The sequence below is a fragment of the Corylus avellana genome, chromosome 7 (assembly GCF_965113065.1).
Source record: "Corylus avellana chromosome 7, dhCorAvel1.hap1.2, whole genome shotgun sequence".
Lineage (NCBI taxonomy): Eukaryota > Viridiplantae > Streptophyta > Magnoliopsida > Fagales > Betulaceae > Corylus > Corylus avellana.
Genome location: NC_142496.1, coordinates 22,709,989 through 22,780,250, shown reverse-complemented (window position 1 = coordinate 22,780,250; position 70,262 = coordinate 22,709,989). Strand labels below are relative to the sequence as shown.

Genomic DNA, 70,262 nt, shown 5'->3' with positions numbered 1-70,262 from the left:
TTCAACGGTTCACATAAAACGATTAGACAATACTGACTATTTTGGACAGAGCACTTACCCCATGAATCTTCGAGATGTGTTTGATACCCAATAGATGAGTTTCAAAATTAATAATTTTCCCATAACAATAACTCATTTTTTTCTTAAAAAAAGAAAGAAAGAAAGGGGGAAGATAATATTAAAAACACACACACATAAAAGAGTGGAAAGTGATATTTTGATTTTGCATTTGAGAATGGACTATATTTATTGGAATCTTAGCAAATCAATCTTGATTTTTAAGAAAAGCAATGTAAAAAGAATAATAATTGATGATGAATTTTGTAGTGGCAAAGCATTCATGGTGCGCAGTTTGTTTAAAATCGTAGGGCTAGAAGATGTTAACTCAAAGTTTATTTTATTTTAAGCTAATACAATTAAGTCAGCCCTCGATTGGCTTTAAAGGTCTTAGTTGCAACATAATTATATGATTGTATATAGACATTTATATATGTTCGGTAGGAAATTAAAGGCATCATATGGAATGAGAATCCGACAAGATAGAGATCTAGGGAGTAGATTTTTTCTTTTTTCTTCCTACATTTTTTTTTTTAATTTTTTTTTTTTTGTTTACTACTTTGAGTAATTTATGAAAGAGAAATGAGTGGATGAGACTGAATCTCAAGTACTCTACCTTTAAAGAAATACTCTTAACTCCTACGGTTGCTTAAAATACTTAATAATTAAACCATCATGATTCATCTTAACCCCAATTAAGCTTAAAATACTTAATAAACCATCATCTTAACTCCTACGGTTGCTTAAAATACTTAATAAACCATCATCTTAACCCCAATTAAGCTTTAATATTTGATTATACAAGAGGTTAATTAAGAGAGGCCATTTTTAAAAGAAAAAGAAGAAGAAAAAAAAATGTCATATTTGGAAGTATATATTCAACTGTATGCATGTGGCCGTAACGTACACTTTTATATCATAATTTGGAGTACTTATCTAGAACCCTAAAACATTCATTTTGAAAACAGGAGTATTACACTTCTCTTGTGCTTCTATTCTTGTTTCTAAAAAAAACTTATTTTACTTTTTTTAAAAAAAAAAAAAAAAATGAGAAAACAATATTCACGTGGGATCAAGATAATACAAAGAAAACCACAGGAAAAACCGTAGTATTTCTCTTTTGAAAATATTTAAGGTCTATCTCAGAATTCCATAGGGTGCAAAAATAATAATAATAATAATGAAAAATAAAAAATCTGAATTAGTGTAAATATCCCAAAAACTTAAGCAACTGGAGTTGATAATTTATGAAATACTTACTTTCTTTATTATTTCATCAATTATGAATTATCAAGTTAATAATACCAAAAGTTATTGTTGGGGTAATTCCTCTTATGTGGAGACCAACCCACGCGGACAAGCTAACAAAAGGTAGAAACCCTTTGTATGCTATATAAAAGAAAAGCGCAATGCGCGTATGTGGACAAGAAAGGAAAATAAAATAAAATGATTGTTGGAATTATCCGAACTAGTAGTCAGTTTATAAGTGTGAAAAAAAACTCTTACCTCCTAAGCTAGTTTTGGGGTTGAAAGAAACCGAAAGAAACCAAAAATCACTTAACACTGATATCAGAGCCCAGTTCAAGCAACAACTCTCGGCCCCACTCTCCACGGGAGAAACAATTATATTACTTGAAAAATTATCCTAAACAGAAACAAATGATCAGTAACTAAACTCGTGATTTATTTTGCCAATTATTATACTCCAAAAACAGTAACCATGCTCAGTGATACACATAATTAAACTAGAACCAAAAAAAAAAACACAATCGTAGGGCAGTGAGAACGGGATAATTTGATCGAGGTGGAGGTCGCGATCGAACCGCCCAAATTTTTCGTCCTCAATGGACGATAAATAAGCAGTGTCAATTATCTTTTCGCAGCCTTAGGACCCACACAGGACCACATGGGCTGCGCCGGTCAACTATGGCAGTCTATCGTAATTGGCGCATTTTTTCCGCATCTCATTAGGAATAGGGACACCTCTCAAGTCTCACCGCCTCGATGGCGACTTTTTTGTTCTTTTGTATTTTTTGTTTTTTGTAATATTAGGAGTAGGCTACGGCGTCGTTTTTCTTTTTTATTATAGTTTTTTCGTTACCGACTCGGTTGAAAAAATGGGTCTGTGTGGTTGACTATTTTAGGGGGACTAGTCGGAATTCCGTGTGCTCTTGCGACTCGGGTTTGACTGACGCAAACGCGGCGAACCGGCCCGGTTGGGTGGGGGCAGAGAGTGGAGGTTGGAGTTGGACCACCTCTCTTGTCATGGACTCATGGGTCATAACCACCATGCATGTGTCTCACACACGGTTGGGTCAATAAATGTGAGGTGTATGTTTTGGCTTGCTGCCTTCCTCATAAGTTTCCCATATTGTATTCAGCGCTATACTTCCCATGTTGTCTATGGCGTGTAAACATATTATAATAGGGCAGAAAAATACAAGTTTTTTTTTTGATAGTATGTGAGAGGTACGTGGTTTTTTAATATAATTTTTTTAATGCTATTCTAGGGCTCAATTATTTCACCATGAGAGAATTCAAGCAAGGCACATCTGCAGGCTCAGGGAATTTTTATAAGACCCAGTAAATACCCACCTAAAAATAAGGCTCACGCCTCATGTCAAGCTCAACTAGTATTTAACTCGAGTATAACCCAAAAGACTCTAAAAAGCTCTATATGCGTGTATATAAGGCGTAAGGTATACATTTTCAGTATTCGACAGATTATCACTAATACTCTCTTTTAATTTGAGAGCTTTCTTTCGCCCCTATTGATTTAGATATCGAAGTCCTTCCGATCCTCTAGGATTGGCGGGCTTCTATCGTCTTTTACCTCTTTTGCGTATAGAATTCCTTCCTGTAAGGAAATCTAAAGTCGCTTTTGTTAATTCGTTCACCAACAACTCTTAAAAATAATATGTACTTGACAATTTTATAAGTTCTCCGTGGTGTATAATATGATATATCCTTTCATTTCTATGATTGGAGGAATATTGGGATTATGGGCTACTTAATGTGATAAAAGACTGGACAGGGTTATCTGACACCTACAGGTTCTATCACATCTTTTAGGGGATTGGGAATTTGGCAAATTTGATATGGTTGGCATCATAAGGTATTTCATTTGTGTATGGGTCCCATGCATACTCACATGACAATCTACCTGTTGCAAATTTGACGTTTGAGGATGGATATTTAGCCATGTAATTTGAGCATTTTCTGACAATGATTTCAGGTAATATGCAGAAAAGCTGATATATAGTGCTCAGCTCAAATCAAATTAATATTCTAAGCACACTACCAAACCGTGTAAATTCTTTTTTCTTTTTCTTTTTTTAAATTTTTCTTTTTACTTCTCACCAAATCAGTCTCCTTAATACCCAACAGTAAGAAACTAGAATGTCCAATTCCTAGACTATTTTTTTTTGTTTTCTTTTCACAAATTCTGTGTAGAAAGCTGAACTAACACCTTTTCAAGATATTTTTGTTTGCCCTGTAAGTACTTTACAGGCGTAAGCTTGAGAGCTTTGGGCTTCAATGGTGGGTGCATTGTTTGCACTGTAAGTACTTTACAGGCGTAAGCTTGCGAGCTTGAGCTTCAATGGTGGGTGCAGGTCCGTATCCATTATTTCACGAGCCTACCTCAATAGAATCCAGCCAATATGCAGAATCACCTACCAAAAAGTTGGAGAAAGTTTCTTTGCCTAACTGATGGAGATGACACCACTTCAAAGCATTCAAGAACTTCCACCACTTCAAAACCATCTTGTTGGTTAGCTTGTCACCAATCCAGATTTTTTTGGTGTAAGCCACAAGTGGTGGTATTCTCAAACCATCATGCCCTAAGCTTTTTTTTTTTTTTTTTTTTTTGAAGAAAAAAAATATTATTATTATTATTATTATTTTTATGATTGTAGTCCTCAAGAGCTTGCATACAACTGCTATAGGACTACTATACAACTGGGATGACATGACATGAAAAATCATGCCCAAATCTTTTAGTGTAGGCTACAAGTGTTGATTCAAATATTGATTTTCAATGTCACATCATCCAATTGTATGATAGTCGTATAATAATCTGCTAAACAATATTACTCTTTTCTTTATTGTCTACCGGTTGATGGGCTCAAAGATGGTAGAAACCCCTTTTGTGCATATCTAAGGCATAGATAGCCTAATTAAAGAGAAATAACACTGTTAAGGAGAAAGTAAATTCACATGTTCAGTTTTTGACACTTCCTGTACCAACAGCTTAAAAATCATGTAAATATTTCAATGAATGCCGAAATGAATATGATTGCATAAGAAGGCTAAAGAAACTAACATCTCCTCAGCATAAATTAGCCAGTGAAGGCACAGATGCAGTGAACTCCAACCGTGTAAACCAGACAAAGAGCCTTCTGATAATGTACCCGCCTAATCTGCCAAAACTCATCTTCCATCATTGTCATGTCATCAGTTTGAAGGTCTGTAACAGCACATAACAAATCTTCCAACAATGTTCTTAATGGGAAGGGGTCCCCTGTTCATCAATTAAGACATGAATGGGTTAAATAATAACACAAAATTAAGGAGGAAAAAAAAAAAACATAATTTATCCAAAATGAGTATTGATGGGAAAAAAAAAATGTAGTGATTCACCAGCTCAGCATCCAAGAAAGGACTCCCCATGGAGAAGGACATTGTCCTTTCGAGCATTGTAAGATCAAATGCCCCTATAAAGGGAGTTTATTCTAGAACACCTGGCACATCCTAGGAAATATCAGCACCTACACCTACCCTCCCCAGGCACAACCCCGACGGATAAGAATCAAGAATGATTATCTGTCCGAATTGCTAGCAATTAAAACAAGTAATGTAAGAGACCTTATATGAGACTTATCGGCCCAAACAAATTTTGGGCTGCCCAGCTATTTACTGGGCTAGTGGGTCTCATATGAAATCTCTCATATTATATGTCTAAATTGCTACAATCAAGCCAACCCCAACAACCCGATCCCCCCCACCCCCCACCCCCCCCCCCCCCCCCCCCCAAATTTTTCCCTGCACCAATAGAAGGAAAGAAAGGAAAAAGAATTGAAGAATGGGCACTTGTATACTAACCAAACGTGGGAATCATAACTGTTGTTCCTGTTGTCACCCAAGACATAAACATGACCTTGAGGCACATACTGCAAAACCCAAAATAGGTAAAATTAGCTATGAAGCAACTAATGTGGATCATAAGCCCAATTGAGGATAACAACAAAAAAAACCAGCAGACCAAGCATAGCATGCACCATCTGAAGCCCACATCGAACCCAGTAGCCGGATCCCTTATCTTTTTCGCTTTTTTGTCTTTCTTAATTTTTCGGCTACTAATGTCAACAACATGTGTTCCAACCCCATAATACTGTTTAAGACCACAAACTATTCATAGGCCAACGTACAAAAAAAAAAAAAAAATTGGAAACTACTTTAGATTCTATTTAAGCAGCAGGATGGACATTAGTTATATCATATCTTTGCGTTAATAGTTGCAAAGTTAATTCTTTTGCCCATTGGAGGCCCATTGGTCCTATGGGCTACACAGTTGAGAAAGGCCTCTCACTTCCCTTACCACTACCCCCTTTCCCCATTTCTCCCCTGATGTAGGGAGGATTCAATTTTGTCCCTCGTATGACAAAAATAGACTTTACTAGCTGAGCTAACTAACATCCAAGTTAGATTTGTTTTCTCTTTGAACCACAACCCTTATAATGAACATATTAATCTTGTTGTCACACGACAGATTAACAATAATACACTTTCAAATAATTTTCAGATATCATCATCTTTTTAATTTCATTAAAACTATCCATATTAATATATAAAATAATTGTATTTAAATTGCACTAAACTTTCTTTTAATCAACTACTTGCCCCCCTCCATGATTGATTACTAGTTCTGCTGGAAAGACTGCAAGTAAAATAGAAGCACAAAGTAATAACAGACAGGGACCATACAGTTAAAATTGATTTGTATGTTGGGCGCTCTGCTATAAAATCTTCCTTTTGAGCAGTTCCATTGACGTAGAGCCATCCATGATCGACCTGCAAGTCGTTGGGAACCCAGACATGAGTATTGCTTACTTATATTTTGAAGGATATGTAAAAGATGATGACCATCATCCAACTGACTAGTCAGCAATGCACAATGTCTACACATAAAGCAATCCGTTACACCTGTAAAGAGTGAGAAAAAGGTATTTTTGGTTTTCAAAATTAACTAAGTAACCAAATCTAGATTACCACATAACTACTTAAGTGTAAGCATGCAAGGACTCGCTTTTGTAACAATTCAAGCATAATGTGCATGAAGAGGGTCTAAGAAGCCATTCCACCTGAACCAAATCTCCTGCTTTTGCAACAATTCTCTTAATGAAAACTCCTTGCTCTGTATCTCCTGGTTGCTGTGGACAAACCAAGACTATAATAAGACTTCACTAAAAGATAACCACAAAGCACAGGCATGTAGCAATTTTTGTACCATAATTACAGACCTGTGTTGGATCTTGGAATGTCACAATATCATGTATAGCAGGACTTCTAATATAATATGAGGCCTGAAGAAGTAATAGGTGACCATAATGTGGTCAAAGTTAGAACTGATGAAGATTAATTGTGATGGAAAAACTGAAAATAATCACCCATATGATCATTAATATCATTCAATATCATAATATATAGCAACTGCTAGTTAAAAAATAAAAAAGAAAAAAACAATAAATGATGATTATTGATTATAGATCAATTGAACAAACATGTGATTTTTTTAAACCTAAATTTTGCTTATACCAAAGTAAATTGGTGTTTTAATTGACATGTTGTTGCGCCCTTAAATCTTTTTGATCACTTACATTAATCTACAATCAGTTGCACTGGGTTCGCATTTGGTTCTTAAAGTTTTCTTTATATCACAGCAAACTAATTGTTCTGCTTCAAGCATTCTTGTCCTCATTAACACTTCTTCCCAATTACAAAGGTGCATCTTGAAAATAGTCAAATAATATATGAACTAGTTAAATGAAAAAGAATAGATTCATTCAGGAAATATATCTTCTTCTATTCCATGCTTTTTTCCCCTTTGTTTAACTTAGACATTCTAAAATTGTTTCCCCGGCATGTAGTATCTCTTTGAAAATTTGATCTTTTATTGTTTCTCACTAATTGCATCTTTCAGGAGTTGAGAACTAGGAGTATGATACATGGCATGCTTTAATGCTTTGAGGTCTGCAACATGTGTGCCACTATACATTTACAAGAGAGATGACAGAATGCAGCAGAATTGGTTAAATAATCTCACATTGATTCCGTTTCTCTTATGGTTAAGTAATTATTCATATAAGTATGTCTTAATGGGTATCCATTACCACCACCTACTGAATTTCCAGCTTCTGTTTAGATAAGAGCTGCAAGTATATAACTACTGACCATTCCAGCAAAACCTTTTTTGTCTGCTTTTACAACAGATAATGCTTCAAATTTCTTTGATAACCTGAAATCGAAAAATCCGCAAGATATACAACCAGGAGAGGAAAAAATTTTAAAAATATATATTTTTTCCTCAGAGACACAAGGAGCCAGCGATCAACCAAGAATGAGGACCTCAAAAGGAATCCTTGTAGTCCTAGACCACAGAAGACAAAAATTCTAAGCGAAAACCCTTATAAGATTAAATTTGATGTATGATAGATAAGAATATCTTGTCAAACTACCAATTATCCTAAAACTTTAGCCAAGCAAATCTAAGCAAAACCCCCACTCACTATTTGATATAAATAATGAATTATCATATAGTCAACTGACTATAGAGTCCTAACACAAGGTCTTTGGAATAGTTCATTTTTCCAAAGATGAGATATTCAATTGCCAACCTTTTATTCAAAGCTTTACCAAAAACCAAAGATGAAACTTTATAGATGGTAGCTGCTTTCAATATCACCCAAAGTTGACAAACACCAGAACTCTAGCAAGTCATTCAACCATAAAAAGACTCTACTTGAAAGTTCTAAACGTCAAAGGATTGTGAAACTATTTCTCTGAATCTGTTGGGCTTAATTTGGATTCATATAACAATTCCATCGACTACTTGACCAACACCCCTAAATTAATAGTAAAAAAAAAGGAGAGAGAGATCTCACAAACTTTGCAATATCCTATTGTAAGGGACCAGACTACCCCATCAAGAGAAATTTGCATATATGCACTGGTGTTCAAAGTACACCATACCCCATTTATGATGGTAATTGTATCCTTATTCTTCAATCTAACAAATAGAGATATGTTATAAAATAAACTTCTTTGTCCTTGCAACATGAACATAAAAATTATACAAAAAGTTCGTTCATTTTTATCTTGGTTTTCTTTTTATTTATCTTAAATTGGAGCTGAACCTTCTAGTCAAATAGGTGACCCCACTGTGTTTCCACAAATCGGTACTTATGACAAATCTAGAAAGAAAAAATATAACCCTGCTTCCCACCAAAAAAGTCACAAAAATGAAGTTTCTCCGAGGCTAGATAGAAAAGCAAGCTGACAAGTAAAGAAGCAAAAGTTCAATTTCAGTGGGGAATATTTTTCATGCCTGTTTTAGGAAGGAGTAACTAAACTGTTGGCAATCTGAGGATCAAGTCCAAGACAGGATTTTAGTCCATCCAACCATAAGGGAGGAAATTCCTTGCATTGTTAGGCATTTTGCTCAGAATGAAAAATGTCCAATCACGTGCTACTCAAAGTCATTCAGTTCACAGTATGCATTATTCAGTCCCAAGGAAAGAAAATTACAAGGTGTATCAATAGACAAACTCATACTCACAAAATTAGGCAATCATAAGTAATTTCTCGGTCCTTCAAATTAAGTGTAGGTAAGTCAATACCGAAAACAAAGTCTGCTAGCATTCTAGTCTTGTTAAATTGAAACTATAATCTATGTGTTATGCATGTTAAAAGTCATTTTCAGGGGTGAAGCAACACAAACGTCATTCCTTCATATCAGAAATATCCAGAGAGTTCATATTTCAACTTTGATTCTACATGGGCATATTGAAGAATGATCATAAACTCCCATGAGATGCGTTCATTTGTACACTCAAAAAGTGTCACCATCAAGTTTGCAGGGCAAGCAAGCTTGTCATTTATAAAATTTGTGGACTCGTTGAAAGTTTGCCCCTTTTACAGCAATCAGCATTACATATAATTCAGCCATATCATGATAATTTTAGGTACAGTGAGCCATATATTGAAAACTAAAGAAGAATCTTAGCCCTTTTGCTGCACCATACTGCATTAGTAACCTTGACATAAAGGGGAACTCTTTTAAAGTAACTCAAGCAATATCGCTCAAAATTTCCAGTTACACTAATTTGAGGGTACAAATGTAATCTGAGTATATCCGCTTCTAGTGAGTCACTGTCGAATTTGGACCCGATCAAAATTTTACAGGTATGGAAAATATATATATATATATATATATATATATATATATATATATATATATTAAATGGCTACAAGTTGAGGTATCTAACTGAACTAGGTAGTCATCAACTAAATCTGATGAGGAACACCTGACAAGGTCAACAAAGGTAATGCAAATTAGCAAGAGAAGTTTTGTGCCAAGCATGATGCACTCCAAGTTTGGTTAAATAAGCTAAAATTGTAAAAGAAGTTCAGATTTCAATATGGCCCATGGAAGTGGAATAACCTAGCACTGGTGATGAAGTATACACAAATCACTACAATCTTGCAGAGCACAAGTTCTAATAGATATGGTTAGTTTTGGATTAGCTTGTCAGTGAGAAATCCTGTCTTGCTTCCAAGATGCTAGTGGCTATATAGATAATGATGATAGATGATTCTGATGATGGTGGAGATAGTGTTAGTCACAAAAGCGGTGCTGCATTGGCAGTTGCTGCCTAAAAAAGGAAAGCATAACAAAGAAATAACAATATAGATTCGACATCATTTGCGGTAGTTGCTAGTAGCGTGGTGCGTCCACTACCACAAAGGGGAATCACTTGCAAGATTAGGCATTCCCTCACACTGAAAGAAGCATGTAAATGATGATGTTTGCATGAAAATACACAAAGAAAAATCAGCATCCAACATAACGACATTTAAAATCTACTCCTTGTTTTCATTGTGCTTCATTGTACACAACCTGTGAAACAACATGAAGTATTTCATTTCTTGTATTCCTCAAGTAGGATAATTAATCTCCTACTGCCACCAAAGTTCGATTACCTCACAGAGTCACAGGGAAATTGAACTACAACGTTTAAATGTAGAATTGCAAAATCATTCATCAAAGTTCTAAAGCTATGATCGTTATAGTGTATGGCCATCCACCTTAACAAATATCATAGAAGACAATGCAAATCACTAATTTCTTCCATTCATGCAGAAGCAAAACCTCCCAAAACGTTTGTACTAATAGTCATTATAAATAAATCAACTCAGAAGCAACACAGTCAAAAGCTTTACTTTACCTTTTCGACAATGATCCTGTCACCAACACGAAGAGTTGGGTACATGGAAGACGAGGGTATGTGCCGTATCTCCGAAAGCATAGACCATAAAAGCACCACCACCAAAAGCCTCATGAACCCCTCCAGCCCCGGCCATCGGAGAAACCCCCAGCTCTGGCACGGCATCCACCGGAGCGAAGAGTAGGTGATAAGTAACTCGTACAATGCAGAAGGCCTCAAGAAACTCATTGCAAGAATTTGAGGGAACAAACAAAGAATATGATTATGACCCACAAGATGAGAGAGAATTTAAATAACTAAAACAGAACAAAGACAGGCGGAGAGATTGAAATGTAGGTTTCAGCTTTTAAGGGGTTTGAATTGGCTGGTTAGAATTCGGATTCTGTGAAGCCAGTCATTATACAAGATGAAGATCTTTAGTGGGATCAGTGAACTGAAAAGAGTGACATTATGGGAGGTGAATAAACAACGCCGTTTGAATCCAGCGACCAGGAGCTTCAACTTGGAAATCAAAACGAAGTAGGAAATGGGTTCTGATCGGATGAAAAAATTGGAATAGGAGCAGAGAAGTGAGAGCAAAATCTATGTGCTCAAAAGTACTAAATGGGTCTTTCTTGGTTTATAAGAATTGCCATGACAGGCTCTTCTTCAGCTCCATTGCTCTACACAGAGAGAGAGAGAGAGAGAGAGAGAACGGGTTGGTGGAAATGGGAATTTTTTCCGACATTTGACCAGGTCTTCCTTGGTGACTTACTGAGTAAGTTTGCATATATCTTGGGGACGTTCACTGGGCCAAGTCCTTTACAACTACACCACATTCCTCGTTAAACTAAACCACGATCTATTTTACTATTTACTTTTTTTTTTTTTCAAAAAAAAAAAATTGATATTAAAATATTTTCACTTTTAAATCACATCATTTACTTTTTATATCACATTATTTATTTTTTATTATTATTTAAATAAAAAAATTATTACAAAACAAAATTTTACACTTTTCTCGATATCACTTTTTTAATTTCCTATAAAGTAATACTAAATACCATCTTTTTATTCTCCTAAAATCTTCTAAGAGTTTATATGGTTTTTAAAATCACACTTAAATTTTAGATAGATCACACTTAAATTTTGATCCAATGATGATTTTAAAAATCACATTAACTTTATAAAGATTTTAAGATGATAAAAAGATGGTACCAGCATTACTCTTTCTTACCTCAATTATTATTTTCATTTTTAATTTTTTTAACTATAAACAGTATAGTGTAATGTTGTTTTTGTTTGCCCAAAACCCTCACAGAACCATGGTTTTTCTACGAAAGATCCCAAACTTTATGACTATTTTATGAGTTCAAACTTGAGAATGTACGTATGAGATTAATGTTCATTAGTTTTTTTTATTTTTTAAGTGAGCAGGACGAACCGCAAACAACAACAATAAAAGAGGAAGGTGAGGAGAGGAACTATCAAGGGTGGTGGTTCAATGTCTTAAAAAAAATTTCAAGTAATTAGGGCATATAATAGGATGTGAGTTTGAATATCCGCAATGGAGAATCACTACATATGCCATTAGTATTAGTCACTTTATATTCTCATTAATGCATTAGTGGGGTTAGGTTAGACTATGACTCAGTTGGGCTTAGGAGAACGCTTATGGTTCTCATGATCTAAACCCATCATGTGTGGCTCTCAGCGGATAGGTACTATTATGGTTACGCCCAAATAAGATAGCCACAATTGGTCTTCTCGGCCTACTATTTTTTTTAAAAAAAAGAAAAAAAAAGAAAAAAAAAAAACAACAACAGAGGGCAAAGTAAGTCCTAATACAATCAAACTATGCAAGAAAACATAAATTAAAAGGGAATGCATCACATAAATGATGCAGCCCTATGGATTTTTTGCACGAACACCAAGAAAATTGGTTGTTAGTTAAGGCGGTTTGACAAGGTGTAATAAAGACCGCACAACCAAGAAGTATGGAAAGGAACACATGTGACGTCTCACATTGCCTAGATGTAGAAAAGATAATGTGTTTATATGAAATATGCTCTCTCTAAGTAGTATGAGGCTTTTTGGGGCAAACCCAATAATAAAACTATGCAAGCTTGGCCCAAATGAACAATATCATATCTTTTAGGGCGAGGTCGTTACATATGGTATTAGAGCCATATTTATTATTTTTTTGGGGTACGTGAAGGCTAGACGGAGGAGCATGAGACATGTTATCGGGCGAAGCTGACTAAGGGTTAGGGATCAAGCTTTGAAAAAACCGAATATGAAAACCAAAGCAAATCTAGGAGAAGGAGGCATAGTAGGTGGTCGAAGGAGGTAGCAAGGCGGTGGAGGAGGGGCCAAGGTTGCGATTTTGGGAGAATTAGGGATAAATAATTGGGAGGTGAAGAATAATGACTCGTAAGAGGTAGAAAGATCTAGAGAAAACTCTAGGCCAACAAAATCGGACAGAATGAGCTTAATAAAGGACTAAAGGAGATATGAGGATGAGGAAAGGGGGAGGAAGGTTCTTCTTTCCTCCAAACAGAGTATAAATGGATGACCAGCGAGAGAAGTTTTCACTTGAGAGAACTTCTCTAGGAAGTTTCTATCGACCCATGTTCATTAATTTTAGTCAAAAGTTCTCTAAGAACTTCTGCTATTTTTTTTTTTCTGTGATGAAATGGCATGTCGCTTTGGAAGGGGAAGAGGGAAGCGCAAATGATTTAATGAGATATTTGATAAAAAATTTTTTTTAACGTAGAACTCAACATTCACAAATGTATTCACAACAGTGTAAAAGAAGAGAGTGAAATAGAGGGAGTTAGGGGTGAGGGTCGGATAATTCAGTTACAAAAATGGGGTTTTCGCATTTCGTATGGCCATTGTCAATAAAGTCAAAATTTTCACCAACTTTTTGTTTCATTACCAAATGGCGATCAGTAATGTCAGTTAGGTAATATCGGTCGATAATGGTGGTCAGTAATGTCGGTAAGCAAAGAAATGGAAAATTGGTTGGCAAAGTCGGTTCGATTAGAAAATGTTATTCTGCCTACCAAACTGAATTTGTCGAAAATATAAAAAGTCTATCGCCTACTAGCCATTGGTTAAGCGGTGTCAGTAAGTGTCAGTCGGTAGGTAGTCGATAATTAGTAGGTGATTAATTTGCCTACTCCTAGAGAGAGTATGATGATTTGCAAATGAAAAAACAAGGGCCGCAGGCAAAATTTGGAAACGATGATTTTATAAAATATACCAATTTTAGAAAAACACAAAAACATAAAAAACATAAAAAGAATGTCAATATCTCCGTATTTAGTTATCACGACATGAACTTGTTTTTTTTTTTTCTTAAATCAAAACTTGATAATCTTTCATTAAATGGATTATTGACAGAGCAATTGCTCTATCAATATAATATCTCTGATATAAGATGGACACTCCTCACTCCATACAATATCATTGGCTTGTTTAAGGGTCATTCTTGCTAAATCATGCGCCACCCTATTCCCCTCCCGATGTGCATGGTTAACTTGCCACTTAGAGAAAACATTTAAATTTAGCTTGACATCATCAATCAGATGTCCCACCATGCGACATGAACTTGTTATTGTTGTCACCGTTGTAATTATTTGGGTTGTGGTATTTTGAGAAGCTTGATTTTAAGAGAAATATAAAGAAGAGACCGAGAAAAAAATATATTTTAAATTTTTAAATATCAACCAAACATTTGAAAACATTAATTTCAAAATCATTTTCAAGAATCTAATCAAATGAAAATTAATGCATTTATTAACCATATCCATATGCTTAAATTCCTGACGATGAAACCAATATCAGCCATTTTAAGAGTTTTTTCTTCGAGAAGCTCTAAATATAAAACCAATAAAACAGTATGTCTTATATCGATATTCGAGATAGCGTGGCAACATTTTGTTGGCTAATAATAATGTCTTTTACCCCTTAGCTAATAAATAAATGAGGAATGATAGGGACCCAACTTTTTTGCCCAACAAAAGTCCAACTTTTGCCTTATTTATTTTTTAAAAATAAAATAAAATAAAAAATGAAAAAAATGTTTGAAGCAACCTTATCTATTTTTTGTCTTTCTTTTATTTGGTATTTTTTAAAAAATGAAAATTGGTATTTTTTTCATAATAATGTCATTTTTTTCAAGAAAATGTCATTATTATGAAGAAAAATACTATTTTTCATTTTTAAAAAAATACTAAATAAAAGAAAGGCCAAAAATAGATAGGGTTGCTTCAGACATTTTTTCCATTTTTCATTTTTTTTTTTTTAGAAAAAAAATAAAGGGTAAAAGTTGGACTTTTGTTGGGCAAAAAAGTTGGGCCTTTAGCATTTCTCTAAATAATATGTACAGGCTTTTATCACCATGAAAGCCAAGACAAAATATCCAGTCATCCCCACCCAGATTCACACGTCTCACAACATCCACACGTGTGAGATTGATGGGACCCAGCCCCCGTCATCTTGGGACCTAGTCATCGCTTTATCTTATCTTGCACCACACCTGCTTCATCAGATCTGATCCTCGACAGTGTCACCGATCCTCTGTACTATCTATGGTCACTATGGAAACCAAACGCAATCTCTGTTTCTGGCTCAATTTTCTGTTGCCCTTATTATGTGCAGCGGCGGCCAATGAATCCCCAAGTAGCGCCAGCATCATCTTCGCTTCACTTGGCAGCAGATCGGAATTCGCCTTTGACATCTTCGCTCTCCCAGCCGTTGACCCACCTTCGATCGCCAACGAAATCCAAATCACCGACGGCGAATCGCTCAATTTCAATGGCCACTTCCCTTCCAGCTCCTCCCTCCAATCTTTCTTGTCCGACCAGCCTGTTATCCAGACTCGGGTCGGAACCGATTCGGCTCCCATCCAGCTCATCTACGTCACGGAGCGAAACGGGACCTCACATATATACTATGACAAAGTTTTTTACGATGCTCCGCGCAGCACCAGATCGAGGTCCGCCCTCCAAGTCCCCGAACGGATTCAGATCCCTTTGTTGGGTTCTACACGGAGCGAGAATGGGATTTCGATGAAAGACAGGCCGAGTTTGACCCCGGAGGGGTTGTTGGTGTACGTGTCGACTCACGAGGATACGGGCAAGCCGAGGACGAGTTCGGCTGCGGTGTACTCGACCGAGTTAACGACGGGTCTGACTCAGAGGCTCACCCCTCACGGTGTCGCTGACTTTAGCCCGGCGGTGTCTCCGTCTGGGGTTTGGACAGCAGTGGCTTCGTACGGAGCCATAGGTTGGGAAGGTGACGTCGAGGAGCTCAGCACCGACATCTACGTTTTCTTGACTCGGGACGGGACTCGGCGGGTGAAGTTGGTTGAACACGGCGGGTGGCCGTGCTGGGTGGACGAATCGACTCTGTACTTCCATAGGAGAGGTGGTGACAAGTGGTGGAGTATTTACAGAGCGACTTTGCCGAGTGAGGGACCGGTTTCTACTGAGTCAGTGGTGGTTGAGCGAGTCACCCCACCGGGTCTCCACGCGTTCACACCAGCTACCTCACCAGGGAACAAGAACTTCATTGCTATGGCTACGAGGAGACCCAGTTCGAATTTTCGCCACATAGAGTTGTTTGACCTCGTGAAAAAAGAGTTCAAGGAGCTAACTCGTCCCGTGTCGCCCAAGACTCACCACTTGAACCCGTTCATCTCGTCCGATTCGAGCCGGGTCGGTTACCACCGGTGCAGAGGCGAAAGGAATGGAAGAGCAAGCACCCAGCTGTTACTCGAGAACCTCCAGAGCCCCGTACCCGAGCTATCGCTCTTCAGAATCGACGGTTCGTTTCCTTCTTTCTCTCCCGCGGGTGACCGGATCGCGTACGTTGATTTCCCGGGGGTTTACGTCGTGAACAGGGACGGTTCTGACCGGCGTCAGGTGTACGGCGAGTCCGCATTCTCGACGGCATGGGACCCGGTGCGGAAAGGGGTCGTATACACTAGCACGGGACCCACTTTTGCCTCAGAGAGAACCGAGGTAGATGTCATCTCCATCAACGTCGATGAGGCGGACCAACCGGGTTTCAAAAAGTTGACCACCAACGGTGAAAACAATGCCTTTCCTTCCCCTTCACCCAATGGTAAATGGGTGGTGTTCCGGTCGGGTCGTTCGGGTCATAAGAATCTGTATATAATGGACGCTGTGGATGGGGAGAGAGGTTGGCTCCACAGGTTGACGGAGGGATCCTGGACCGACACGATGTGTAGTTGGTCACCGGATGGTGACTGGATCGCGTTCTCGTCGGACCGGGAGGACCCGGGTAGTGGGAGCTTCGAGTTGTACTTGATCCACCCGAATGGGACCGGGTTGAGGAGGTTGTTTAAGAGCGGGTCCGGTGGGAGGGCCAACCACCCGACGTTTAGTCCGGACGGTAAAACAATAGCTTTCACTTCGGACTACGCGGGCATATCAGCTGAGCCAATCTCGAACCCACATCAGTATCAGCCCTACGGTGAGATATTCACGATGAGATTGGACGGCTCTGATCTGAAGAGGTTGACGCATAATTCGTTCGAGGACGGGACTCCTGCGTGGGGGCCAATGTACATTAAGCCCAATGACGTGGAGTGGGTAAAAGTTGGGCCACGGTGCGCGTTTGAGGATTGTCATTGGCTCAGTGAGATGCCAAATCATGGCTCAGCCAAGCCTCAATGTCACGCTGCATAATTCTCATCTCTTTTATGTTTATCTCTACACTTTGTAAGCTAAGCTACGCTATTATGTGACTAGGAGCAACCTTTGCCTTTGGTGTTATGTACAAAATGTTCATATGATTGAATAAATACCATCACCAATGTGGCAATGTAATTATCATTAAATGTCACGTGTCCCAATCAAATTACATATGTAAAAGCGCAATGCGGCAAAATGTCAAACCATGTTTTAGGATCTTCGGCCGTCTTCCAAGACAATTTCAAGTACTTCCACCTCAGATTCATGGTCAGAACATTTTGCCTGTTTATTAGTGCTGTTCTGGCTGCCTTTGATTGCATATGCATGAAGGCTCTGGGAATCAAATGTCATTGAGAAGAGATTGCTGCTGTCTTCATGGCCCATAGCAGCAGCAGGGGAGTTTAGAGGAGGGCGTATGAAGCAAGGATTTGGTGTCCGCTGTGCATTTGCCGGCCCGTATTTGAAGAGACTTTGTCCCATATTAACCAGTAACCACAACCAAAATCTGTGTGTTTGCTGCTAGAATTGGGTACAATTGAGTCCCAAATTCTTCAGACTTGCAATGGACTACATGCTGCAGCTGTGAATCTACTGTGAAAAACACCTCCTTCTGCCTTGGATCAAACACAAGTTTTACCCCTGAAAGAAGAAACCCAACAAAATATATGTAATGTAAGAATACTCAATACTTAACAGAGAAATTCAACAAAAAACAGAAAAGAATTTACCTTCAAGAAGGACAGAACCGTTGGAATTGAATCCGACGCTTCCTGGGTAGGTGCCGGGAAGTTTTGATGGAGCAGAGCCCCCTGTTGTGAGCCCCAGTGACAGCTTCACTGCTTCATCTCTTTTGCTACTTTCTTCACCTTCCATCTTCAACTCTTCAACCTTGTTAATTCTATGACCTTCCTTAATCTTGCCATCCGATTCATCATCGCTATGAGAATTTAGTATTGTGATTCGAAATAAAACGTTTGTCAATCCATACATTTCTTCCTCTAAATCTCTTTCTTCACTTGCTTCAATTCTGTTCTTCCATGTGTGTGCTTGTTAGTCAATGATCGATGTTTTATAATGTGCATTTTTGACTTCCGTGAATTATGGTGCAATCATAAAGTCAACACAAGGGAAAATACAAATAAGATTTAGTTCAAGATTCCGAAGTCAACTCTTTCGTTCGATGAAGAACCGTTAGATTAGTCTTTGTATTCCTTTGTATGAGTTTGAATCTCCTCTCTTTATCAAAACTCAAATCACTCAGTCTCCTATCAATTTCATCATCCATCTTCTTCGCTCTCGAAGGAGAAAAATCCATGGAATGCAAAATGTCTCCTGGTCTTTCATTCTTCTTGGTGCTGCTATTAACGGTGGCATCAAAATCTATGGCTCTTGAAGGAGACAACAACTGTCCAACAACAAAAATGGTTGCAAGTGTAGGTGCTGTTTTTTATTATAATTGTCGAGTGGGCAGGGAGCAGAAAGTAGCCATGGATTTGGCCGTCCAAGATTTGCTTCGTTTGAGTTGTTCTAAGCAGCTGGTTTTGCAACTTAAAGATTCCCATGGAAATTCGGCACAAGCAACTTCTGCCGGTAAACTTTTCTAGCTTCTCAATGAGATATATGATTATTCCAATTTAATCTCTTTTTTTTTATTTTATTTTTTATTTTTTATTTCGACAACTGGGTCTATAAGTTTTTGTCTAACTTCAAATCCCCGTCATTTGTAAATTTACCGTCCTGTTAATTAACGGCATACCATGTGAGACCATCCATTTAGTTAGTGTCGTGTGAGAACCTCTCTCAATGAACAAATCATTTATGTTCATTTATCTTATAATCAAACCAAGTTTAAGTTGGTTTTTAGGATTTCATTGACAAACAAGTTGATGCTCAATCAGAATAATACATTTTGAGGTCACGTCCCCAAGAGATAGCTCAATTGGTTGAGACCATGCTTAATAAAGCGGAAGTCACTAGTTTGAATTTCTCTCCCCCTCCTTGCGCGGACATGTCAAAAAAAAAAAAAAAAACATTTTGAGGTCACATCTATATATGATATAGAGTTGAGATTCACTTATCTAGTTTTTTTTAATAAGATCATAGAAATATATAATGTTTATGGTTTTAACTTATTCACTTAATTATAGCCAACTCTAAATCTATGCTTGAAACAAAATTTCCCTTTAAATTGAATTGGAAGAAACTCTATTAATAAAGTGAAACTACATAGTGATTTTTTTTTTTCAATTTTTATTGCAGCAATTGATCTCAGTAAAAGCAAACAAGTGCAAGCCATTATCGGAACACTGACAATACAGGAAATTGCTCTAGTATCCGACAGCATTGGTAAAACCACTGAGGATATCCCTATCCTATCCTTAAATTCACCGGCTCTACTCCCACCAGTAGTACCCTTTCAACCGCCATTTGCCATTCAAATGGCAAACGATGTCACCCTCCACATGAAGTGTATTGCCGCCATTGTTGGCCACTTCAGGTGGCGAAAGGTGACAACAATTTACGAAAACAACAACGATTTTTCCACTGAACTAGGAACATTGACCCTCCTTTCTGATTTCCTTCGAGCTGATGGCTCAGGGATTGAGCACCACTCAACTTTACCCTCTCTGTCTTCTTATCTATTAGACCCAAAAGCAATCATTGAGGAAGAGCTCAAGAAGCTGCGGAGCAAGAGCAACAGGGTATTCATAATTGTTCAGTGTTCTTTAGAGTTGGCTATTTTGCTTTTCGACAAGGCAAACCAGATGGGTATGATGGAAAAAGGCTATGTATGGATTGTAAGTGATGAGATTGCAAGCCTTCTTGATTCTGTTGATTCTTCTGTTACATATAACATGCAGGGCGTAATTGGTTTCAAAACAAGTTTTGTGTCTTCCAGCGAAAATTTCAAGCAATTTAAAATGAAATTCCGAAAGAAGTATGGATCAGAGTACCCAGAAGAAGAGAATGCTAATCCAAGCATTTTTGCGCTCAGGGCTTATGATACAGCTTGGACCATTGCTCAGGCCATTACAAAATCACTTACATCTGAGCAATTATTTGAAAGAATTTTGTCTAGTAACTTCAAAGGTCTAAGTGGGAAGATGAGCTTCAAGAATGATACATTATTATCAGAATTACCAGTTTTTGAGATCATTAATGTGGTTGGCAAAAGCTACAGGGAGATAGCTTTCTGGTCGCCAGAATTTGGTTTCTCAAAGAATGTCAGTGATCAACATGATAACATGGAAGTATTAGGCCCAATATTTTGGCCAGGTGGTCTTCAAACAATTCCAAAGGGATGGAGTTGCAGTGATGAGGAGAAACCATTGAAAATAGGGGTTCCTGCCATGGGTGCCTTCAATCAGTTCGTGAGAGTGAGTTATGAGCAGGACTTGAACAGAACATTCATCACAGGTTTTTCAATTGAAGTGTTTCAAGCAGCTGTGAAGCGTCTCCCCTATAAATTGCCTTATGTTTTGGTCCCATTCTATGATTCATATAATAATATGGTGAAACAGGTCTACTTCAAGGTAGTTTTTTTTTTCTTTTTTTTTTGTTACTACGTTTGCTTATATTTGCCTTCTGTTGTTACTAATGGCATGCCACTTTTATTATTAATATTGATATGTGAAATAGGGTTTGGATGCAGCAGTTGGTGATACAGAAATAATGGCATATCGATTTGATTATGCTGAATTTACACAGCCGTATGTTGAATCTGGACTTGTCATGATAGTTACCATAAAACCAGATAAGCTGAAGGAGACATGGTTATTCATCACAGTTTTTACAAAAAGAATGTGGCTGCTGATGGTGGCTATGCACCTGTTTGTAGGATTCGTAATTTGGTTAATTGAACATAGAACTAACCCTGAATTTGAAGGCTTCGGAACTATGCTTTGGTTTTCCATCACTGTCCTGTTCTTTGTACAAAGTAAGTCTCCACCATTTATAAGATTTGAGTTGCATTGAGTTAACAGTAGCATCTTTCATTGCAAAGCTTTAAGTATGGCTTCATTACATTAATTTGCACTCTGCAGGAGAACCAATACGGAGCAGTTTATCTCGTTTTGTTCTGGCGCCATGGTTTTTTGTGATTCTAATTGTGTCAGCTAGTTTCACAGCAAGCCTCACTTCCAAAATCACTCTTTCTCGGTTTAAACCGTCTGTGGAAGATATTGAGACACTTCAGATAACAAATGCAGCAGTTGGGTGTAATGGGAATTCTTTTATTTGTAAGATATTTAATCGATGTGTTACATTTTAAGCCGGAGAATATCAGGAGCCTTCATTCCATAAATGAATATCCAGAAGCCTTTGAAAGAGGGGACATTGCAGCAGCTTTCTTTGTTGTCCCACATGCTAAAGTTTTCCTTGCGAAATTCTGCAAGGGCTACACCACAACAGGACCCACTTTCAATCTCGGCGGCTTTGGCTTTGTAAGCTCCTCTGTTTCGCCGCAATCGTGGCTCCAAAAAATTATTTACACTCAAAGAAATTCAAACCTTAGACTTCTTATACGCGCATTCTTTGTTTCATATCTCAGGTTTTCCCAAAGGGTTCTCCTTTGGCTACTGATATTTCCAAGGCAATCCTTGAAGTGACACAGAGTGGGGAAATGCAAAGGCTAGAAAAATACTTGCTCTCCTCTAATAACTGCTCCTCTTCAACTGCTTTGAACGGTGATATAGAATTAGGCCCTGAGCCTTTCTACAGCCTATTTTGCATTTCAGGTGCCTTTTCTGCAGCTGCATTCTTAATAACCATGGTGCGTTTAGCGCGAGAACGTCAGCTGAACATGCCTTTCATGCCAGCAACATTGATAGATAATAGAGTTTGGATGTGGGCAGTAATATTTCTTGCTCGAACTTGTGTAAAATTTCAAGCTCGGTACAGAAGAGGAAGAAGGAGCTTTGTTGTCCCAGAAGCAAAAGACCTTGCGGAAGAACTCAATAAGATGGAGCAAAATTCTGTTGGTGTTGCTATACAAGGTGTTTCCCACTAGATCAATTAGTGTATATTTGATCGGAAATTAACTATAGTTCTAAGTTCATTTCATTTCCTTTTTTTTTCTTCACTTTATTTTTCTTTTAATATTGGAACCAAACCGGATGCTTGATACTATTTAAAATGTTAATAAAAAATTTAAATGCATGTTACAAAATTCAACATTTTTATATAGCATCTACACTTCATCATGTGAACTACAAGTGGCTGGGACTGAGGGAGGGGGACTGGTTGGGTGTTTGTTCAAACACTCTCTCACCCTCAAATACTATTCACTTCATTTTTCAATCAGTCCGTCCCTAGTAACAATTAAAAAAAAAAAAATTTTTTGGGAAAACTTCACTTATCCTCCATGAACTTACGCGCTTTTTTCAATATTCACTCAATGTTCAAAGTCTCTCACTTTGGTGTATTTAACTTTCTTTTAGTTCCAAATACCTCACTGCTGTTAGATATTGCAGTTAAATCAAAATATACCCCTTAAATTTTTTAAAATTTTCAAAAACTTTATACCCCTAAAATTTGTAAAAATTCCAAATCTATCTTTATTTATAAATTAAAAAAAAAAAAAATTGACCCACCAACCACGGAGTGTCACTTGGTGACCCACAGCGGATCACCTTGGTAACCCATCGTGGGCCACCAGGTGACCCTCCACAGGTCACCTGTCTTTTTTTGTTTTTAATATATATATATAATAATAATAAAAGGGTCACAATACGGGTGTGTTAGATTCATTGGTGAATCCACAGATCAAGAGTTTTTTTTCAAAAAAAAAAAAAAAAAAAATTAATAAAAAATAAGGGCATTTTAGGTATTTTACACCCTAAACCCTAAATAAAAAATCTTAACGGAATGGAATAACTGAAATAAAATAAAAGTTCAATACACTAATATGAGAGACTTTGAATATTAAGAGAGTGTTTGCAAAAAGAACGTTAGAAGGTAATTGACGTTTCACCTTTTATTTTTATTTTTTACTCTTAATTAGCCCCTGTCCGTAATAATTTCAAGCTTCTTCCTTACAAGTGGCAATTTTTTTTTTTTTTTTTTTAAAGAATAAAATTGCAAAAAATACACAAGATGACAAGATATAATCCAAAAACTAAATCTACGCTGCATTTCATTGACACGTCAAAATCAGTCCCCACCAAGGCGGCCCCACAAGACGTCTCTTCACGAAGATTGCACCGAAGCGCAGTTTCCCACTCCACTTCAAAATATCCGCAAGAATTTCCGCACCCAACACACGGTCCAGATCCCTCCATCCCTGAACGAACGGTCAGGATCACTCATCCTTTCAAACCCATACCTTTTCCCGCTCCATTTATCTCTTCCTCCATAAAATATTAACAAAATCCAAAAATCCGTCAAGAATCTCTGAACCCTAAATTCACACCAAAACCTAATTTCTCCAACAATAGAATCTCATACTACGTACGGTTTGTTCTCTTTCCTTTCTTGGTTTGGTTTCTTGGTTTTTGATCAAGATAATAAAGCCATGACATTCTTGCAGGGCAATTCGGGTTAGGGTTTCGATCCGAGATGTCGGCCCGCAACCGCTGTCCGCCGCCATCTTCATCTTATCCGACCAAGAGGACCTCGGTTTCGGAAAATCCAATCAAGAAGGTCACCAGGGCGGCCAAGCCCCAATTGGCAAAGAAGCGACCCGCTCTCGCGGACGTCTCTAACCAAAGAAATGGGTCTAAGAGTAATTCACGAACCTCGCTCCTTTCGTCCAAGCCTCTGGTGCGCTTAGTTTCTCTGAATTGAACCTTTTTTTTTTTCTTCTTCTTGAAATGAGAATTTAATACATATTGGCTATGTTTTCTTTTTGTGAAATGGTTTAATTGCGTTTGAATTCACGATAATGTCTTTGATTAAATCCACAAATATTTATTGTTTAAGGTAGGATGAAATGATCTTGTGTTGTTTCAGAAATGATACATTGTTAAGAACTTGTTTTCTTAATGAAATCAGAAATGAGAAATGAACTTGTTTTCTTAATGAAATCAGACCATTTCTTGATTACATTCCTTTCCAAGTCGGGGAATTTTGATGCATGTAAATAATGCGTAGGATTCTAAACATTGTATCAGTATGAGTGGTGACTGCATATTTTTCAATGGAAAATGATCCATCTCCTTCCCTGGTCCTTCTCTCATCCTCCCACTTTTTAAAATCATCATTAGATATATGGGGCCCATATGTAAAACCCACATGAACCCCATAGATTCAATGGTGATTTTGAAAAGTGGGATGATGAGAGAAGGACCAAGGAGGATGTATAGCATGTCTCATTTTTCAATGATTCTGTTCTAAAAGATGAACAATGCGTTGATATTTGGAAAGGGTGAGTTGTATTTGATATTTCAAGCATATTACCACATATATAGAGGGAACTGTCTACTTATTTTAAAATTTCAGAGAAAGATTTAACTAATTGTTATATCTGAAGGTACCATGTGTGGCTAAAATGTCCAAGGCTAAGAAGGAATTGTCTGTTTGCAATGAGAATACAGGCTTCCCTAGGAACACTTTCTCTGCATCCTCGAGCTTGAAATCAAATGTCTTGGTTCCATCCAAGAATACATCTTTCCCAGGAAGTGGTCAACCTATGGCTAGTGTTGCAATCCTTTCTGCTCCATGCAGCCAGGAGTCCATTCTTCCTTCTCCAAGTAGCATACTTCATGCACTCAGAGGCATAGATGTTTCTCCAAGTGGATCAGTTAGTGGTTCTGTTTCTATGGATGAGAGCATGTCTACCAGTGATTCCTTGAAGAGTCCACAATTTGAATATATTGACAATGAGGACGCTTCGGCAATTACGTTGATTGAGAGGAAGACGAGTAACAGTCTCTATATTTCAGACGATGCAGAAAAAGCAGGTTTCTTCTTCAGAAAGATTTAGATCTCATTTAAGTTGTAAATAGGGATTTGATATTGAATGCTGGTCAACATGGGCATTGATTCCTTCTGTTTTTTTTTTTTCACTTTCAACAGCTGTAAATTGCACATCTTCTTCTTCTTCTTCTTTTTTTTTTTTTTTTTTTTTTTTTCGCTTCTTCTAAGCGAACAAAAGAAAAGGCAAAGGGACTGCAAATTGCAAATATGGGGTATTTTGTTTTGTGTCCTTTCTAAGGTAGTTTCTCTTATCTTGATTTCAGGGTACGTCTGCGAGAGAGGTATACCTATGGAGATGCAAACAGTGGATAAAGTTGTTGATATTGATAACAATTTCATGGACCCACAGTTCTGTGCAACCATTGCTTGTGATATCTACAAGCACTTGCGTGTATCCGAGGTTCAGCATAGTTTTCCACACTGTATAGAATGAGCAATATTTTTTCCTATCACGTTAAAAGTCCATTTTTCTTTCCTAACTTCCGCCGTTTGTGATTTACTGAATTTCGTGGGGTTTTAGGCAAATAAAAGACCTTCAACAGATTTCATAGAAAGGATCCAGAACGACATTAATACTAGCATGCGTGCAATACTGATTGATTGGCTTGTGGAGGTAATTTATGGTGGGTGATGATATTACCATGGTGATTTATATAATCAAGAAATTTTCCCCCTTCTCCATTCCACAATTCAGGGTTATGAGTATTCCTCAATAAGCACAAAATATCTTAATAAGTGTGATTTACCTTGCAATATAAAAATACTCTTTGTCAATATCATCAAAATAACCTTTATAAGTGTGCAGTTATATTGGTCTTTTGGTTATCTTACTTTCTAATGTCAACTGCAGGTTGCTGAAGAGTACCGGCTTCTACCCGATACACTATTTTTGACAGTTAACTACATTGATCGTTATCTTTCTGGCAATTCGGTGAATAGGCAACGGTTGCAATTGCTTGGTGTTGCGTGCATGATGATTGCAGCGTAAGATTTTATTGTAGATGTGCTGAACTGTGTGTGTTTTGCTGTATGTGTATGAACTGCCTATCTAGGTTTTATTAACAACTTGAGGTGTGATTGTGTTGCCAGTAAATATGAGGAGATCTGTGCGCCCACTGTGAATGAGTTCTGTTACGTAACTGATAATACCTACTTCAAGGATGAGGTTTGCTTCCATTTTATGTTGCCAGAATTAATTTTAGATGCTTCCTTAAATTTTCTTATTTATCCCATCTCTATAAGCCTTGACCAATGTAATTTGTGCAGGTTTTGCAAATGGAATCTGCTGTGCTGAATTACTTGAAGTTTGAAATGGCAGCCCCAACAGCTAAATGTTTTTTGAGGTATTAGCTTCCTTTGTTAATATCATCAAAATGCCATGTGGAGTTGATTTATGTTGCTTTGGATGTTGACATTTGTGATTTATGACAATTGTTCAGGCGATTTGTTTGTGTTGCTCAAGCTACCAGTGAGGTATATATTTTCTGGACTGGATTGCTTTTAGTATCTCAGTTTTATGTCATTCCTGCACGACTTATCTGGTTTAAGAACATTTTTTGGTCATTTCATCACGTGTGATGATGGTACCTGCTACTTTTCCTAGGTTCCAACAATGCAGTTGGAGTGCTTGGCCAACTACCTTGCTGAGTTATCTCTTATAGAGTATAGCATGCTTTGTTATTCCCCGTCACTAATAGCTGCTTCTGCTACTTTCTTGGCCAAATTTATACTTGTACCCTCAAAAGAACCCTGGGTACGTGTGAGAAAGTATTACACTGATTTTGCTTGTAGCCAAGATGCAGGCTATTCCGTTTCTTCTGATAAATTTACATAACGTATTTTGGTTTTGTATATGTTCTGATACAGAATTCTTCATTGAAGCATCACACACTTTATCAAGCTTCTGATTTGAGTGAGTGTGTCAAGGCGCTACATGGCCTGTGCTGTAAAGGCACTAATTCTAATCTACCTGCAATTAGGGAGAAGTACAGCCAGCATAAGGTATGCAGAACCGCTCTCTCTGCATCAACACCACAGATTTTAAATCAGTTAGCACAGCCCCTTTTGAGTACTCTGTACTACAATTATCGATCTTTGTATGCTTATCTGGGCCTCATCAATTTTCTGAGTTTCTAGAAGAGAGTTTCAATGAAAATGAAGATCGAAAGTTTTAGTGACATGGTTTGCCATGATTGCATTGAACAAGAATGCCTTTTTACATGCACACTGTGCTCAGTGAGGATGTATAAGACTAAAACTGACACTTGGTCATTATCATGAAGCTTGTGTGGCGATGGGAAACAGGGTCATATGTGCTGAAATATTTCAGTTCTTACATTGAAGTAGTACATTCTTTGAAATGGAAGTAGAGGTGCTGGACTAGTCTACTTCATCATGAACATTAATCAACATTTCACGGTAGTCTAATAAGAGGCATCACATCACCATATAGAGGGGAGTATGTTTCTCAATTATTTAAAATTTGTGCTGATGATTTTTAAACAAAATATTTACTGTTGGGAAAGCATAACAGAGCACTTGTGGTGGACTCATCTCAACCACCATGATGGCGGCCACGCAGGGGCACTGAATTTTCAATAGATTTGTTGATTTTCACAAGATGCTCAAATGCCCGGTTAATCCAAATGGTCAAAACTTTCTACAAATTAGAGGGTCCAGGTCATTTTTGTCTTGCAAGTTTGCATCTGGTGCAGGGGCTACCACAGATCATTTCTGAAATTATTATTGCTACAAAAAGAATCTCATCACTTGCATTAAGTAGCTTTTTTCCTTTTATTGATATTCATATGGACTCTTTTTCTTTTTTCTTTTTTTCTTTTTCTATTTATGTGGACTGGTTTAAACTGACATGTTTCTTTCTTTGTTAGTACAAGTTCGTGGCAAAGAAGCACTGCCCTCCTTCAATACCTCTGGAGTTCTTCCACGAACTGAGCCACTAGGCATGTATGAAGTTTTGAATCCAGTAGGTCTGTGCCTACTGTTTGGTAGTCAGGGGATCTTCTCATCTTACTGTTTTCTCAGTCGTAACTTACAAAGGTTACCTCTTGTACAGTTGTTGCGCTTGAATTGAATTTTCAGTAAATAGTAAGGTCCTAAATGTATTGAGAACCATTTCTTCTAGTGGGTTTCCTTCCTCTTTCCTTCATCGGTTTATGTGCTGTTAAAAATATTAAAAGACGATATGCTAGTAGAGGATAAAAGAATTATTAGTACTTAAGATGATTATGAACCCTAATTATATTGGTAATTCATTAGTGGTCAAATTTTCTCGGCGGATGATGAATTAGGAGGAATGTTTATGCTGAAATTATATGCTTGCTATATGGGAGGAGGAAGGTTCGACTTCCACCTCCCTCCCTACTGATTCTCTTTCCCGTTAATGCCTCATATGAGGCCCCACATACCTCCTTTGAGGTTTGTCTTGCCTCATCGGAGGCCGTATCCATCGCTTATGGCGATTTATCCGACATCAACAACTTTGCTGTCTCATTCTCCTCCATAGTTGGTCTGGTCATTGCCTTGTCCATCCGCTTCAAGTATCAATTCCGGCAGCTCTTTGAAATCTTTAGATTTGGTTTTTTTCAAAACCAGATTTGTCTATTTCATGAAGTTGCAACCCCACACACGCTGCCTCACCGAACTCCTGGGCCTCTCCACTACAGATTGCCGCCAGCTCCATCTCCATCCAACCATCATGCAGTGGCGCGTGTTCAACACGTGCCTGCGAGTAAGGGCCAACCGCCTCTGTTGTGGCTTCCCTCCACCCCTTCCACAAACGACCTTGCTGTTGTATAATATTTATTTCTTTTTTATATTATTTACTTCTTGTTTGTTATGGGCTTTTAGTCTTGTTTATGTTTTTGTGTTGTTATTTTCTTTGTTTGTAAGAGTCACTACCACCATCACTATTTGTTCAAGTTCGTCCTTCGAGGTTTTGAGAGGAGTGCAGAAGTTTTATAGTTTTGTGCTTTTTTCTAGACTTTTTGATTATATCATATTTGATACATCATATATTACCGCCTTAATTGGTGGTCCGTTTTCTTTGTGGTTGGTCCAAGAAGTCATCCCGCGTCATTCATTTTTTTTTTTTTTTTTTTTTTTTTCCCATTTACCAATTTTGATACGTGGTTTATGGGCTTTTTGTTTGGGTTGCTCAGCCCTTTGTTGTAATTTGTTGTTTCTTTGTTATGTACTAAAAAAAGCAAAAGGAAAAATATAAAAAGGAAATAAAGTTTATAAAAACATATATAATGTGACAGAAATAAAGGGTAATTATGTAGTGAATAGATACACTGCAATTTGGCTCATGGGCGTTTGATCTTTAGGTGTTAGTTTTTATTAAAATAAGGGTTAAATACTCCATACCCCCTTGGGGTTTCTCAACTTTATTTTTTTCCTATGGGGTTTCATTTTTATCACAGGAGGTCCCTGTGGTTTTGATAAGTGACCAAGTTAGTCCATCCGTTAGTTGACCGTTAGTTGACCGTTATGACTGACACGTGGCATATATTTAATTTTTTTTAAAAAAAATAAAAAAATGTATTTTTTAAAAAATTTTAAAAAAATATTAAAAAAAAAAAAAAAAAAAAGGGAAAAAATTGGGGGTGGCCTTGGCAATTTGGGGGTGGCCGAAACCACCCCCAGTATCCACTGGGGGTGGCTCGGCCACCCCCATGGAGCCTTGGGGGTGGCCGAAACCACCCCCAACCACCATTGGGGGTGGTTTCGGCCACTCCCTTGGAGCCCAAGGGAAAAAAAAATTAAGTTGAAAAACTCCAGGAGGGTATGGAGTATTTAACCCTTAAAATAATTAAGATCTATGTGAGTTAATTGGTTCAAAAGAACTTGGGGTTCATTTGAATGAAATATGAAAATAAATTTTTCACGTGGCAGCAGTGTCAACCGTGCGAGTAGGCGATATTTGATGTGTAATTTAATGCAGTCTGCAACCTTTCGTCTGAATAAAATTGAAGTTTGTTTGAACGAGATGTCATTTTCTATTGGCTTGCACATCTAACCCAACTTTCTTTTTTTTTTTTCTTTTTTTATAATTATAATTTTCCTTTTTGTAGAAAAAAAAAAAATTTGTCCATTTTCTTTGTATAAGATGCTTGGTCCTTGTGCTTTGTGCCTCACTAAAATCATAGAATAAAACAAAATAATTCCTGATTTGAATTAGAATGGCGGTTTTATGTTTATGATGAAAGTTGAGTAACAGTAACAGTAGGTTATGCGGTTGAATAGTGAAAAATTTTCGTCTCTTTTCAACGGGACTGCTTTTAGTAGACAGACATGCTAGTAGAGGAGCTGTGTATTTTCCATATCCGCAAAACATTTGAATCTCTATCACAACAATCGCTAATAAGTTTTGGGATCTCCTATGACCAGGAAGAGTATTTTCTCCGGTCCAATTTGGATCCTCTCTACTCTATAAATAGGACATGTCTCATTAATAAAAAAAATAATAATTAATGGGACATATGTCCTATTTGTGGCTCTAAAATTTCTGAAAAGAAACTTCAGCCATGAACTGAATACTTTCCAGTCCATTATGGACCGGAGAGGATCCAATTCCCCTATGTAATTATACTATTTAAGTTGAGAATTGAGATTCCCTACAATTCCTTTTAAATTTGAGATTCTTAAATTCATAAATCTTAGCCGTTCATCTCATCTAAGCGTCTAAAATAAGTCATGTTTTAGTATTTAATAAGGAAACATGTCTTATTAAATTAGATCATCTCCATTTCAAATGAATTGGATAATATTCAGTTAATTATTATCAGTTAATTATAGTGGAGGGGCATTTTTGTCCCATCAAAAAGTGAAAAGACAAAAATACTCATCTACTATAATTAACTGGATATTATCCAATTCATTTGAAATTAAAAGGATCCTAACTTCCTCATTAAATTTCGTCATTAAATGCTGAAACATAGCTTATTTTAGACACTTAGATGACATGAATCACTGTGATTTATGAATTTGAGAATCTCAATCCAGTTGAGATCCCCTACAATTCCTTTTAAATTTGAGTTTCTAAAATTTATAAATATCAGTCGTTCATATCATCTAATTGTCTAAAATAAGTTGGAGTAATGCATTAAATAAAGGACAGAAATTTCCTTCTAACTAGTCTGAAGGAAATATCTTTCAACCTATTTAAAATAGGAGACGGATCCTCTTCGATGAAATGAAGAAATTGAAGAGTATCTATTTAGTGCATTTAGGAGGATAAATTTGTCCAAAAAATTTGTCCTAAAAAAAAGACAATATTATTCTCCTAAATGCACTAAATGGAGGAAATGAAGGGGATTTGAAATGGAGAGGATTATTTTCCCTCTCAATTTCAAATGAAATGACGATAATCTTTTTTCTTTAAAATAAGAATTTAATGTGCCTTTCAAATGTTTATAGATACTTTGCACTATTTTATATGGATTTGAGGATATTTCATTCAGATTAGTTTGAAAGAAATTTATGTCCTCAAATAAAAAAGACCAAACTAAACCGAACAACAACATCACAATAAGTAAGAGTAATGAGATATACCCACATCATTATTCCATCACCATTTTACTATATTGCTGTAACCGTCAATTCACTCTTAAATTAGTTATTGTTAAATAAATATAGTGAATTTCTTTTAAGCAAAGGCTGATCTAAGATAGAATTGATAGAACCATGTTATACTGCCATATCATATTAAAAAAAAAGAAAAAAAAGAGATAAAATTTAGATAAAAGTTGGGGTCATTTGGGTGTGAGATTTTTTCTATTCAACAGAACTTAATTCAAAATTATGAAATTTAAGAAAAAAAAAAAGAGAGTTAAAGATTATGTTTGGATTGTTTAAAGAATATAAAATCTAATAATAAAATTTTTTTAAAAAAAATATTACAAAAAAAAAAAGAAAAAAAAAATTGGGGTGATTGGGGTGGGGGTGGATCAGCCACGCCTAGACTCTTTGGGGTGCTCCAACCACCACCCCTTTTTTTGAATTTTCATAATTTTTAAAATTTGTATTTAATGTTTTTTTATTAGTTTGGTTGAAATTTTTTGAATTGAGTTGGGTGTTAGTAGAGTCAAATCAACCTAAAAAAAAAGAAGTTGAAATATGTTGGAAAGAATTCTATTCCCAAACAAGCCCTTGATTTCTAACCTTTTTTAGAAGGATTGTTTTATTTGTATGAATTTTTACAAGGATTTTGAGTTCGGCTATGTATGTATGACTGAATGACAATGATATTCTGTGCCTATTTGTATTCCTAGGTTACCAAAGACAGATCCAGTGACCGTTTGAATTCAAATTCAAAATATTTTAAAAACTTAAAACCCAACCTGACAGACTGTGACCTTCGAAACAGTAACCGATGACTTAAGCGTATGTGGCGGCACTTTATTTGTCTGTGTTTGACAATATGAAAACCCAGAGAAAGATGTCAAATGTGGTCCCCGCTACTGCCCCGCTCCTAACGATTACCGAGTCCATCCAACGGCCAGGATCTCTCCGCAATTCAAATCATCTCATTCCCCGCCTCAAGATTCTGATTAAACCATTATTAAATTACACTCTCACACTCACACACACAGTGCCTTAAACGCTCTCTTTTTTCTGCACTGCTTCTCTGAAAGTCTCTTTAAAATCCGACAATTCTTTAAAGACTCTCTCCCTCTCTGCGTGAATCTCTTTGGGGTTCAGCCTGCTTTCTCTCCTACTTGAGCTGTCAAAGAAGGGTGAACCTGAGAGAGGAAAGATAGCTTCTTGGTAAGAATTGGTTTTGATCCAAAATGTCGACCCAGAATCGCCGTTCGTCGTTTTCATCGTCGACGTCATCATCCTTGGCGAAGCGGCTCGCCTCGTCTTCCTCATCGTCCTTGCCAAAGCGGTTCGCCTCCTCGTCTTCGTCGTCGGAGAATGTGGGAAAGACTACGTTGACAAAGAAGCGAGCTCCACTCGCTGACCTGACCAATGCCAAGAACGCGGCTCACGTTGCTTCACGGAGCTTCGTCCCATCTTGTGCTCCGGTATTTAACTATTTAAGCTTGTTATTGACAGTTGGGATGCTGGGAAAATGAGCGAAGAGCTAATAAAATCAAGAAAACGCAGTGAAACGAAAAAGAATATGAAGAAAAGTTTATATTTTGATGGGGTTTTAGAAATTTTCTTGTTTATGGGGTTCCCTTCTTTATTCAAAATATTTGGCATTTGATTCGTAGCTATCCCACATTTGGTGTTATAAAATGTTTCATCTTGTTCTTCTTCCTCCCTTCCTTCTTCGTTTATTTATATGTTTTAGATTTTCCCATTTCAAGGAAATGGAGGCTGATCCACTAGTTGTTGAGAAGTTGTGGGCAAATAAAGCATAATATAACAATTTGATTTGGCTCAACTGAGTCTGTTGGGAGCCAAAGCAAACTGTACCAAAAGTTTGAGGCTATTTCTTGTTACTGGGAAACAGAGTGTGTGCTTTCAGGAAATGTCAAGAGCCTGAATTGTGGGGACTTGTAGAGCTGATTGGTATATTTCAATTCAGAAATGATCTTTTGCTGGATTCTTTTATTTATTTATTTGCTTATATTTTTGACACTAAACTCATATGGTGAACCTCTGTCTTGAATTGCTTGCTTTGCATTGTACAAATTTTAAACTTAACAAGAGCTAGAAATAAGGAACCTATTGGATTAGTAGCTTATAGGGCCTGAGTTGCAATGAGATTCTACTAATTTGGAGGTGTAACTACAAATAAGGTGATAGTTTTTGTTAAATCACTATTTAATAAACAAACTTAAGCCGATAGGAAGAGATGAATTTAATCTTTTGATTTATATTCTAACACTCCCCTTATGTGTGAGCTTAAATTCTCCCTTAATAGCTGAAGCCTAACGCGTAGAATATTTAATTAAAATGTGAGTTCGTTGGAGACATGTTCAAACTCAAGACCTCTTTTATGATACCTTATAAATCAACCTTTATTCCAAAAGTTTAAGCTAATACGACGGGATGAGTTCAATATTTTAAGTTATACTAACAGTTTCAAAGTAGTGATAGTTTTAAGTTATAAAGTGTAATTTAACCAAGAAAAGAAAAGAAAAAAAACCCAAATTCCATCAAAGACATTGTTATGCATTGCGCTAAATCTAATGCTTAGTTCAATTTTCACCTTGTCTTGGTATGTAGATATGATTTTGAACTTTGGTCTACTCACTGTACATTCAGTTGTAAAGAGGAGTATTGGTTCATATATTTGGGTGTTTTACTAGATTTTATAAATTGAAGGTGTCATCCGCAACTAAAATTTCCATGGCAAAGAAGGGACCTCCTGCTAGCACCGGTATAATGGGATTTTCGGGGAGAAATTTTGCTGCATCCTCGAGTGTTAAATCAAGTGCACTTGTTCCTTGTAGCAAGGTTACATCTTTACCCAGCAGTGATGAAACTGTCCCCAGCACTGCTGCCATTCCTGCATCGTGCAGCATGGATGTTTCTCCAAGTAAATCAGATGGGCTTTCAGTTTCTTTGGATGAAACCATGTCTACTTGTGATTCTTTCAAGAGCCCTGAAGTTGAATACATCGATAACAATGATGTTCCAGCAGTTGATTCTATCAACAGAAAGACATTCAGCAACCTCTTCATTTCAGACCATGATGAAAAAACAGGTGTTTTATTTGAGCTTTCTTTGAATTTGTCTGATATATTAAACATGCATATAATGTTTATATTTCCCAAAGATTTTGCCATAAATTGTGGCTTTTCATATCCTGTTTTTTAACTTTCATGTCTGCCAAATATAATTTCATACATCCTTGTCTTCTTAATATGGTTTATATTGATTTGCTTGCAGGGAATATCTGCAATAGAGATGTCCTTGCAGAGATAGAAGCAGATGATGAAATTGTTAATGTTGATAACAAATACATGGATCCACAGCTTTGTGCAACCTTTGCTTGTGATATTTACAAGCACTTGCGTGCGTCTGAGGTATGCTTGTTTTGGGTTAACATATAAAAATCTATTTCCTCACAACTATTTTTATGGATTTTATACTTTGTTTCTCATTGTTTGTTTTTCTTCTTCTTGTGATCTGTTTAGGCAAAGAAAAGGCCTTCCACAGACTTCATGGAGAAAATTCAGAAGGACATTAATACCAGCATGCGAGCAATATTGATAGATTGGCTTGTGGAGGTAATTCACATCTTTTGAAAGTTTTACATATTTAGTATACCCTGGAGACGTGCTCAAAGGGATTTGAAATTTAATTACTTCTAGAAATGGGAATTTTTAGAATAGTGAAATCTTTGTTGGAAATATCATTCACCCAACAATTGTAACCTTATCAAGGGGTTTACAACTGCAGGTGGCTGAAGAGTACAGGCTTGTACCTGACACATTATATTTGACTGTAAACTACATAGATCGGTATCTTTCAGGGAATGCGATGAATAGGCAACGGTTACAGTTACTTGGTGTCGCCTCCATGATGATTGCCTCGTAAGAAAACATTTCCCTTTGATGATGTTCACCAAGTAAATAGTATTAAGAAATGCTAATTACACTTTCTGAAGTGACAGTAAAAATTATCAATCACATCAGAGAGTATAGGAAGTGTATGTAACATTTTTCAGTAGTATTAACAAGAAAAAATGATCATATTGGCAGAAAATATGAGGAGATTTGTGCACCCCAGGTGGAAGAGTTCTGTTACATAACCGATAACACCTACTTCAAGGAAGAGGTTCGGGTCCTATCTATCCAACTTGACTGAAACGTGTGATTTTTCTAGATGATTCTTGCATTGTTGCTATATATATTCTACTTGAGCAGCATAAGCAGAAGCATTTCATATACTGCAGGTTTTGGAAATGGAATCTGCTGTTTTGAATTACTTGAAGTTTGAAATGACAGCTCCAACAACTAAATGTTTCTTGAGGTAAGGGCTAATAAATGACTGTTAATGATGTCTGCATTTTTCACGTACGCTGTCCGGATAGTGACTTGTGAATTCATTGATTAGGCGATTTGTTCGTGCAGCTCAAGGGATCAATGAGGTATCTTTCTTATCTCAAAAAAAATTAACTCATAAAATGGGATGATTTAATCAATTAATTATTAACACTGTTGTTCTATAATATGATATAAATGTATAGAGATGATTATTGTTTATAATTTGCATACCCTCATATTTTGATTCTTTGTGATGTATTTTATCTGCCATTCCCTTAGGTTCCATGCTTGCAGTTAGAGTGCTTAGCCAACTACATTGCAGAGTTATCTCTCTTAGAGTACAGCATGCTCTGCCATGCCCCTTCACTTATAGCTGCTTCGGCAATTTTCTTGGCCCAATATATACTTTACCCTGCAAAGAGACCATGGGTATGTGCCTCATATTAAATGAACTAGTCGATTTCTTGCTGTTTAAGGTTACTGTTTCTTAACAACATTGCCTTGTTAAGAAAGCTTGATTTTCATTTCATTTTTTTTTTTTTTTTTTTTGGGGTAAAGAATTCCACCTTGCAGCATTACACACGTTACAAGCCTTCTGATTTGAGTAACTGCGTCAAGGATCTCCACCACCTGTGCTGTAATAGCCATAGTTCTAGCTTACCCGCTATAAAGGAGAAATACAGTCAGCATAAGGTAAGCAAAATGGCTCTCTCGCTCTCTCTCACAAACACATGCCCACACACACTCTCATGAGTTCTTTATTTTTGACACGACTTGCGAACTTAATACAATCTTAACACAAAATTAACGGGTTAGAGTTGATGGTTTGACCCATCCTATGATATCTCCTATAATACTCATAGACCTTGACACTATATCTCATATGATACTCATACCTTGACACGACTCAAATCTGACACACAATATAAGGAATAACAATTTTTGACACAACCTGCGAACTTGACTCGAAATTAGTAGGATAACGTTGAAGAGTCTGACTTGTTTAATTAAATTTATCAAGTTATGATTGACTTATATAGGTACCGTTTGTCAAACCCCTTTTCTTCCCCTTAATACTATTCACTTCATTTTATTTTATTTTAAAAAAAAATCAAAATCAAAACATTCTCATTTTTTATATCACATCATTTTTCATCCCACTTTTTAACTTTTTTATACCAAACATTTTTTCATATCAATCAACGCCGGCCACAGTGTCTAGGGGAAAAGGGTTTAACAAACACACCCATAGTTTTATACCGATACCTCAACACGACTCTTAACACATGAAGACGAATTGTCTCTTCTAATTCAAGGTGGCAAGCCGAATAAGGGGTTTTGAGATGTTAATTTTGGTGAATATACTGATGTCTTAATTATTCTTTGTTCAGTACAAATATGTAGCAAAGAAGAATTGCCCTCCTACGATACCTCCAGAGTTTTTCCAGAATTGAAGTCACGATACCTCCAGAGTTTTTCCAGAATTGAAGTCACCAGACGTGTGTTTCGGGTCCAATGCCTTAGTTGGATGTAGACTTCAGGCCAGTGATAACAGCAGCTAGTTGGTTCCCAACCAAGCATTGGAATTTTTTTTTTTTAACTCCGATATTGTATAATGTTGATGTAGCACATAGTATTTGTGCATACTTCTGGGGTTTGTGCTGATGATTCTATTGCTTCACTCAACATAAACTCCTAAGCTTTGTATGATATATTCCTTCTTTCTTCTCCAATGCTTGCCCAGCTTGGAATCAATCAGTATTGCTCAGTTAAATGGAGTTGACGACAATGAACAACCCCATCTACAATTATGGGGGCGGGGCTATGATCTTTTTAATTGGAAGGGCCGGATTGAACCTTAAGAATCCCATTAAAATGCTAAAACCAATATATATATATTCCCCCCTTTGCACCAAACAATCATTAAAAATGTTTTTTTTTTTTTTTTTTTTTTAAATTTAAATTTTTTATTTTTATAAAGAACATAATGGATCTTTTTTCAATTGCCAAAAATTTAGATAAAGAGCGTGGTGAAAAATGAAGATAGATGATAAAATGTGTACAGTATATTTACTTAGGGGTGATTGGAGCTAGTTTATGGTAACTAGCCTATTTTATTTTATTTTATTTTTCAAATTTCAAAAATCTTTTGGTTGCGTACCAGTCAACCATTTGTTAGGATCCCATTTGATCACATATAGATCATGGTATATTAAGGTGGTATACGTCAAAGAGGAGGGGCGGAATTTAGACGACCCCAATGCTCACAAACAATAATTGTGTCGGAATGTAGCAAATAATAAAAATCAAACCATTACTAAACATAAACACATCAACATATCAGAATTTTATTGATGAAGTGGAAACCCTTTGAATAACGTATCAAGAGTAAAACCACTTTAAGGTAGCCAAATCTCTCTATTGCCTCATGCAGCAGCAGCTTCAACTACTCTTCACTAGCCATGCTTTCTTCTTGTTTCATTTCGTGACCCACCGATTTGAATAACAATTCAAAAGTAAAACCACTTTAAGGCAGTCAAATCTCCCAATTGCCTCATGCAGCAGAAACTTCAACTCTTCACTAGCCATGCTTCCTTCTTGTTTCCTTTCGTGACCCACCGATAGACTTCAAACGGTTTGTAGATGTAGACCCAATCATCACTCCAAGAGATTGAAACTCATTACCATATATCAATGGTATCTCGTCACACAATAAATTGCCAAGCTCTCCTTATATGAAATCACTCTATATTTGTAACACCCCACCTAGATATGTACGTGGCATTAGTTTCTTTAAAAATAATAATAGTAATTTACAAAACTCAAAACCCTTAAATACTATTTTTTGAGAAAGGAATTTCCAAATAAATACTCAAAATATTTCAAGTTCATAATAAATTTTCAAACTTAATTCAACAACACAAATGTTTTAAATGAAATTAGGGTTCTTGAATGATTGAGATGTGATCTTGAATAATCGATGACAGATATCATTGATCGTTCAGGATCCAACTTCAAATGTTTGAAAATAACTGTATTGAATGGTCGACGGTAGTGTAAAAGTATATTTTATTTTGGACACCTCAACTCTTTTTTAACGTGCATGGAACCAATATATTTATTTTTTTTGACATATCCGCACAAGTGGGAGGAGGGGGATTTGAACTAGTGACCTCCGCTTCATTAGGCGTGGTCCTAGCCAATTTATTATTTTTAACCCTTACTTCATTTTAATCACCCATTTGCTTCACTAAACCCTAGAGAGAGAGAAGTTCAACTCGGAGGATTTCTCCTCAAATTAAGCATGGAGAAGCTTCTACGTACCGTTATGCTGAGAAGTTAAACCCAACCTCTAACCTCGTTTTTTAAGCATAATTTATTTATGTACAACATGTATTTTAATATGTTCAACCATTTTTATGGTCCCAAAGGTGTTGGCTCAGATCGCACATTTAGCGATGGGTAGACACCACGATCATATAGATGTTCGCTATGAAAAGCTGAGTAGCCAGTGAGCCAATTGCTGGGAAGAAATAATCACATTAGAAACAAGGAAAGATTCTCAAGAAATGAGCTCCATGTAAACGTAACACCGTATTTTGTAGAGCACGAAACAATACGCAAGACAATAAGACTTGGAAAACAAGTCTTTGCACTAACAAGTCTTCGTGTGTAATTAGGTCAAGGCAAAAGGGCAATTATACTAAAGGAAGTGGGAGCATCGTGATCCATGTGAAGGGCAATTATATTTTGAAGGGTATATGAATTGTGATATATATTGTAAAGCAACCATATATATATAGTGGGATTTATAAATTGTCCTGTATCACATGTACGAAACCTTGATCCAAAGGCTAACCAAAAGATTAATCAATAATCATTCACATAAGAGAAGTTTTATATCAAATTCATACTCTCTTTATCCACACCATTTAAAAAAAAAAAAAAAAATCCCGTCAATAAAGTTTATGTGTAGAGGTCACGTAGGGTGTGAAGCATGATGTTAGAATTTTCAAAACACAAGTTGTGGAAAGAGAAAGTCTTTTCCTAGTTATCATTTAGTGCCTACTTTTATTGTCTGGTTCTCTATCATGAAAAGAGATTCGTGGAAAAATGATCACTAAAGTTATAAAACATCCCAAGTCTTAAGTCTATGTGACCTGTTTCCTTTGATTCCCTATCTTCATTGTTTCTTTCTCTATGGAAAACTGTTTCTCGAAAATGATTGTTGAACTTATGAATTAAAGATATATAGTACTCCAGCTAATCAGCTCATGAACTCATCAAAGCTACTTTATTAAAGCTACTTTTATTAAAGTTTCTTCTCTTATTATAATTGGTTGTACTTCATGTGGTGCCTATTTGGTCGTCATCTTCTGTTTGCTAGCGATTAAAGAAATTGAGGTAAATATATTCTGAATTAACAGCCGCTTTTAGCTTAGCCTTACGAACTGAAATTTGGATACATCAATTTATCATTTTGTGTCAAAAACATCCTATATTTGGATACATCAATATATGGGCTCGAGTGGGAAGCTTTTACAAATCATTGTACTGCCCGGAGTTGTGATAATATTTGCAATTGTGGCGGCAGTAGCAGCAGCAGCAGCTATAGCTATGGCGAAGCCTGGCTGCGCCAGCAAGTGTGGAGATGTAGAAATTCCATTCCCGTTTGGCTTGAGTGGTGGCTGCTATCTAGATGAGGATTTCAATATCAGCTGTCACTCTGGAAAACCATTGATAGGTAATATCCCTGTATCAAGCATATCCATTGAGAATCATGAGATGCATGTCATGAAGTTGGTAGCCCGAGACTGTTACAAACGGGACGGTCAACGTGTTCGCTGGAACGGCACCACCCTCAGTTTATCCCAGTACACTATTTCCAACACCAAAAACAAGTTCACTGTTATTGGCTGTGACACTTACGCCTACCTTAGTGGGGTCAAAAACGGAGCAAACTACTCCATCGGCTGCTCGTCTCAATGCTCAAGCCTCAACAGCGTGGACAATGGGTCTTGCTCCGGGATTGGGTGCTGCGAGGTGGGGTTTCCGGATGGGCTTAAAGGTATTAGTGTGAATGTAAGGAGCTTTCAAAATCACACCAAAGTATGGAACTTCAATCCCTGCGGCTATGCTTTTGTTGTGGAGAAAGGCGAGTTCAACTTCTCCGCCGATTATCTCAAGAATCTAACCGACAAAAGGGTTCCAATGGTGCTTGATTGGACAGTTGGCAATCAGACGTGTGATAATGCTCGGAAAAAACCCAAGTTCGCATGCAAGGAATATAGTGAATGCCTTGATCTCCAAACCAGCCAGGGGTACCGTTGCAAGTGCAAGCAAGGTTACCATGGAAACCCATACCTCGATGGGGGTTGCCAAGGTATTATTATTATTATTTTTTTTTTCTAGAATTTTGATTATGATTATAGTATGGGGTTGATATTATTCATTTAATGATGATCATCTGCAGACATTGACGAATGTGGGGATCCGAATCTCAATAATTGCTCGAACCAGAACCACTGTTTCAACATACAAGGCAATTATACATGTGGTTGTCCCAAGTGGTACCGTGGGGACGGGAGAAAAGACGGTGAACGTTGTTACGCGGATTTCGCACTAGCGGTTAAGATTCCTGTTGGTAAGTACTTATAAATTCTCCATTTTCTACGCTTAATATCATATCATATGTGTATATATAATAATAATAATATATATGGCCGGCCTTGAAAATAGAAATGAATGATTAAAGAGTACTCAACAGTTCCTGATTAAACTATTATTTAATTTGTTAGTGTTCTCTTTAAACTATCAAAAAATGTTAGGTAAAAAAAAAAAAAAACACCATAACAAAATTTTAATAAGACAAATATTTTTATAAATTTGAAAAAAAAAAAAAGTGGTGGCCTTGGTTTTTCAGTCAATTTTTTTCGTAATTTTTAGATTTTTTTTTCTAAATTTTTTGTTATTTAATTAGTTTTTATTTTTATTTTTAAATATAAATTTATGGGAAATCATATCTAAAATTCTTAGGTAAACGCGCTTTTATTAAAAACTCTCTGGGTATTTTTTTTTGAAAATTTAGTCCTTGGGTCACTTGAAACTACTAGAAAACTCTCTACCGTCAATTTTTGTTAACTTCTGTTAGTCCACTCAAAACTCACCATTTTATCCGATTAAAATATTATTATTTTTTTATTAATTTAATTTAAAAAATTCAATCTTAAAAAAAAAAATATATATATATATATATATATATATATATATATATATAGGGTGGCCAAGGGTGGCGGTGCCACCCCTGGCCACCCCCCCAACCCCTATGGGGTGGCCGTAAGCCACCCCAGGGGTGGTTCGCCCACCCCTGGGGTGGCTTGCGGCCACCCCCAGGTGGTTTGGGGTGGCCTGCGGGCCACCCCAAACCACCCATGGGGTGGCTCGAGCCACCCATTGGGTGGCTTGGGGTGGCTCGCGGCCACCCCTTTCCACCCATGGGGTGGCTCGAGCCACCCCTTGGGTGGCTTGGGGTGGCCCGCAGGCCACCCCTCCACCCATGGGGTGGCCGCGAGCCACCCCATGGGTGGAATGGGTGGCTTGGGGTGGCTTGCGGCCACCACATAGGGGTTTGGGGGGGTGGCCAGGGGTGGCGGTGCCACCCCTGGCCACCCTTCAATTTTTTTTTTTTTTTTTTTTAGATTGAATTTTTTAAATTAAATTAATAAAAAAAATAATATTTTAATCAGATAAAACGGTGAGTTTTGAGTGGACTAACGGAAGTTAATAAAAATTGACGGTAGGGAGTTTTCTAGTAGTTTCGAGTGACCTAAGGACTAAATTTTCAAAAAAAAATACCCAAGAAGTTTTTAATAAAATCGCGTTGACCTAAGGATTTTAGATATGATTTCCCTAAATTTATTTATTTATTTTTTTTTTGAAAAACTTAACTCCCTAACTCTTATTGTTTTTGCAATATTCGTCTCACAATTCAAAAACTCTCAATCTAGTGTATCAAACTTTAAAAAATTTGCAATCTTACTCATCCATTAGGATTTTCTATTAAATACTAACGAAGAGGTGAGAAAGTCTCAAAATTCCCCCATATTTTGTAAAGGCTATAATGGTCATTTCAACCATTTGATTGACTAATTTAACCTCAAACTCTAACGGAGGGGTGAGATTGCACATTTCTTAAAATTTGATACACTAAATTGAGATTTTTTGAATTTTGGGAGTATATTGCAAAAACGATGAAAGTTCAGGCATTTAAGTGAAGTATTTCCTATTTCTTTTCATTTATGAAGGATACTTTTGTCATTTTGGGGGGGGGGGTGTAGACAATTTTTGGTAGTTTAGGGGAGGTATTGACACAATTGGTAGTTTTTGAGTTTAGGGGGAGAGAAAGACAATGACAAGGTAGTTTGAAAAGAGTATGTGTAACTTTATTATTATTATTTTGTGTCTTCTAATTAGCAAACATCATTGGGAGAAAGGGGAGGGGACGATTAGAACATATCAAACACTTTAGGGTAATGTCAAAATGCATAACGTTTCAACATTTTCAAGTGCAGGCATTGGCATAAGCTTAATTGCTTTGCTTGGGGGTAGCTCGTGGTTGTACTTAGTACTCAGGAAAAGAAGATTTATTAAGCTTAAAGAAAAGTTCTTTCAACAGAATGGGGGTTTGATTTTAGAACGGCATCTCAAAGAACAAGTAGGATCCACCGAAACAGCCAAAATCTTTACGGTAGAAGAGCTGAAGAAGGCTACCAAAAACTATGATGAGAGTAGGATCATTGGTCGAGGAGGCTTTGGTATAGTTTACAAAGGATTTTTACCGGATAATAGAATTGTTGCCATTAAGAAGTCCAAGACAATGGATCAAAACCAAATTGACCAATTCATTAACGAGGTTGTTCTACTCTCCCAAATTAACCATAGGAATGTTGTCAAACTCTTGGGTTGTTGTTTAGAGACAGAAGTTCCTATGTTAGTTTATGAATTTGTCCCAAAAGGTACACTCTTAAACTATATACATCATGAAAGCAGTGGATCCACCAAACGATGGGAAACTTATCTAAGAATAGTTGCAGAAACAGCGGACGCACTATCGTATTTGCATTCTGCAGCTTCAACACCTATAATCCATAGAGATGTCAAGTCATCAAACATACTACTTGATGATAATTTCACTGCAAAAGTCTCCGACTTTGGAACTTCAAGATTGGTTCCTCGACATCAAAAGGAACTAGCTACTGTGGTGCAGGGAACTCTTGGGTACTTGGATCCTGAATACTTGCAGACAAACCGATTAACGGAGAAAAGTGATGTCTACAGTTTTGGAGTGGTCCTTGTGGAGCTACTAACCGGAGAGGATGTACTTTCATTCGATAGGTCAGAGGAGGAAACAAGTCTACCTATGTATTTTCTTTCTTCCTTGAAAGAGGATCAATTGTTTGAAATTCTTGAGAACCATATAGTTGAAGAAGGAAATAAAGAGCAAATTAAGGAAGTCGTTGAACTTGCAGAGAGGTGCTTAAAAGTGAAAGGGGATGAGAGACCTAGTATGCAAGAAGTGGCAATGAAGTTAGAACGAATAAGAAAGATAGAGACACATTCGTGGGTTAATGCTCAATCAAATCTGGAAGAGGCCAAACACCTGCATAGTGTGACATCTGACTCTTATGAATGCGGTGGAAGTAGCAGTACAACCGTTGGATATGATAGCATGAATGACCATGTAACGTTAGCCTTGGGGGATGGCAGATGAATGTGGCATACATCCGCCCTTCTTGGCCTTTTTTTTTTTTTTTTTTTTTAATGCAACTTCCGGTGTTAGTGTCTTAAAAAGGGTTATGCTTGCTTTAGAGCCTCAACAAAATGTTCAATAGATGGTGATGACATTCATATTCTCTCTACACTATTCTTCATGTGTTGAGTAGTACTCTATTCTGGTCGAAAGAGCAATATGTTGGTGTTATTTGGCGTAATTGTTTTGTTGTATTCTACTGTCTTGTATAACTGCTATGGGATTGTATATTTGTTGGTGTTTGGCAAGTGTAGTTTTCTTAAATGTGGAGTGGTATGTAAGAAATTTTTCAATAAAGTACTAGTGTACGTGGCTCATTTCATTACCTAATTCTTACAATGAGTGACTATTTATAGATGAAGAAGTGCCTTTTAAATCAACCATAGTGATTTGTCAAAACAGCCAACTCAACAATTTTAGTTTCTGTATTCATTAACAAACATGTATTTTCATAATTAACAAAAAAATAATTGTTACCAATGGTCTTTTAATTCTTACTGTTCGATCGCACTTATCTCTAACATGCATGTACTTAATTAATATTGACCGTCAGGTCATACTTATAATTAAATGTTTTTTAATTATGATTTTATATATTACTTGGTAGTAACGTACAGTTATTTATTTCAACGGTTGGATCTAACTTGAATTAATTTAATAGTCGATATTAATAATGTTAAAGTAATCCAACCGTTGGATCATACTCAAAAGTATCCTACGATCTAAATCAAATCACTATATCGTACAATTACAACAGTAAAAGATTTAATGGCCAGTTGCACCATCAAGGCGCCCTACTTTATCCTATGATCTAAACAAAATTAAAGTTTGAATTCGAGTGGAAGTAACAAAAAAAATCCCATGTTAAACCCTTTTCTTAATGTGAAAATTAGTCAAAAAAAGAAAAAAACTTCATCAGAATAGTGTCCATTTTGGTCGCTTTAAGTTTTATTTTATTTTGGGTTAAATATTAAATATTCCTTTGGCGTTTCATTGCTTTATTTTTTTTTCCTAGAGTTTGATTTTTATCACAGGAGGTCTCTGTGATTTTGATAATAGACCAAATTAGTCCTCTATCAGTTGACTTAAAGGAATTTCACGTAAACCAATCAAATGTTGACACGTGACACATATTAATTTTTTTTTTTTTTAATTAAGATAAATGTATTTTTTTCAAAAAAAAAAAATTAAGGGTGGCCGAGCCACCCCCTTGGTGCTCAAGAGGGTGGCCGAAACCACCCCTAGTGGGTACTAGGGGTGGTTTCAGCCACCCCCATGGAGCCTAGGGGGTGGCCGAAACCACCCCCATCCAAGGCCACCCCCAGTGGGTACTAGGGTGGCTCAGCCACGCCTATGGAGCCTAGGGGGTGGCCGAAACCAACCCCAACCAGGGGTGGCTCCCTTGGTGCCCAAGGGGGTGGCCGGGCCACCCCCATCCGGCCTGATGGGGGTGGCCAGGCCACCCCCAATTTTTTTTTTCCTTTTTGTTTTTTTGTTTTAAAAAAAAAATACGTTTTTTTAATTAAAAAAAATTAAGTAGGTGTCACGTGTCAACATTTGATTGGTCCACGTGAAATTTCGTTAAGTTAACTAACAGTAAACTGACAGAGGAGTAATTTGGTCTATTATCAAAACCATATGGACTTTCTGTGATAAAAATCAAACCCTAAAAAAGAAAAAATAAAGCAATGAAACTCTGGGGGTATTTAATATTTAACCCTTTTATTTATTTATTTATTTTATTTTTTAGAATGAGGATCCAAACAATTATGAAGAAATCCAGATAAAGTAGTTACCTATCCAGATTCCCATTCGAATTGGTTGACGTGGCATGGTCAGTCAACAACACCACGTCAGATTACTTATTATATATATATTTAAAAAAAATCCAATTAATGTCAGCGTCTTTTTCACCCACCTCGAAAATTTTCACCAAAATTCTTCCCCCCAAAGCTCCCCCATAATCATGAAATACGAGTGACAAATAGAATTGAATCAAAATTATTCATATTCTTTAATTTGGTAACAATACACGTGCGTTAATTAAAATTGAATAAAAAATGTGGTGCCCTAGCTACATTGCCTGAAATTGGGGATGTGCTTGTATGTATACTCGCATATTTCTTTACAACAATGTGTTTTAAAGTCGTGGTGGCTATGAATTTATCAGAACTCCGCAGTTAAGCATGCTTATGTAAGAGTAGGACCATGATGGGTGACCTCTTAGGTGTTGGGGTTATCCCACATCAGTTGTGGAAGGGAATGGTGGTCACTTTATAAGTGTGAGCATAAACCTCACATTTTGAGCTAGCTTTTGGGGTTGAGAGAGGTTCAAGACCACCCAACACTGGTATCAAAGCCCAGGGTCAACTAACAAGTCTCGGTTCAACAGTCCACAAGTGAAACAGGTTGTCTCTACTCCAACCGAGTACCTAATATGTGAGAGGGAGATTGTTGAAGTTATTCTACATCAGTTGTGGAAGGGACTGTGGTCACTTTAAATGTGAAGGGAAACCTTACATCTTGAGCTTTTTATTGGGGTTAAAAGAGGTTTAAGACCACCCAACACTAGGGAGTATGGTTCGGGCCCTCGGGAGAGCAAAAAACGAACAATATTATGTCATTCGGCTGAGGTGTTACAAAAATTACTAAAAACTTCACCTTATTTAAGAAACAATAAAACGTAGAAAATAAAGTGGGTGGTCGAGGGTGGTCGCACCGTAGAGCTACAAAAGAGGCCATGGATAGTCGCACCACCCTTGTGGCATTTCGGGCCACCCCCGATGCTCATCGGGTGCCTAACCACCCCATATTTGCTTCAAGGGTGGTTGCGGCCACCCTCGCGGGTCGTCGGAGGTGGTGAGACCTTCCCCAGAGCACCTTGTGATGGACCATTGGGGGCAGTTATGCTAAAGGAAGTGGGAGCATCGTGATCTATGTGAAGGGCAATTATATTTTGAAGGTACGAATTGTGATATATATTGTAAAGCAACCAAAGTGGGATTTATAAATTGTCTTGTATCACATGTGAAACCTTGATCCAAAGGCTAACCAAAAGGTTAATGAATAATCATTCACATAAGAGAAGTTTTATATCAAATTCATATTCTCATTATCAAATTCTTCTTTTGAACTCTCTTTATCCACACCATTAAAAAAAAAAAAAATCCCGTCAATATTCTTTAGTGCCTACTTTTATTAATGTTTGGTTCTCTATGAAAAGAGATTCGTGGAAAAATGATCTCTAAAGTAATAAAACATCCTAAGTCTATGTGACCTGTTTCCTTTGATTCCTATCTTCATTGTTTCTTCCTCCATGGAAAACTGTTTCTGGAAAATGATTGTTGAACTTATGAAAGATGAGTCCAGCTAATCAACTTATCAAAGCTACTTTATAAAAGCTACTTTAATAAAAGTTTCTTCTCTTATTTTAATTGGTATAATACTTCATGTGGTCGCGATTAAAGAAATTTTGCGGTAAATATATTTATAATTTTGCACGTGTCAAAAACATCCCATCCACCCACCCCAACCCAACCCAAGGGTGGGCCACCCAAAATGAAAGAGCCAACACCACAGTTTGGAAAATTAATAGCGCCACGTGGAATTGATATAAAAATACTGTATATGCCTTTAAGAGGAAGAGTCTATCCAAGACAAGCAAAGCACACAAAAGATAAGAAAAGCCTTCCTTAAAAAAGTAGTGGCCATGGGCTCGAGTGGGAAGCTTTTGCAAATCCTAGTACTAATTTCAGCGGCAACAGCAGCAGCAAGCATGGCGAAGCCTGACTGCCACAAAAAGTGTGGAGATGTAGAAATTCCATTCCCGTTTGGCTTCACTGAGGGCTGCTATCTAGACAAGAGTTTTAACATCACATGTGACGACTACTCTAGAAACCCAATGACAGCAGCTGGTAATGTCCCTATAACAAATATATCCATTGACACTCATCAGATGCATGTCATGAGTTTGGTAGCCCAAGACTGTTACCAACGGGACGGTCGACTTGTTCGCCGGAACCCCACCGCGCTCAAGGTGGGGCCTCAGTTCACCATTTCCGACAAGCACAATACCTTCACTGTTATTGGCTGTGACACAATTGCATATCTTCGTGGGTACCAAAACGGAGAAGCGTACAGGATCGGCTGCTCGTCTGAGTGCCCAAGCCTTGGCAACGTGGTGAATGGGTCTTGCTCTGGCGTTGGGTGTTGCGAGGTTGGGTTTCCAGATGGACTCAAAGATATTACGGTGGAAGTAAAGAGCTTTAATAATCACTCCAAAGTATGGAGCTTCAATCCCTGCGGATACGCTTTTGTTGTTAAGAAAGGCGAGTTCAACTTCTCCGCCGACTATCTCAAAAAACTACCCAACGAAACGGTTCCGTTGGTGCTTGATTGGGGAATTGGCTTTAATCATGGATGCGAAAAAGCCCAGAACCAACGGAATTACGCATGTACGGAGAATAGTGAATGCATTGATCATCAAAGAATCAAGCAAGGGTACTATTGCAAGTGCAAACAAGGTTACCGAGGGAACCCATACCTCCATGGCCATGGGGGTTGCCAAGGTAGTATTATTATTTATTTTTCCAGAATTTTCATTAATTATGATTATAGTATAATATATGGGGTTGATATTATTCAGTTGATGATGATGTGCAGACATTGACGAATGTGGGGATCCAAGTCTCAATAATTGCACGAACCAGAACCAGTGTTTCAACACTGAAGGAAGTTATAAATGTGGTTGTCCCAAGTGGTACCGTGGGGACGGGAGAAAAGATGGTGAACGTTGTTACCCGGATTTTGCACTAGCGGTTAAGATTCCCATTGGTAAGTTATAAATTCACCATTTTGTACGCTTAAATATCATAGGTATATATATAATAATATATATGGCCCGCCTTGGAAAATAGAAATGAATGATTGAAGAGTACTCAACAGTTGCTTTAGATTTTTGGGGTAGTTATTTTTTTTTCCCATGAATTATATTACCACTCGATTACCATATACTTCCATCAACTGTCAATTTTATATTACGAATCCATCAAACTACCATTTTGTTATCAAAACCCCCATTCCGTTAGTTAAGGTCGTTAAGTCGGATGGTCAACCCATCACGTACGCATAAAGTTGGTAGTTGAAGGAATTATATGGTAATCGAATGGTAATTCATGGGGGAAATGATGCTTTTGTCATTGGGGGGGGGGGGGGGGGGGGACGTTAACATTTTTTGGTAGTTTTTGAGTTTAGGAGGGATATTGACAAAATCGGTAGTTTTTGAGTTTAGGGGAGAGACAAACAATGACATAGTAGTTTGAGAAAAATATATGTAATTAATTATTATTATTATTATTATTTTATTTTTTTTGGTCTTCTAAGCAAACATCATTGGGAGAAAGGGGAGGGGATGATTAGAACATATCAAACACTATACGGTTATGTCAAAATGCATAACGTTTCAACATTTTCCAGTGCAGGCATTGGCATAAGCTTAATTGCTTTGCTTGGGGGTAGCTCGTGGTTGTACTTAGTACTCAGGAAAAGAAGATTTATTAAGCTCAAAGAAAAATTCTTTCAACAAAATGGGGGTCTGATTTTAGAGCGGCATCTCAAAGAACAAGTAGGATCCACCGAAACAGCCAAAATCTTTACTATAGAAGAGCTGAAGAAGGCTACCAAAAACTATGATGAGAGTAGGATCATTGGCCGAGGAGGCTTTGGTACAGTTTACAAAGGATTTTTACCAGATAATAGAATTGTTGCCATTAAGAAGTCCAAGACAATGGATCAAAACCAAATTGACCAATTCATTAACGAGGTTGTTTTACTCTCCCAAATTAACCATAGGAATGTTGTCAAACTCTTGGGTTGTTGTTTAGAGACAGAAGTTCCTTTGTTAGTATATGAATTTGTCCCAAAAGGTACACTCTTGAATTATATACATCATGAAAGCAGCGGATCCACCAAACGATGGGAAGCCTATCTAAAAATAGCTGCAGAAACAGCGGATGCACTATCGTATCTACATTCTGCAGCTTCAACACCTATAATCCATAGAGATGTTAAGTCGTCAAACATACTACTTGATGATAATTTCACTGCAAAAGTCTCCGACTTTGGAACTTCAAGACTGCTTCCTCGACATCAAAAGGAACTAGCTACTGTGGTGCAGGGAACTCTTGGGTACTTGGATCCCGAATACTTGCAGACAAACCGATTGACAGAGAAAAGTGATGTATATAGCTTTGGAGTGGTTCTCGTGGAGATACTAACAGGAGATGATGTGCTTTCATTCGATAGGTCAGAGGAGGAGACAAGTCTACCTATGTATTTTCTTTCTTTCTTAAAAGAGGATCGATTGTTTGAAATTCTTGAGAACCATATTGTTGAAGAAGGAAATAAAGAGCAGATCAAAGAAGTCGTTGAACTTGCAGAGAGATGCTTAAAAGTGAAAGGGGATGAGAGGCCTAATATGATAGAAGTGGCAATGAAGTTAGAACGAATAAGAAAGATAGAGACACATTCGTGGGTTAATGCTCAATCAAATGTGGAAGAGGCCAAACACCTGCATAGTGTGACGTCTGATGCTTATGAATGCGGTGGAAGTAGCAGTACAACCATTGGATATGATAGCATGAATGACCATGTAACGTTAGCCTTGGGGGATGGCAGATGAATGTGGCATACATACACCTTCTTTTTTTTTTTTTTTTTTTTTTGGGGGGGTAATTCAACTTCCCGTTTTAGTGTCTTAAAGAGAGTTATGCTTGCTTTAGATCCTCAACAAAATGCTCAATAGATGGTGATGACATACATATTCTCTCTACACTATTCTTCAAGTGTTGAGTATTCTATTCTGGTTGAAAGAGCAATGTTGGTGTTATTTGAGTAATTGTTTTGTTGTATTCTGCTGTCTTGTACAGCTGCTAGCTGTGGGATTGTATATCTGTTGTTGTTTGGCAAGCGTAGTTTGCTTAAATGTGGAGTGGTATGTAAGAAATTTTTCAATAAAGTGCGGCTCATTTCATTACCTAATTCTTACAATGAGTGCCTATTTATAGATGAAGCAGTGCCTTTTCAATCAATCTTAGTGACTTGTCAAAACAGCCAACTCAACAATTTTAGTGTCTATATTCATTAACAAATATGTATTTTCATAATTAACAAAAAAATAATTGTTGCTAATGGTCTTTTAATTCTTACTGTTCGATTGCACTTATCTCTAACATGTACTTAATATTGACTGTCAAATCATACTTATAATTAAATATTTTTTAATTATGATTTTAGATCATACTTGGTAGTAACGATTATTTTATTTCAACCGTTAGATCTAACTTGATTTAATCTAATAGTTGATATTAATAATGGTTAGGTAATCCAACCGTTGGATCATACTTAGAAGTATCCTACAATCTAAATCAAATCACTATATCGTACAATTACAACCGTAAAAGATTTAATGGCCTGCTGCATCATCAAGGTGCCCTACAGCCCATAGCCATGCGCACAATCAGTACAGTCGAGCATACGGTGCTTCCCACCATACTAGAGCGTACACCCAATTATATACGCCGAATCATTGTTTTAAAGCAATAGCTTGATATCACTTTTCCATATGGAACTCTTTCTTTCAAGACTCATTAATGCCTTCTATTAAAGGATCAATCACAAGATAAAACTGTACATCTATTCTTATTTTAATTTTGAAACAAAAACATTCTAACCATTTACACCATATATTGTCCAGGTACAAATTTTGTAAAGTTTGAATTCGAGTGGAAGTAACAATATATATATATATTAAAAAAAATCCAATTAATATCAACGTCTTTTTCACCTGCCCCAAAAATTTTCACCAAGGTAGTGTTTGGCAAAGGTGTTGGCCCAGCCTAAACACTGTAGAGTCTAGGTGTTGGTGCATTTAATAAAATAACCCTGATGAACTTGATGTAGAATTACCCTATTAGCCTTTATTGTCATTCCAAACCATACCACGCTGTTTCGGTCCTTGTAAAGTTCAAAGAGTTTCTGCACTTTGCGAATGAAGTCGGAGATCTTGTGGGGCTTTGGGAGGTTAATCTGCCTTCGGTGCTGGTCCAGTGAGCGCAGCAGGATGATCATCTCGGGCTCTTTCTTTAGAATCTCCATAAAAAAGAGGACCTTGCTCGCTATCTTCAACTTCTAGGTTGCGATTTCCAGATCAACCCATTTGTTCTTGCTTCGGTCTTGCACACGCTTACTGTTGGTCATAAATCGATGCTGATTCTTCGACCACCAATTGATGATTCTCACCGACAAATACAGACTTGTCCAAGTAGAAAAGCGGATCATTCATCTGAAAAATTGCAGCGAGTTTAACAATTCGGATGGCGGCCATCAATGTGTCAAATGCTGAGGTCAAGCGGATGATTAGTGACCCTCAGGTGTTTGTGAAAATGGCAGCCGAAACGAGAATCAATAGTATTGTGGTAAATGGTGCTTCAATGAAGCGAAATACCATCAATGTGTCGAAGATGTGCTTGGACGATGGATGATGACTTGCAGGATTTAATACAAATCCTACTAATTTCAGGAGGATCGCGCACAGGGGGGGACGCCTAGTTTGTTGTGGGCAAGGGGATTTTCGAGAGAAAAAAAAAAAAAAAAAAATCCTGCTTATTTCAGGAGGATCGCACACAAGGGGGGGGGGGGGGGGGGGGATGCCTGGTTCGTTGTGGGCAAAGGGATTTTCGAGAGAAACAGTGGGGAAAAGGCTGATGGACATGAAACTAGCGCTGGGGGGGGGGGGGGGTGGGGACGGGGGAGTGAAAAAAAATTCATCTAGCGCTGGGGGGGGGGGGGGGGGGGACGGCTGGCCTGATGGTGTGGGGGGAGTGAAAAAAAATTCATGTAATTGAGGGGGGCAATATGGTCAATAGGCGGGGCAGTTTAGGGGTTGAAAATTCAAAGCACTCGGTCAACTGGTCAACTGAGGAACAGTATCTAGGTCATCACCATTGCCAAACAGACCCCAAAATTCTCCCCCTTAAAGCTCCCCCACAATTGATGAAGTACAAGTGCCAAATAGAATTGAATAAAAATTATTCATATTCTTTAATTTGGTTACAATACGCATGTTCTAATTAAAATTGAATTAAAACTGTAGCGTCTCACATTGCCTGAAGTTGGGGATGTGCTTAATGTATACTCGCACATTTCTTTACAACAATGTATTTTAAAGCTGTAATAGCTATGAATCTATTAGAATTTCGCAGTTAAGCGTGCTTATGTGCGAGTAGGACCATATATAATGGGTGACCTCTTAGGTGTTGGGGTTATCCCACATCGGTTGTAGAAGGTGCTGATGGTCACTTTATAAGTGTGAGGAAAAGTCTCACCTCTTGAACTAGCTTGGAGTTGAGAGAGGCCCAAAACCACACAACACTGGTATTAAAGCCCAGGGTCATCAACAAGTCTCGGCCTAACAGTCCACGGGTGAAATAGGTTGTCTCTTCTTTGACCCAAGGCCTAATGTGTAAAGAGGAGATTATTGAGGTTTTTCTACATCGGTTGTAGAAGGAGTTGATGATGTATAGTACATCTTGTCTACTAAATTATTATTGGAACTAGTGTTTCATATTAATACTAGTGAAAGGTTAAGTAGACGGGAGCCCCATGTGCGTAATTAAGTTTGTGTGGGGAGGTGGGCGAGGGGGGGGAGGGGAATGATTAGCTTGTAACAATAATTACAGAAAAAGAAATCTAAGTGGATTTAGATTAATAACTCAACCGCTCAAGAATGCTATTGCACTTACTTCTATTTCTTTACACTGGGAGAGCACCTAGTATTCCCCATATATATAGAAAATCATAATTAGATCAAAATCCAATAAAGATCAATCTCATATCCAATAATAGTTTTAAAATCTATCTATGAGCGTGAAAAAATTATGTAAAGAAATTAGAGTAAGTATAGTATTATTCATTGACAATATAAAGACGTGTTTATATGTGACCAGTTTTGTAACACCCCGGTCCCATATTGAGAAGATAAGAAGAAACCCACATAGAGTGAGTGGTTTATAAAGATAGTGATAGGTGCTAAGTTTCACATTAGCTAGTTACTACGTGCATGAAACTGAGCTTTATAATTAATTTTAAGAAAACTCCAAATTGACTAAACCTTTTGAAGTAATAGCGCAGATGCGGCTAGCATTTTTTCCTGGGTCGTTACAAGTTTATTTTCATTGCTATCTTCATTTGTTTCTTTCTCTATAGAAAATTATTTCTGGAAAATGATTACTAAAGGATACTTTGGACTAGCTAATCAGCTAATCAGCTAAACTTATAAAAGTGACTTTCATTAAAGATATTATATATCAAAGATACTTTTATGAAAGTTACTTCTATTATAATTGGGAACACTTTATGTATGTGGTGCCTATTGGCTATTTGTCGTGATCATTTCTTGTTTGCTAGGATTATATTTTTTGACAAGTTTTTTCTCTAAATTTGATTAATTCAATTTATTAAATTAAAATGTATTTAAAATAATTTGATTAATTCAATTTATTAAATTAAAATATATTTAAAATACATGTGATTGTCATGATTTGTAATTTGAAAAAAAAAATTATTAATTTGTTTTATGTAATTTAATGCCATATGGGAACTTGCATTTATTATTAGATTAATTATCATTGTTATAAATTTGGATTTGACTTACATGCTGTAATGTAAGTAATGGTTAAGATTGAATTTTAAGGTTGACTTACTTTTATAAGTATTTAATAAGTGAGAGAAAATGAAATTTTTTTTTTGAGAGATTTAATATTGACAATTGCTTAAACTACATGTAAGTCGGATCTTATAAATTTATATGCCGATGAGAATTCCAGATCTATGGGCAGTTTTACAAACAAAAACAAAAACACAGTAAACTTAAATCCTCTTCTGTGAATTATAATGGGGGATATGGGTTTCCTTCGGATGCTTATACAACTCACTTGGGTTGGTGTGCTTTTATCAGAAATAGCAGCGGCCGAAGTCGCAGCTCAATTCGCCCGGCCTAACTGCCCCGACCGGTGTGGAGATGTACAAATTCCATTCCCATTTGGCATCACTGAAGGTTGTTACCTAAACAAAGATTTTGGCCTCAAGTGTAACCACTCCTCCGGCGTACTCACAACCGGAAACCTCATCGTCACCAACATTTCTATCCGAGAAGGTCAGATGGACATCTTGATGTACGTAGCCTTTCAGTGTTTCAACCAATCGGGTGTGCTTCAAGATAGTAACCAACCTTATCTGAGGGTCCCCACTTACACAATTTCCAACACCCAAAACGTGTTCGTCGCCAATGGATGTGACACGTACGCATACCTTAAAAAATTTTACTTTGAAAGCATACAGCTATAATAATCACACAGCAATATGGCGGAGCTTCAATTCCTGCAGCTATGCTTTTGTTGTTAAAAAAGACCGGTTCAGTTTCTCCTCCGGTTATCTTTACAGTCTAAAAAACAATAAAACACTTCCGATGGTTCTTGATTGGGCGATCGGTAATGAAATATGTGACAAATCGAATTATGTTTGTGGCCGGAACAGCGAATGTTATGAGCCCGACAGCGGCGGGTATGGCTACCGTTGCCGATGCAAAGCCGGTTATGATAGAAACCCCTATCTCCCTCATGGTTGCCAAGGTACGTATTACACATGATCTAACAAGCTTCTCAAAATTTTACTATATACATACATACATATATAAATAAAGAAGATGCAGAAATTTTGCATGAATTTCTAATATACTGCATGCTTTCTCTAAGTTCTTTTAAAGTTGGGCCTAAGAGCATCCTATCAGACTTTTTGTTTTTAACTTATCCACAAAAAATATAATTTATCTAGATCTTTATTCAAAGTTAAATTTAACATTTGCCAGTCTTCTTCTAAAAATATAAAGCCACCAAAAGTAAACGCTATTGGTTTTTTAATATTTTCGTTTTTTCCAGTCCCCTTATTTTTCCTTCCCTCCAGAAGTTTCATTCCCCCCTCCCCTTTTACTTTGTTTTCCTTACCAATATATATCCCTTTCTTTTCATTGCATAGCCAGACAGAGAGAGAAACCTCACGTGAATGTCATGACAAATTCTTTTGTGAGTTTCTTTTTCATTTTCCTTTTGCAGTTGATTTCAGTCACTGCAGTGGATCTAGTGCTTTGTTCTCATTAGAAATGCATGGCTATTATTGTTTGCTAATCCCAGGAGTTTTTTTTTTTTTTGGATTTTTCTATCCTTTTCTTTTGTTAGTTTTCTGGAACAGCACTTATTATATACACAACATTGAACTTGGGATGGAATCTTTGCTATTTGTCTGCATATTTTTGTTAAGCCTAAATTGAAAATTTTGATTTCTCTCGTGTTGACCTGATGTGATTTTCTTGGGCATTCAAAGCAATTTCGCATATGCAAGAAGTGAGTTAGTTTCATGGTAATTAGATTTATCAATAAAAAAATAATATTTAGTTAAAATAGAAAAATATTTAAAGAGTTTGATGTTTTTAGTAGTTTTGAAAAGTGACTAGTACATTTTTAAAGTTAGATTTAAAGAAATTTTGAATATTTCGATAAAAATGCTCTAATACTTACATTAATTCTACAGACGTTAAACAGTGTGAGGATCCCAAACTCAACAAATGCAAAATACCAAAAAGATGTGTTGACACGGAAGGGAATTATACATGTTCTTGCCCCAAGTGGTACCGTGGGGACGGAAGAAAAGATGGAACTGGGTGTGAATTGAAACTCAATTTAGTGTGTGGGCTGCCCATTGGTAAGTATATATATTTACTGTATTCCATGAAATTTGCAATCGATTGTTTTTTGTTTTCTGAGCAATAATTTTCCAATTTCCTTCAAAATGTAGGTCTTGGTATAGGCTTTATAGTTGTGCCCGTCTGCAGTAGCTTGTGTCTGTACTTGATAGTCGGGCGGAGAAAGCTAATCAAGCGTAGAGAAATGTTCTTCAGCAAAATGGGGGTTCATACTTAAATCTGATACTCGCCCGACAAGAAAATTCAGCTAGAACAGCCACAATTTTCAGCGCAGAAGAGCTGAAGAAGGCCAGCAAGAATTATGAAGAGAAGCTAATCATTGGCGAAGGAGGGTTCGGTACAGTTTATAAAGGATTTTTATCGGATAATAGAATTTTAGCCATCAAGAAATCCAAAGTTTGTGGATAAAAACCAAATTGAGTAGTTCATCAACGAGGTTGTTGTCCTTTCCCAAATAAACCATAAGAATGTGGTTGGGTTGTTGTTTGGAGACAAAAGCTCCTTTACTTGTCTACGAATATATCTCTAATGGCACCCTCTTCCAATGCATATATGATGAAAGCACTGGATGCACCGTCTCATGGGAAACTCGTCTAAGCAACAAAAGCGCTGTCGTATCTGCACTACAGCTTCTCCACCTATAATTCATAGAGATGTTAAGCCTTCAAACATATTGGTAGATGCTAGTTATACAGCAAAGGTGTCTGAATTTGGAGCTTCAAGATTAATTAGTTCCAGTAGACAAAGTACAAGTAGCCACAATTGTGATACTTAAACCCTGAATACTTACAAACAAGTCAATTCACCTAGAAAAGTGATGTTTATAGCTTTCGAGTGGTCCTCGTAGAGCTATTAACATGAAAAACAGCACTACAATCATTTGAAATGCCAGAAGAGGAGACAAGTCTAACTATGTATTTTCTTTCTTGTTTGATGTTCTTGAGAAACATCTAGTGAATGAAGGGAACGTGATACAGCTGAAGGAAGTGGCTAATCTTACAAATAGGTGCTTAGGTGCTTACTTGCTTAAGTGTGAGAGGGGCGAAGTGTGAGAGGGGCGATATGCCTACTATGAATGAAGTAGCAACAGAATTGGAGTCTAAGAGAGACTGAGAAGCATTCATGTGTCAATGCCGACTCCACGTCTTGATAATATGCAAATCACAAGTTAAGATAGTCCCAAATAGTGCCGCCAATTTTGCATGACATGTCACATGCATGCACCCAACACACCACCACCTTGCACCCTTCAATATTATGTGATGTCCAACACATACCCACGTATATGTATTTGATTTGATTTCTTTCATTTTAGTAATCTCATGTATCTATTCAAATTTTCAAATCGTACGTTTGGTTGTTAATGTTGGGTTGGGATTCCTTTTTAAGTAGAAGATGGCCCAAATTTGTGTAGCTCATATGTGTTTTTATTAAACCTATATGGAAAGGCCCATTTGGGATAGGGTTTGCTAAACCTAATATCCTTTGTTATCGTAAAGAGAGAATAATAAGAAAAAGAAAATGAGAAGCTGCCGCCAAAAAAGAAAGAGAGGGAAAGAGCTTCAAAAATCAGAATCTTGAAATTCCGTCCAGCCTTGATCAACAGTTTCGATCAACAAGTGTTTGTGGTTCGATTGAGCTGAAACTTTGCAGAGATGGGCATGACACATGAATGGATTCTGAGCATTCTGTATCAGTTTTTGAGCTCGTGAACAGTAGCCTATGTTTTTAGTGAAATCTTTCTTTAATTCTTGTAGAAGTTGATTTGTGCCAAGGAATTGTATTTCTTGAAGATAGTTGCTGGTTGTATGTCTCTAGTTGAGACTAAAGAAGACTCATGTATTCCCGATATTGTTGATAGTAGAATTGTTTGGGTGGACTACGGTCCCGTGGTTTTTTCCTTCTCACACCAAGAAGGTTTTTCCACATAGAAAATCTTGTGTCTTGTGCTTGTGATGTTTGGATATATATTTTTTACATATATATTACTCTATTTAATTTATAGTTTCCTACAGCTTCACACAAAGAGGGAGTTTTGTGTTTTGTTGTTTTTCAGGGCGGTTAAAATAATAAAAATACTAACTTACCTTAATTAAATATATATTTTTTTTAATTTAAAAAATATAACATCTTGGCCACGGCCACAGCTAGCCGTGGAGCAATTACTTAAATCATATTGTAGAAGATCTACACTAGTGACATGTAAGAGAGAAGTTTGCCAGGGCTAGAGCTTAATTAATTGCTTCGTGGTAATCATTAAGCTAGATAGTCTTCAAGGGGGAAGAATGTTGGAATCTGAGTAGTTCTAGGATTAGAAATTAGATACGTCAAAAAAAAAAAAATTAGATACGTGTTTGGTAGGATTGTGTCTCTCTTTCTCTATTTTGAATCCTAATTACTCAGGAGAGGATAATCTTTTGCCTCTAAATAAAGCATAGGCCAATAGGCTTAGGTGCACACATTGTACCCTAGATGTAGTTTAAGGTTTCAGAAGAAGAGAAACAGATAGTTTATTGTATTTTTCCTTGATACTAGCTAGTGAAAGAAGAAACAATGTTATTGCTGCTTGTACGTGGACATGGACAATTATCTTAGTTACCAAACACATTAGATTCCTATGTATTGATTCTTGTATCTTCTTCTTTGTTGACTTTTCTTTCATGCATGTGCTACGAATTTTAACATTCTCAAAATAAAATGCACAAAAGTGTTGCTCCTAGCCTTCCTTCAAGTGATCGATCATGGGAGGGATCAATATTCTCTATAGGAGCAAGCTTGCAATGACTGCAGCAGTTGTTTGTTTGTTAAGGCTAGATATACATTAAGGTTTTGTTTGTTTCGCCTCTCGAGGTAAAATTTTTCTGAAACTGATTTTTTTTTAAAAAAATTTGGTACAATCGAAAATATTGATCAAACCAAACGTATTTTTAGTTTACCAAGAAAATCTTCTTTAAGTTGCAAAAAATTGTTTCCATTTTTTATTTTTGTAAGCTATTTTATTTTTATTTTTCTTGAGTTTGAGCTTCTTATTCTCGACTCGCAGTACCCGACTCTCCTTCTCGCATGCACTCTATCTCACACAGTTTATTCTCCGTTGCCACTAGAGATGGCTAACATGCAGCTGCAGTTCGTCGGCCACTTTTACCATTGCCATCGCTAATTTTTTCGGGCAAATCAAACATTGAAAAATATTTTCGACCCAAAAACATTTTAGAGCATGAAAGGTAGAAAAAGTGGCCAATTCAGCCGACAAAAAGAAGGGATATAAATAAGACTGAGAAGTGACGAAGTTTCTCAAGAGATAAAGCAAAAAGAATTAAGTGGGTGCATCGTGATCCATATGATGGGAAACAACAGTTTTCCCTTAGCCAATGACTTGGGGAGAATAGACATTAAATATTTTGAAGGTATGAATTGTAATATTGTAAAGCAATCAAAATGGGATTTATAAAAGATATCACATGTACGTGAAACCTTAATCTCATTATCCACATCATTAAAAAAATATCGATTCCGACAACAAAGTTTATGCCAGTGTGGCAGTGTGCTCTTAGAATTTTCAAAACACAAGTCGTGGCAAGACAAATGAACCCCAGGCCCACTAAATAATGCTCATGATACTGATTACTTTGAATGTCTGAGAACTGAGAAGTGGGGGGAAATTTACTTGTTAAAATATTTTCCCAGTTACCCTTTTAATGCCTACTTTTATTGTTTGTTTCTCTATGAGTAAAGATTCGTGGATTATGAGCTCTAAAGTCATAAAAGATACTTTGGACTAGCTAATTAATCAGCTGATCAACTAATAAAAGCTACTTTATAAAAGCTACTATATTTTATTCATATTGTTGATGTGATTTAATGCGAGATCGATGGGAATCCGTATTTATTATTAGATTAATTATGATTGTCATTAATTCTGTTCATTCTTTGATCTCAAGTCTTGGCAATCACATGGATCACGATATCCCACTTCTTCTACCTTTTATATATCTAGACTTTCTTTAACTATTTTCTGGGTTAGGCCAGAAACCACCCCTTTCTTTAAAGGTATTATTATTATTATTATTATTATTATTATTATTATTATTATTAGCATGGCTCACAGAAATGTTGGGAAGATAAGTGGTTTGAGAATTTTCTTTTACCAAAAGTATATTAAGATACATATATATTAGAACTCCACACTAGCTCAAAAGTTTAATAAGTTTAAGTTTGCTTAGGTGTGTGTATATATATACATATATATTAATTTCTCAGCGTAAGACTCAACACCACAAGTACACTTACAACGCTGCTCTCACCACTTCTCTCTTAAGATCTCTCTTAGTCACTCACTATCTAGATAAAGAAAGACATTTTGAATATGAGAAATGGTAGATTTGCAAATAAATTTTACGAAAAAACTTGTACAATATGATTGAAAATAAGATAAATTTAACTTTGAAGAAATTGAATTATATTGTGCCATCATGTTGTTAAAAAAAGCTTAACAGGGTAGGCTATAAGCCCATGTTTGTAAAAGTTTGAGAGATATAGGAAAAAGCATTGGATTCTCCAATAATATATATGGAAAGGTACGTGAAACCTGCAAAGATGTGCAAGTTTGGACTGCTTTTATTTTTTCTCGCTCTCTATGAAAAATTATTTCTCGGAAAATGACTCAACTTATAAAAGAAACTTTTGGACCTGTTATTTTTACTATATAACATAAAAGGTACCGGCTGAATTGGTCTTTGATCGTTCCATGTGCCTTTATAAAAGGGAAGAGTGTGCTTGCTAAGCTAGGGCTGTCAAAGCGCATTGATCTAAACACAAAATATAAGAAAATACTCGTTAAAAAAAGGTTCCGGCAAGGCATGGGGTTGAGTGGGAAGCTTTTGCAAACCATAGCACTACCTGGAGTGATCATAATATTTGCAATTGTGGCAGCAGCAGCAGCAGCGACAACAGCAACCATGGCCAAGCCTGGCTGCAACAACACGTGTGGAAATGTTACCATTCCATTCCCATTCGGCCTCACTGAGGACTGCTATCTGGATGGGAATTTTAGGATCACATGCGACTCTGGGAAACCAAAGACAAATACTCTCACTGTCACAAACATATCCATTGACACACATGAGTTGCATGTCTTGAATTATGTAGCCCGAGACTGTCCCACGGACGGATACAATAACAGAACCTGGCTCAGGGTCCCCCAGTATACGATTTCAAACAGCAAAAATAAGTTTACTGTTATCGGCTGTGACACAACCGCATACCTCAGTGGGTTCCGAAATGGAGAAGAGTACAAGATCGGGTGCTCATCCCAATGCCCTACCCCTAACAATGTGGGGAATGGGTATTGCTCTGGCGTTGGGTGTTGCGAGGTACGGTTTCCGAATAGACTCAAAAATATTAGTGTTGAAGTAAAGAGCTTTAATAATCATTCCAAAGTATGGAACTTCAATCCCTGCGGCTATGCTTTTGTTGTCGAGAAAGGCGAGTTCAACTTCTCCGCCAGTTATCTCAAAAGTTATACCAACCAATCGGTTCCATTGGTGCTTGATTGGGCAGTTAGCAATCTCACATGTGAAGAAGCTCGGAACAAACCGAATTTCGCATGTAAGGATATTAATAGTGAATGCATTGATAACCAAACCAGGCCGGACGGGTACCGTTGCCAGTGCAAGCAAGGTTACCAAGGGAACCCATACCTCCTCCATGGCCATGGGGGTTGCCAAGGTATTTATACGTTTTTTCCTGAATTCAATATCACTTATGAAATTTATTTTCCCCTTCGTTTCAATGTATGTATGTATGTATAATTTAATTAATTATGATTATACTATGTGGTTGGCCTGTTTTCCTCACTTGATGTGCAGACATAGACGAATGTTTGGATGGGACTCATAATTGCACGAATTACTGTTTCAACATAGAAGGCAATTATACATGTGGTTGTCCCAAGTTGTGCCGCGGGGACGGAAGAAAAGATGGTGAAGGTTGTTCTGTAGATGTCGCACTAGCAATTACGGTTTCCATTGGTAAGTAAATTTACCATTTTGTACAACGTTAGATAATATATATCATGTATGCAATTAATTACACATGCAAGCTTTAAATCTTGACCACAACGGTTCGACTTTTCCAAGATCAGGAGTTGGCATTGGCTTAACTGCTATGCTTGGGGGTAGCTGGTGGCTGTACTTGGAATTCCAGGCAAGAATATCTATTAAGCTTAAAGCAAAGCTCTTTCTCAAAAATGGGGGTTCGAAATTAGAAAAGCATCTCAGTGGAAGTGAACAAGAACAATCCAATGCTAAAAAGGCCAAAATTTTTACTTATGAGGAGTTGAAGGAGGCTACCAACAACTATGAAGAGAGTAGCATCGTTGGCAAAGGAGGTTTTGGTCCAGTTTACAAAGGATTTTTACCAAATAATACAATTGTTACCATCAAGAAGTCCAAGACAGTGGATCCAGACCAAGCTGACCAGTTCATTAACGAAATTATTCAACTCTCTGAAATTGACTATAAGAATGTTGTCAAACTCTTAGGCTGTTGTTTAGAGATGGAAGTTCCTTTGCTAGTCTACGAATTTGTCTCACAACGTACACTCTTCAAGTATATACATGGTGAAGACAACACATCCATCAAACGATAGGAAACATATCTAAAAATAGCTGCTGAAACAGCGGATGCAGTATCGTATCTACACTCTTTAACTATAATTCATGGAGATGTCAAGTCCTCAAACATACTGCTTGGTGATACTTTCACTGTGAAAGCCTCTGACTTTGGAATTTCAAAATCGGTTCCCCATGATCAAAATGATGTAGCTACTGTAGTGCAAGAAACTCAGATACTTGGACCCTGAATACTTATAGACGAACCAATTGACGGAGAAAAGCAATGTTTATAGCTTTGGAGTGGTCCTCGTGGAGCTACTAACAGGAATTGATGTAGCTCCATCCACTAGGTCCAAGAAAAGAATAAATGTAGTTAAGTATTTTCTTTGTTTATTGAAAGAGAATCAATTGTCTGAACTTCTGGATTATGATATAGATGAAGAAGGGAATATGGAGCAAATCAAGGAAGTCACTAAACTTGCAGAGAGGTGCTTAAGATTGAAAGGGGATGAGAGGCCTACCATGAAGGAATTGAAAAAAGAATTAGAAGGAATAAGAAAGACAAAGACGGATTCATCGGTTAATGCTCATGAATCAAATCAGGAAAAACAGGCGGAACTTGACTTGTTTGGTGATCAGAAACCTGACGCTGACGTAGACTGTGGAAGTAGCATATGTAACATTAGCCTTGGGTGTTGGCCGATGAATGTGGGCTTGTAACATCCTCTCTTCATGGCGTTTGTTTTTCAGTTTTTCTAACGCAATTTACTGTTTTAGTGTCCTAAAAAGAGTTATGTTTGCTTTCTCCCATGCACCATTCTTCATGTGTTGAGTATTCTGTTATGGTCATAAGAGCAATCAGTTGGTGTTATTTGGAGTAATTATTTTGTTGTACTATGCTGTCTTGTATAGCTGCTGTGGGATTGTATATCTGTTTTGTGTTTGGCAAGTGTAGTTTGCTTAAATGTGGAGTGGTATGTAAGAAATTTCCAATAAAGTGTGGCTCATATGCAACATTTCATTACCTAATTCTTACAATGAGTGGGCTATTGCATTTTCAATCACCTTACTAACTTGTGCGTGAGTTGTCTATTCATTAAAAAAAACATGTTTTTTTTTTTCGTAATTAACAAAAAATAATTGTTACTAATGGTCTTTTAATTCTCATTGTTCAATCACACTTATCTAACATATACTTAATATTTTTCTCGAAAAAAAAGAAAAAAAAAAAGAAAAAGTACTTAATCGACTGTCATATCATAATTATAATTAAATATTGTTTAATATTTATGACCGTTAAGTCATATTTGGTAGAAAAATTTATTTTATTTCAACGGTTAGAACTAACTTGATTAATCTTATTGTTGATATTATTAATGGTTTAGTAAATCCAATCATTGGATCTCACTTAAAATTAAAGCATCCTACGATCTAGATTAAATCACTATATCTTACAAATACTGTTGGAGATTATATCCTAAAATCCCAATGATTTTATATCTATACTAACATTCAATGTTTATAATGAATATATATTCACTGATTAAATGATTTAAGAATCTGGCATATCAAAATGTCTTTTATATGCTTATTATCAAAGTTTATTATATTTATTACACATGTGAAATGCCTTTGGATTACATTGAATATGACTATGGGTATGAATAACTTGGTTATCACATAATGTCTTAGTCAATAATCTTTGCATCCTTAAACATTTTATCCAAAGACTTGGGGGAATAGACATTATATATTTTGAAGGTATGAATTGTAATATTGTAAAGCAACCCAAGTGGGATTTATAAATTGTCTTGTATCACATGTGAAACCTTAATCTCATTATCCACATTATTAAAAAAATATCGATCCTGACAACAAAGTTTATGCCAGTGTGCTCTTAGAATTTTCAAAACACAGTGGTAAAAAGACAAATGAACCCTTGGCCCACTAAATAGTGCTCATGAATCATGATACTGATTACCTTGAATGTGCGAGAGAAGTCGTGGGGGGAAAAGAACTTGTTAAAAGAACTCCTTTTACCATATATTACCTATTTTCTTTGAAACCACGCCTTTCTTTAAGTATGTTTTTTTTTTTTTTTTTTTTTGTTGGTAAGTGGGTCAAGCTAGCAGAATCGGCTTTACGTCAATTTAACAATGTGTACTGCACTGGACGCGGACGCGAGCATGGTCCACAGAAAATCGTCATTTGGATGACGAAGAGCATTTGAAAAATGGGTGATTCTCTAATAATAAATTCGAAACAAAAGTTACTGTACAAAATATACATTAAAATAATAAGAAATGAGTCACAAATGGACCCGATTCTCTTAATTGGGGCAGCATAAAATTGTAAAGTAAGATGGGCACGATTGTTGCAAGAACCTTCAATACTACTCAAACTCCTAATGTAAAGAATGGGAATATGGTATTGACCCTCAACATATCCATCAACTCTACCTAAAGCAGTTTCTTACTAGGAGACTATATTAATGACTGGGAAGTAGTCGAAATAGGAAAAATATAGACAAAATTCAAAGTAAGACATTTTGAATATGACAATTCAGGCTATACACGCGGCCATGTTTGTAAAAGTTTGAGAGATATAGGAAAAGCATTGGATTCTCCAATAATATAAAGGTACGTGGTGCAGCGTAACTTAGTGGGAAGCAGCGGATATGTACTTTTAGATCTTGAGACTATCAAGGAATCTAAAAAATCTTCTTCATAAAAGCTAGATACTCTCTAAGTTTTGAAGGAAACAAATAAGAAACTCAAGTATGAGTAATTCTTACTAAACAAACTCAACAATAATCTAAATCTGCGTTTATGGAGGCTATAAGCATGTACTTATAGACCCCAAACCCCAAACCTAATAAAAGTACGAATTAAAGTAAAAAATTGTAATTCTACGAGTCTCAGCCTAGACGGGACTCATAGTTTCAAGATTAGAAATTCTGATACGTGTACTATTTCTCTATTTTGAATCCTAATTACTTAGGAGTGGATATAATCTTTTGCCTCTAAATAAATCATCGGTTAATAGGCTTAACACATTGTATCCTAGATGTAGTTTAAGGTTTCAGAAGAAGAGAAACAGATAATTTATTGTATTTTTCCTTAATACTATTGAAGAAGAAACAATGTTATTGCTGCTTGTACGTGAAGAAACAATGTTATTGCTGCTTGTACGTGGACATAGACAATTATCTTAGTTACCAAATGTTGAGACAGTTGTCAAATTTGGTAACAACTTGATTCCAAAGTTCTGTTAAGAATAAAAATGGATTAGTAGTGGAAGGTTGCAAAGTATGGGGTGTGGGAGCCGTTCCACCTCCAATGCCTAAATTAGAATGGTATAGAATGAGAGTAAATAATAAGAGTGATGATAATGGAAAATGAGAGTATAGTAGAGATAGAATTCACTATGTCCTTGATATTGTGGTGTGTTGTTCCTTTTATAGATGGAGTTCGAGAGTGAGAGTCCTATGTAGTTGTTTTGATGATATATTCTGTTGGAGCTATTTTGGTGGGATTCAATTTGTTAAGAGGATCAAGGTAGAGTATCCTTGAGTTGACTGAGTGTGTGAGTCATTGTGGGACTTTTACTTGAATTCCTTTGTGTGGCGATTTCCAGATGTACCTGGACTCTATTTGGCAAGATTGTGTTTGTTAAGCCAAGATTGGGCTTCCCTATTATTGGACCTGTACAATCTTATGTCTAACCGCACGATTATGAGGTGGATCTGGCAATAACTGTTGGCTTCCCATTCTTAGGGCTTTTGATTATAAAATTTCACAAGGCCTTTATTGATGTGCCTTATAAGCCATGAGCTTTAATTTCATTCATAGTGGGTCTCAATTTTGGGTCTCAATTTTGAGCTTTTGTGAAGGGAGAAGTATTTTGTCACACCACCAAACAACATTAGATTACTATGTCTTGATTCTTGTCGTTGCTTCTTCTTTGTTGACTTTTCTTTCATGCATGTGCTACGAATTTTAACATTCTCAAAATTAAATGCACAAAAGTGTTGCTCCTAGCCTTCCTTCAAGGGATCGATCATGGGAGGGATCAATATTTTCTATAGGAGCAAGCTTGCAATGACTGCAGCACGTTTGTTTGTTTGTTAAGGCTAGATATACATTAAGGTTTTGATGTAAAAATGTTATGAATTGATTATTATTATTATTTTTTTCGATATTTGGTACAATCAAAAATCTTGAACAAACTAAATGTATTTTTAGTTTACCAATAAAATCTCCTTTTAAGTTGCGAAAAATGGTTTATAAGCTTTTTTTTATTTTTTGAGTTTAAACTTTGAAAAATGTATTCAACCCAAAAATATTTTAGAGCATAAAAGGTAGAAAAAGAGGCCAATTCAGCCGACAAATAGAAGGGATATAAATAAGACTGACAAATGACGAAGTTTCTCAAGAGATAAAGCAAAAGGAATTCAGTGGGAGAAGGGATGTAAACGAGCCAGCTCGGCTTGCCCCAGCTACTAGCTTGTGCAAGCTCAAACCCATGTGCAAAGCCAGCTTATATTGCTAGCACCCAGCCGAGTTATGGCTTGGGCCAACTCAACATTGGGCCGCAGCAATTAGATTTTCATAGAAAGAGATGAAGAATCCTTTTTATAGATAAGCAAGGTTGAGGCACATAAGAAACTTAGCAATGTGGGACAAAGCCTTCAGGCAAAGCCTCGAACACAGCTACCACACACAGCAGCTACAAACAACGAACTCAGAAGCTCTACAATTCAGCCGCTACTTTCAACAAACACGGCATCTAAAGTACTAAACCGAACAAACTTAGGCTCTGTTTAGCCGTAAAATGATTTACATAAAATATTTTATGTATTTTTGGATATTTGGTATGGCGTAAAATAATAGTTAATGAAAAATATTTTTTTTTGACCGAAATTTTTTTTTTAAACCATTTTTCGACTTTAAGCATCTCATTCTAGAATTGACAAACCATGCCAAGACCTGCCCAAGACCCCGCAAGGACTTGACCGGAAGTTGCCCAGGACTTTGCTTAGACTTGCTTGAGACCTAACTGGACGTGCCCGGGACCCGTTTGAGACCTCCCTGGGACTTGATCAGAACCCGCTCGGGACCTCGCTTGGACTTGTCCAAGACCCGCCTGGGACCTGCCTAGGACCCGCCCGGGACTTGACTGGGACCCGCCCCGGGACTTGATCGGGACCCGATCGGGACTTCATCGGGACCCACACAGGACCTTGCCGGGACCTAATCCAGACTCGCCCAAGACCTACTTGGGACCCGCTCAGGATCTGCTCGGGACCTGCCCTGAACCTGCCTGAGACCCCGGCGGGACTTGATCGGGACCCAACCGGACCTGCATGGGACTCACCTAGGACTTGCCCAGGACCCAACCGAACTTGCATGGGACTTGTCCAGGACCTGCTCAGGACCCGCCTGAGACCCGACCAAGACTCGCCCGGAACTTAAAAGGGACCTGCCCAAGACCCTCCCGAGACTTGACTGGAACCTGCTCAGGACCCGACCAAACCTACCTGGGACCCGCCCAGGAACCCGCTAGGGCCTGCCTTGGACTTGACCGGGACCTGCCCGAACCTGCCCAAGACCTTGTTAGAACTTGCCTGGGACCCGCCCAAGACCTGCCCAGGCAGGTCCCGGGTGGGGTCCCGAGCTGGTCCGGGTGGGTCCCAAACAAGTCCAAGGCGGGTCTCAGTCAAGTCCCAGGCAGGCCCTGGTTAAGTTTGGGACGGGTCCCGAGCAGGTCCTGTCGAGTCCTGATCAAGTCCCGGTGGGTTTCGGGGGAGTCCCGATCAAGTCCCGGCTAGCTCCTAGCGAGATCCCGGGCTAGTCCCGGTCAAGTACCAGGCGGGT

The 70,262-nt window shown here is 37.2% G+C and overlaps 7 protein-coding genes and 2 pseudogenes across 9 annotated transcripts; 8 read left to right on the top strand and 1 right to left on the bottom strand.

The window, feature by feature from the left end:
* Window positions 1–4,422: 4,422 nt before the first annotated feature.
* On the bottom strand, window positions 4,423–11,351 carry LOC132183620 (chloroplast processing peptidase). Its single transcript, XM_059596979.2, has 6 exons — window positions 10,563–11,351; window positions 6,579–6,641; window positions 6,420–6,488; window positions 6,043–6,129; window positions 5,161–5,228; window positions 4,423–4,579 (listed from the first exon to the last, which is right to left on the bottom strand). Exons 1-6 carry the CDS (start codon window positions 10,788–10,790, stop codon window positions 4,513–4,515), a joined length of 582 nt encoding a protein of 193 aa, XP_059452962.1. The 5' UTR covers window positions 10,791–11,351; the 3' UTR covers window positions 4,423–4,512.
* A 3,723-nt stretch (window positions 11,352–15,074) lies between these two features.
* LOC132184585 (uncharacterized) lies at window positions 15,075–17,404 on the top strand. Its single transcript, XM_059598273.2, has one exon. It carries the CDS (start codon window positions 15,140–15,142, stop codon window positions 17,261–17,263), a length of 2,124 nt encoding a protein of 707 aa, XP_059454256.2. The 5' UTR covers window positions 15,075–15,139; the 3' UTR covers window positions 17,264–17,404.
* Window positions 17,405–18,519: 1,115 nt separating this feature from the next.
* LOC132185067 (glutamate receptor 2.9) lies at window positions 18,520–22,239 on the top strand. The gene is given in 6 exon segments (XM_088518678.1): window positions 18,520–18,859; window positions 19,529–20,802; window positions 20,909–21,206; window positions 21,313–21,506; window positions 21,508–21,664; window positions 21,819–22,239. Coding segments are annotated over 6 exon segments (2,232 nt in total). The 5' UTR covers window positions 18,520–18,582; the 3' UTR covers window positions 21,851–22,239.
* Window positions 22,240–23,533: 1,294 nt separating this feature from the next.
* Window positions 23,534–28,324, top strand: LOC132184255 (cyclin-A1-4). 3 transcript variants are annotated; one of them, XM_059597815.2, is made up of 12 exons: window positions 23,535–23,721; window positions 23,796–24,028; window positions 24,738–25,167; window positions 25,447–25,583; window positions 25,704–25,796; window positions 26,034–26,167; window positions 26,273–26,348; window positions 26,450–26,526; window positions 26,623–26,656; window positions 26,787–26,936; window positions 27,050–27,184; window positions 28,072–28,324. In XM_059597815.2, the coding sequence occupies exons 2-12, from the start codon at window positions 23,825–23,827 to the stop codon at window positions 28,141–28,143; spliced, it is 1,542 nt and encodes a 513-aa protein (XP_059453798.2). In that variant the 5' UTR covers window positions 23,535–23,721; window positions 23,796–23,824; the 3' UTR covers window positions 28,144–28,324. The 3 variants fall into 3 exon arrangements, with proteins under 3 accessions (XP_059453799.2, XP_059453798.2, XP_059453796.2); XM_059597813.2 differs by having other exon boundaries at window positions 23,536–23,716; XM_059597816.2 differs by lacking the exon at window positions 26,787–26,936 and having other exon boundaries at window positions 23,534–23,716.
* Window positions 28,325–32,803: 4,479 nt separating this feature from the next.
* On the top strand, window positions 32,804–37,962 carry LOC132184186 (cyclin-A1-1). Its single transcript, XM_059597719.2, has 11 exons — window positions 32,804–33,231; window positions 34,484–34,865; window positions 35,051–35,187; window positions 35,299–35,391; window positions 35,564–35,697; window positions 35,866–35,941; window positions 36,060–36,136; window positions 36,221–36,254; window positions 36,430–36,579; window positions 36,709–36,843; window positions 37,542–37,962. Exons 1-11 carry the CDS (start codon window positions 32,995–32,997, stop codon window positions 37,602–37,604), a joined length of 1,518 nt encoding a protein of 505 aa, XP_059453702.1. The 5' UTR covers window positions 32,804–32,994; the 3' UTR covers window positions 37,605–37,962.
* Window positions 37,963–40,583: 2,621 nt separating this feature from the next.
* LOC132185069 (putative wall-associated receptor kinase-like 16) lies at window positions 40,584–45,199 on the top strand. The gene is made up of 3 exons (XM_059598897.2): window positions 40,584–41,533; window positions 41,624–41,794; window positions 43,722–45,199. The coding sequence occupies exons 1-3, from the start codon at window positions 40,669–40,671 to the stop codon at window positions 44,918–44,920; spliced, it is 2,235 nt and encodes a 744-aa protein (XP_059454880.2). The 5' UTR covers window positions 40,584–40,668; the 3' UTR covers window positions 44,921–45,199.
* A 3,449-nt stretch (window positions 45,200–48,648) lies between these two features.
* LOC132166313 (putative wall-associated receptor kinase-like 16) lies at window positions 48,649–51,665 on the top strand. The gene is made up of 3 exons (XM_059577111.2): window positions 48,649–49,527; window positions 49,622–49,792; window positions 50,440–51,665. Exons 1-3 carry the CDS (start codon window positions 48,669–48,671, stop codon window positions 51,636–51,638), a joined length of 2,229 nt encoding a protein of 742 aa, XP_059433094.2. The 5' UTR covers window positions 48,649–48,668; the 3' UTR covers window positions 51,639–51,665.
* A 4,253-nt stretch (window positions 51,666–55,918) lies between these two features.
* LOC132185070 (wall-associated receptor kinase 2-like) lies at window positions 55,919–58,923 on the top strand (annotated as a pseudogene).
* Window positions 58,924–62,632: 3,709 nt separating this feature from the next.
* LOC148584682 (wall-associated receptor kinase 5-like) lies at window positions 62,633–65,106 on the top strand (annotated as a pseudogene).
* Window positions 65,107–70,262: the final 5,156 nt, after the last annotated feature.

What these genes read in the sequence shown, in the direction of transcription:
- LOC132184186 (XM_059597719.2), top strand. Translation starts at nt 32,995, where the DNA reads ATGTCGACCCAGAATCGCCGTTCGTCGTTTTCATCGTCGACGTCATCA. An exon ending in AGCACTTGCGTGCGTCTGAG is followed by an intron (nt 35,188 to 35,298) that starts GTATGCTTGTTT and finishes TGATCTGTTTAG; the next exon opens with GCAAAGAAAAGGCCTTCCAC. An exon ending in ACAACTAAATGTTTCTTGAG is followed by an intron (nt 36,137 to 36,220) that starts GTAAGGGCTAAT and finishes TTCATTGATTAG; the next exon opens with GCGATTTGTTCGTGCAGCTC.
- LOC132183620 (XM_059596979.2), bottom strand. Translation starts at nt 10,790, where the DNA reads ATGAGTTTCTTGAGGCCTTCTGCATTGTACGAGTTACTTATCACCTAC. An exon ending in ACAGGATCATTGTCGAAAAG is followed by an intron (nt 6,642 to 10,562) that starts GTAAAGTAAAGC and finishes TTACTTCTTCAG; the next exon opens with GCCTCATATTATATTAGAAG. An exon ending in AGTTATGATTCCCACGTTTG is followed by an intron (nt 4,580 to 5,160) that starts GTTAGTATACAA and finishes ATTGATGAACAG; the next exon opens with GGGACCCCTTCCCATTAAGA.
- LOC132184255 (XM_059597815.2), top strand. Translation starts at nt 23,825, where the DNA reads ATGTCGGCCCGCAACCGCTGTCCGCCGCCATCTTCATCTTATCCGACC. An exon ending in AGACGATGCAGAAAAAGCAG is followed by an intron (nt 25,168 to 25,446) that starts GTTTCTTCTTCA and finishes TCTTGATTTCAG; the next exon opens with GGTACGTCTGCGAGAGAGGT. An exon ending in GCGTGCATGATGATTGCAGC is followed by an intron (nt 26,168 to 26,272) that starts GTAAGATTTTAT and finishes TTGTGTTGCCAG; the next exon opens with TAAATATGAGGAGATCTGTG.
- LOC132185069 (XM_059598897.2), top strand. Translation starts at nt 40,669, where the DNA reads ATGGGCTCGAGTGGGAAGCTTTTACAAATCATTGTACTGCCCGGAGTT. An exon ending in CCTCGATGGGGGTTGCCAAG is followed by an intron (nt 41,534 to 41,623) that starts GTATTATTATTA and finishes GATCATCTGCAG; the next exon opens with ACATTGACGAATGTGGGGAT. An exon ending in AGCGGTTAAGATTCCTGTTG is followed by an intron (nt 41,795 to 43,721) that starts GTAAGTACTTAT and finishes TTTCAAGTGCAG; the next exon opens with GCATTGGCATAAGCTTAATT.
- LOC132166313 (XM_059577111.2), top strand. Translation starts at nt 48,669, where the DNA reads ATGGGCTCGAGTGGGAAGCTTTTGCAAATCCTAGTACTAATTTCAGCG. An exon ending in TGGCCATGGGGGTTGCCAAG is followed by an intron (nt 49,528 to 49,621) that starts GTAGTATTATTA and finishes GATGATGTGCAG; the next exon opens with ACATTGACGAATGTGGGGAT. An exon ending in AGCGGTTAAGATTCCCATTG is followed by an intron (nt 49,793 to 50,439) that starts GTAAGTTATAAA and finishes TTTCCAGTGCAG; the next exon opens with GCATTGGCATAAGCTTAATT.
- LOC132184585 (XM_059598273.2), top strand. Translation starts at nt 15,140, where the DNA reads ATGGTCACTATGGAAACCAAACGCAATCTCTGTTTCTGGCTCAATTTT.